A 72,089-nucleotide genomic window follows, 5' to 3' on the forward strand; every position below is an offset into this window, starting at 1 on the left:
ACTCATTCTGTGCAAAGATTGCTGTTCTGGACTCTAGCAAGGAGGAGCTATGTTAAGATGCAGTGGCTTTTCCAAGATCACAGAACAATGGGCAAAGGGAGCTTTGGCAGGACAGCATGATTTGATCAACAGAAAACCAAGTAAAACCAGTATATCAGGACCAAAGCCATTAGAACCCCATGGCAGAGTGCTGCCCTGTTCTAGTCCGCCTTCGGGTCCTGCTGCCATTGGCTGACCTTGCACTGGCTCAGCTCCTCCAGCCACTGGCACTCCCTGACCTAACAGGTCAAGGGGAAAATCGAAAAGGTGAACACCGTAAAACAGCTTTGACTATCCTGGGAAACTTTCTCTTTCTTTCTTGGATTTCTTAAGTTTTATTTGAAAAGCAGATTTACAGACAGAAGGTGAGACGGAGAGAAAGATCTTCCATTTGCTGGTTTACCTTCTAATGGCTGCAATGGCTGGAGTTGAACATAACAAACCCAAGAGTCTCTTCCAGGTCTCCCATGTGGGTGCAAGTCCCAAGGACTTGGGCCATCCTCTGCTGTTCTCTCAGGCCATAAGAAAGGAGCTGGATTGGAAGTGGAGAAGCCAGAACATGAATTGTTGTCCATGTGAGATGCTGGCATTTGAAAGGGGAGGATTAGCTTGTGGTACCATGGAGCCAGCTTGAAACTTTCTCTTTTATTCCATATCTATTTTTATTTTAAAAGAAAGGAGATTCCATGCATTCCATAGACAGGGCTCCAAGAAGACAGCCACACTTCCCTGCCTTCTCTGTTTCCCCCATACTCCTCCCTCCCTTCCTTCTCTTCAATAGAATTTACACAGTCATAATTTTAATCCACACTATATTTACAGGTTTAATTTGCCACTAACTATAATACTCAATGATTAAGAAGTAAAAAGACCACAAAAGCACATTTCTAATAGAGTATAAACATGAGCTAAAAATGACTAATCCCAACTAACCTCAAATTGACCATTTCTTTCCTACACTTTTTGTAGTTTCTGTATTAGCTGTCTCATATCAGAGGAAACACATTATAATTATCTCTGATACTGGCTTATTTTGTTAAGCATAATGGCTTTAAGTTGCATCCATTTTGTTGCAAAAGACAGGATTTAATTTTTCTTATGGATAACTAGTGTTCCATAGTGTGTATGTACTTTTTTTTATTCCAGTCATCTGTTGGTGGGTTGATCAACTCAGAAGTTGAGTATAAGTCCTAGCTATTGTGAAATGAACCACGATAAACATGGATATAGAAACAATTATTTTCTATGCTTATTTAATTCCTTTTTGGTAAATTTCCAGGAGTGGATAGACTAGGTCATGTGGTAGATCTGTTTTCAGATCTCTAAAGAATTGCCATAATTCTCATCAACATTGGATTAGGGTACATTTTACAAAGAATGAAACACAGACTGTCAACATACAGATGAAAAAAAAATACTCAGGATCATTAGCTTTGAAGAAAATGCAAATAAAAACCATAATAAGGCTTCACCTTAGTTACAATGGCTATCACTGGAAAGAAATATAAACAGCACAGTAAATATAAATATAAATGCTGGTAAGAATGTGGGGAAACTTTCTAGGTGACAGAGTGCTTACCAATTACACTTTCTTCCCCCAAGATATCTGTTGCCGTATTTAGCTCATGAAACACAGATGCTCAATCAATTTAAGCCTCATGTCTAGACTATCCAATTAGTAAAAGCTACATCCTGTTTGGTAGTGAACACTGAACTAGGCAAACTGTGCCTCCCAATTTCATGTACAGAAACCAGCTGGGGAAAATCAGCTTACTCAATGAGCTGTTAAAAAAAAAAAAAAAAAGCAAGACCTCATCCTAGAATGGGATAGTTTCTTGTGATAACTGCTGTCACACCCATTTCAGGACAATCTGAGAGCTCAAGGTTATGGACACATTCCAGAAATGTATCAGGAGATCCAGCCTTACTGTCATCATTTTTCATTGTTAGTGTCTCTTCCTCTTTTTATGAGGACATGGACCTTAGTGGCTTAGGATCCTACCCCTATGGCTTGATTATTAATTATCTCCTAACAGATGGAAATCTCATTTCCAAATGTAGACATATTAGGGGTCAGGGTTTCAACATCTCGATTGAGAAGCCCACTTGATTTAAAATAGTGCTATCTAATCTAAGGCTTAGGGCCCTTGGCAGTAGAAAAGATTTTTTAAGAGCGTCTCTGGACACATAGATTTTTCATTGCTGTTTCTGAAGATGGAGGGTCCATACAGAAAGAATTACAGGTACCATCTAGCAGCTGAGAATAGCCACTAGCCAAATGCCAGCAAGGAAAGAGAGACCTAGTCCTAGAATGCAAGAAACTGAATTCCACTGCAACCACATGAGTGTACAAGAGTACCCTAAGCTTCAGACAGGAACACACTTATTGATGTTTTTGTTTTACTCTGTGACACTTAACATAGAGCCCATTAATCCTAACCCTAACCCTACCTAACCATTTTTTCTTACAGACTGAGCTAATAAGTAAGCCCATTTTAAAGTGTTATGGTTTCAGTAACTTGTTATACAAGAGATGCTTAAAAGCTCATGGAAAATGCCTACAGAGGAAAAAGCAACACAGATTTAACTTAAGTGTCAAAATTCTTAATTGTCCATACATAGGAAAGCCATTGATTATTGTGCATTGACCTACTTCTTGAACCCTGGCTAAATTTGCTTTTAATCCCAGGTGCTGTGTAATTTTATTTTGTTTTCAAGATCTTTTTATGTTTTCTATAAAATCATGTCAGCTATTAAGAGATATTTTTGTTTTTCTTTCCAAACAGTATTCTTTTTGTTTCTTTTAATTGCCATTTTGAACTAGCCAGGACTTTCAGAACAATGCTAAAGAAGAATAGTAAATGAGGACTGCTTCAAAATTTTTACAATTTCTATGTATTTATTTGTATTTTCCTTGAAAGCAGAGACAGAGGGACATACAGAGAGACACAGAATGTGTTATGTACTGGCTTACTCACCAGGTAACCTCAAGTACTGTCAGGGCTGGGTCAAGCTAAAACCATGAGTTTCAACTCAGTCAGCATCTTTCGTGTGAGCAGCCAAAACTCAAACTATTTGTGTTTTCTTGGATATATATTAGCAGGAAGGTGGATCAGCATGAAGGTGCTATGGAGACAATCCAAGTGTTGTCTTAGTCATTGCCCCGATGTCTCTACAGATTCAAAAAGGAGCTAACATATTACCTTCTTTTTTATTTTTAAAGTTGTATTTATTTGGGGTCTGGAGCAATGGAATAGTAGGCTAAGCCACTACCCATGGGGCCAGCATCCCATATGGGCGCCAGTTTGGTTCATGTCCACTTCTGATTCAGGTCCTTGTTTATGACCTGTGAAGACACTGGAGAATGGCTCAAGTGCTTAGGCTACTGTATCCACATGGGAAACCTGGAAGAAACTCCTGGCTCCTGGTTATAGATCGGCACATCTCTGGCCAATGCAGCCATTTGGAAAGTGAACTAGCAGATGGGAGAATCTACTGTTTTCCCGGCACGTTCAAGGCGAGGACTTTAGCTTCTAGGTCACCACACTGGGCCTGACATTTTTGATTGTTTTCAGCAAGAGACTCAATCCAAAACTTGGCTACCTTTAGTATCAAAATAGAAGTTAGATCGTAATATGAACTTCTATAAGCTTTGGTTATTTTTCTTTTCCTTTCTAGGAAAAGAAGTTTTTAAAGACTAAGAGGAATTTCAGTTGATTTCAATCCTTTACATATGCCTGCCGTGCCATTGTTCTGGGATGTGGATGGCCTGTTAATGAATAAGATCTTTAGAATTTATGCTACAACAAATGTAACAATATAACAAAAACCATTTAGGTTCCGCAATAACTTCATTCTTTTACATTACATACTTTCTTTCCAGTTTCAGCATTATTTGTATTTATTGCCCTTCACTTGACTCTTCATAATAGATTTTCTATAGGCCATTAAAACATTATCCACTGCTTTGGGATGCAAAATTTAACCTAAGATCTAAACTTGTGATTCACATAAATTAGGTTGCCTTGTATTATTACTACAAATATAAATAGTGAGATACATTATAATCACAGAGAAAGCCAAGGATATGAGAAAAATATTGGCAATGACATTGGCAGAACTTTCAGGTGTATGACAGTGTTTAGGCTTCCTTGGATCTTAAATCATGAAGATACAGGACATGTGGATGCTTCAGCAGGAACACCACAGTAACAGGAACTATAAACACTAGTTTGTAGGAAGAAAGTGTCATGGGTTCACTGCAATGTACCTTTCAAGCTCTGTAAATGCAAGGGAAGTCTACAAAGATGGGATTTTGGGAAAAGCCAAAAAGCATTCCTTGTGGACAAATGTTTCTATATAAAATCAACAAAGGATTTAAAATACAAGCTAGTGTGGAACTGAACTGAGTCCCCATTGGTTGGTGAAATCTTTAAAACAGAACTGGGGTAATTCTTTTAAAGTTTCTCAAATATAGCAACTTCAAACAAGCCAGACTTCATAAAATTTCCTACTGCTAAAATAAACTGTCCCCTTCTGATTCACAATAATCAAGTTTTTATAAGTTTTTCAGGTAGTGAGATATTTATCTTCCTATTTCTTTACAATTCATCATTGAGCATATGCAAGTAATATAACTATTAATCCATAAAGATATATCAACATATCATTTATTCTTTGGCAGCTGTTTATACAAGAGTTTCAAAAACCAATTGAGAGTTGCTACACAATCTTACTGAGTCCTTTATGACTATGATCAAATAAAATCATATATTTATAACATTTGAAAGTATTTTTCTTATCTGTCAACTTTATGTACAGATAGGACTGGAAGTCCAAAAGAACACTTACACATTTTTATCAAGCTGGCTGAAATGAATTTAGTATTTGTATGTGGGAATTCTTTGGGGAAGTCTTGCTTCGAATTTGAGCAAATGAAGATCTTTAGTTTTCACTCTACCAACCAGAAAAGCACAGGCGAAGTAAACCTACTTGACACTTGGAAACTACACACAAAGGAAATTATTTCCTCTACTGAAGGAAACATACTCCTTAACGTACTTTCAGGCTTCAGTACTTATTTGGTGTAGGCAAACTGACCTAAAGACAGAAGGAGGTCCAATTACTAGAGAGCTAAGACCTGAGTTGTCAGGAGATGATAGGGCAATATTTGTCTTTCTAGCTCTGCTAAAGTAGTGCATTTTCCCATAAGCAAATAAATAAGTTCATAATAAAAGACTGATGCTAAATCTTCCTTTCCCAAGGTTTTACCCTGTATTAGGCAAATGATGCCCATTATTTCTTAACTTTACCACAAACATAAGCACTATTACCTCTGTTTCACAGATGAACAGTCAGGATCAGGTTACATACTTGTCTGAGATTACAAATGAAGCAATAATAATAATAATAAAATTTGATAATACTTTTCAACTTCAAATCTTATTATAGTGTTAGCTTAATATTTGATATTGTGATCAAATAAGTGTGCATTTTCACTTGACTCATATTTACAATTGAATGTCTGAGTCAGACAAGTAATCCTGCTTAATACAGTGTCATATGAAAACTATACTTAACGCTTTGCTTTTTTCTTTAATATCTACATGACACTTCAGTGTTGAAAGCACACTTGATATTAAGTGTGTAGTTCAACCCTCTTGGTATTCACATTCAGTATTTAAAGTCTTAGGCCATCTTGATATACTATTCTCTGAATCCTTTATTTCTTGCACTCTAAGTAACACAGTGACAAACAAAAGCTTCAAAATATTAAAACTCAGAAGAAATGGAAAAAATGACTGGAACTCCTTCTCCCTGTAGTCATTTTATAAAACAGTAAAAATAGCAGAGACTTGATTTTTCTCTGCTCATAAAAGGGAAGAAAATGAGAAAGAAATGTATTCAAGAAGAAAAAGCCATAGGAAACAGAGGCTAAACTATTAAGGCAAAATATAATGACTTTGAACCTCAATTTTCACATGGAAGAGAGGAGTTAGACATTCCTGATGGTCTGACTTTAATACTTTTGGGCAAACTGTGACGATATATTTCTGGACTAGCAATTACATAAATAGGCTTGATGAAGCAAGAACATGGACTTGAACAAACAAGAGCACATATGTAAGCAATAATGTTATCCAGTAAGGGCCCAATTAATGAATATTCATTTCTCTTTTTTTCTCTCTATCTTTACTACAATTGTTTATGTTTTTTGAAAAAAAGTACTATCACGGGTGTTAGATACATTTGTGCTTGTACCTTGATTCTCCATCCCCAAAGCCATGTGATACAGGGCAAGATATTTAAACTGTGTCTTAGTTTCTTCCTCTGAAAAGTGGATTTACTTGTTATGGAGCTTTTATTTGATCTTTTATGTATTAAAATATTTTAATTGGATTAGTTATCTAGTCACACATCTCTCAATGAGGAGATGCATTTCTAAGAAGTTAATTTACACAGAAACATTTTTTAGAATCTTTCTGCCAAGTCATGAGAGCTCCTGCTACTACTTGCTAATTCCTGACCGCAAACACTGTGATATAATAAATATTCCTTAAGAAAAAAGAATTTGCGATAATTTGCTGCATGACAATAGGTAACTAATACAAATCTCTTGAAGGAAGCACACAATATTTCTAAATACAATTTACGTATAATTTGTGGATACACTAATCTATTTGTGAAATACAGAAAGTTCTAAATAATAAGTGAGTTGATGTAAGTTTGGGGAGTAGAAAGAAAATTTGAGAATCTAGCCAAAATGATCTTCAGGGACTAGGACAAGTGTAGTGGCCCAGCAAGTTAAGCTGCCAACTGCAGTGCCACATGACAGTCCCAGCTGTTCCACTTCCAATCCAGCTTTCAGCTAATACTTCTGAGAAATCAGCAGATGAGAGAGCTATACCAGAGTTCCAAGCTTGTTGATTTGGCCTTGCCCAGGCCTGGCCATCACAGCTGTTGGGGAGTAAACCAGCAGATGGATGATCTATCACCTTCTCTTTTGGGTCTCTTCCCCTCTGTCTGTCTCATTGCCTTTCATATAAATTTTTAAAATGAGTTTAAAACAATAGAAATAGTGAAATATAATTGTATGGATTAATCCCGCTGTGCATTTGTTTGTGTTTTCATTTGAATAGAATTTGAGAGCAAGGCTGTTTTCTTAACTCAATGAAGTACTTTTTGACAAAAGATACAGTATGGACCATATGCATGATTTTTAATTGAATTTATTTATTTGAGAAGCAAAGAAACTGAGCAAACTCGCCGTTCCATTAGTTTGCTCCCCACATGCAATCAATAGCCAGCCAAGACTGAAGCTTGGAGCCAGGATCTCAATCTGCATATCCCAAATGGGTGGCAAGGAATCAAGTACATACTTGAGCCATTCCCTGGCATTTCCTTGGGTCTGCATTAGTAGAGATGGGGATCAAATCTCAGTGTTTCTATATGGAGTCTGGGAGCCCTAACAAGTAAACCAAATCCCACCCAAACAAATGCTATTCTTGATGGACAAAAAGGTTAAATCCCAGGAGTCCAAGATAAGAGGGAAGTGTGTAGTTTAAAAAACCAAAAGCCAATTCAAGTAACTGACCGCACCAATTAAGAATATACCCCACATGGAACCTTGATGCACTTCATAATGGAAATTTCAGACAGATTGTTTATACATTTGAGGTTATGTGTGATATTCCCAAGGGCAATATGGAATCCCAGCTTAGGCTATTTCTTGCAGGGAAGGAACAGTCTAGCAATTAGATCCACAGTAACTTTTTGTTAGGCAATGGAGAAACAATGTTGGCTTGAGTGGACATTATTTATAAGAGAACAATAATTATTTTTTTTTAAAAAAATATGGGATTAAAAAAGAGGGGCTGAGCCATCTTGTTTTCTGCCTTATTTTGGTTCTTTTGTAGAAATACTCTGTACATTAACTTGTCTATTCTCCATAGGGTAAGACTTCAAGCAGTAGTTTTAATTTTTACTATCTCACCAGATATTGTGACACAGCTAAGATGTTAAGAGTTTTAACAGTCAGTATTTGTTCACTGGACTGATGCATGCTTTTTACCTGAATTGGGGTCAAGATAAGTAATTGAAATAAGGAGGATAAGGTCTTGAAATTTTTCATAGGAATGAGAGCCTAAAAGCACAGGGAAATGGTAATTGGCCTAGGCTTACTTGGGTGGTTTGTGCCAAAAGAAGGATTAGAACCCAGGTCTCTGACAATTAAATGAATATTCTTCAAACGTCAAACATAGGTTCTACCCATGTACCAATGATTGGGGTTTCTATATCAGGGAAAGTAATTGTAATTGTAATTCTAATTGTGAAGTAATTTTGTAATTGTCTTGTTACTAAACAGTTAAAAAATCAAAATGGTTCTCTATGAGTATTTTCTCCAACTAAAAATTGAAAGACCAAACTCATAATAAAATTATCCTTTGACTTCTTTCCAGTCCCCACTACCATGTGACTTTATTTCGAGTTAATTCCATATGCATATAAATGTGCATGACTATTGTATAAATGGGATATTACAGTAGTAAACAAACAGCTTTGCGGTTCTCTCTTAATTAATAACATCTTCAGTATTATTCCCTAACAGTGTCTATACATTCTAGAAATACAGATGGCACAATTTCACTATTTTACAGAGAACCATGTCTTGGATATTGTGCTACATACTTTTCCACGTTTCCAGGCTTTATGTAAACTCTAAGCATAGGCTTTTTAAATTTAAGATAATTAAGGACCAGTGTTATACTGCAGTGGGTTAGCCTGCAACCTACATCAGCAGCATCCCATCTGGGCACCAGTTTCAGTCCCAGATGCTCCACTTCCAAATCAGTCTGGAAAGTCAGTGATGAAATGCCCAAATGCTTAGGCTCCTACACCCAAGTGGAAGACCTGGAGGAAGCTCCTGTCTCTAGGCTTTCATCTTGCCTAGCCCAGGCTCTCACAGTCATTGAGGAGTAAACTAGTGGGTGGAAGACTTCTCTCTCAGTGTCTTTCTCTTCCGTAAGTCTGCTTTTCAAATAAATAAAATACACCTTTTAAGAATAAGTTAAGGGCCCTGCGCAATAGCATAGCGGTTAAAGTCCTCACCTTGAAATTGAAAACAAAGTTTGTTTTTTTTTTTTTGGTAAATATAATCACAGCTACTTTTAATATGCTCACCATAATTTGTAATGTGACACTGTCATTGGAAACTCAATTACAGTAAATCAGATTCTTAAACAGTTTTTTTCTCACTCACCTAGATGAAGAAGTCACGAATGCCCATTTTTCATATAAATTTTAGTGAAATTGACCGTGTTGACTGTTTTAAAACATATGTTGTGTTTAGCACTCAATCACTTCATGCCACTTTATGTTAAAGAAACTAACAATTGTGTTTCCTTTCTTTAGATAATATGTACCTTCTCTTCCATATTTTAATAAAATGTTTTGCAGAGCTGCAAGAAGGTCATTGAATATCTATCCCTCTGCCTTTCAAATATTTAATCAATTAATTTTAAATATTCCATTATTTTGAAAATAACAATATAAATTTTGTTTGAATAATCAGTTTAGAGTGTTACTCTTAGTGCCACATTCATAGTATTGCTTTATTGCTTATGATGAGTAATTTCACATGGTATTATATTTTATAAGGAATTTAAATATTTAGCTTATGATTTAATAAGCATTGTTTCCTCTGTAAGCCAAAGTTTTGGATACAAGTATTTTAATAAGGATTTATTTCCAAAAAAAGCTGTTAAGAGAGTGAAGGAGGGAAGACAGGAATGGGGAAGCAGTCAATTCAGTATCTAAATTCAAGTAAGAAGCAAGAATCAAACATACCCAACTGGGCACTCAGAAACACAAAGTAGTTACCATAACTTTCTTGACCTTTAGGCAAAAATTTGGATTTTTTTTAACCCAGATTATCCACTCCTTGGATAATGGACCATTTAAATACTGGAGACAGAAGTGCAAAAATCCTAGGTATTTTCAGATCATGAATTTTCTGGGAACTTGAGGAAAAGTGAAGGATATAAGATTGCTAAACATTTCTTATTGTATGTGGGCAAGGAGACTCCAGGACCAAGGGCAGTCTGCTGAGAATTCAGTGTGTGATATACTGCCAGCCGAGCATTCAGTAGCCTGGAGCAGGGTCTTAGACTGGGTAAGAGGCATCTGAGAATAAATGAACAGGGCGCTAACAGTGTGTACTCTACTAATTTTATGGAACAAAACCAAGGACTTCACAGACAAATATATAAATATATATTTAAATTCAGCCCTGGTTATTTACTGCATGCTTTTGAGCAAATTAATTCAATTTACTCACAATTTCTTTATTTTCATACTTAAGGTAAATGCACCTAACCTACTGCATATGACACTGCGAGAATCAAATTATATAATAAATACCAAATGAAGATAATATAACATGGCTGTTATTGTGCTTCTTAACTCATGACAGCTACTTGGATATTATAAAATTTCCCGCATTAAGATTGCAAAAGTTCTCTGCAAAGTTGTGTTACATAAATTCCAAGGTATTTGGCATTTTTAATCCAATTGCAGATGAAGCTTCTTAATTTTATATTGAAGATTCTTTCCTGACTGTATTGTAAAATTGGTTTTCTTATAAGGAGCTAATATCCAGAAAATTCTTATTGTTCCTCAGATATTATTTTAGATTATTTTAATTTTTTCACATGCACAATTATATCACTCATGAATAAAAATAATTTTGCTTCATTTTGTGCAATTTCAACATATTTTGCTTACAACATTTAGCTTACAGTGGTGGACTGGCAATTAAACATTGAACAGCCATGCAAAATGTCATTATCTCAAGCAAAAATCTATTAAAATTGACTGTTACTATCTAGTAAATGAAAAAACACTTTCTTATATACCGCTAAGATTTCTCACTTAAGTGAACTTTGAATTTATGCTCAGGTTTATTAAATATTTTCTTGAATTAAAATTATATGAATTTTGTTTCTCATAACAATGCAATATTTTATTATAGCCAGTTTTCTAACATAAATTAACTATCCTCAGATGTATTATTCTTTCCATAAATTGCAGATTTTGCTACTGTTATCACATCTGTGCTCATGAGTTATATATGGCCTCTAAATTATTCCTCTTGTGTCTTTCTCCTTAGGTTTTTGCATCAGGGATTTGGTAGCATAAAGCTGAGCTAATAAGTATTCCTTTTCTATCTCTTCCGGAAAATTGCGTTTGAGTTTAGAATGATTTGCTCTTGAATGTTTGAGACAAGTACTTATGAAGCCATCATTTACTCATCAACATGTAGCATTCCTTTTAATCTCTAAGAGTAAGTAGAGTATGAAGAAACTTTTTCTTTCATTGTTCCTTATCTAGAGCTTCTGATTTAGCAAATCAGGTATAGGAATCTAATTACACTGGCTTTCCAGTCTTTGTATGTGTTTGCTAGGGCTGCCATAACAAAGTACTATAAACTTGTTGACTTACACATCATAAATTTATTTTCTTAAAATGTTGGTGGCCAGAGGCCTAAGATCAAAGAGTAAATATTGGCTTATTCTGAGGCTTCTCTCCTTTGCTACTAGTTGCAATCCTTTCCTTGTGTCTTCACATTTTCTTCCTCATGTGTGTAGTTGCCAAATCTCTTGTATAGGAATAACATCCATATTAGCTTAAAGCCTACCCTAATGACCTAATTTTGACTTAATTGTCTTTTAAAGAATCTATTAAAAAGCCAAGTTTTGACAAAATTCTGTCCATAACATTATCTGTGTATATGTGTGTGTTATAAAAAATGGCAATATGTACAAAAATATGTACAAGAGAGAAAGGAACATACAGTCCCATGAAACAACATAGAGAGCCTAGAACTAAATCCACACATCTACTGCCAACGGCCCTTCAACAACGGTACCAAAATCCCACACTGGACATCTCTTAAACAAACAGTGCTTTGAAAATGAATATTCAGTATACACGAATGAAACTAGATCCCTGTCTTTCACCATGTACAATATTTATTTAAAGTGAATTACAGACCTAAATCTTAGACCTGAAACTATAAAATTACTACAAAAACATCTAGATAAGACCGCAAAAACATAGAAACCAAAAACAAAAGTTGAAAAAGCAAAGAAACCAATCAATAGAATGCAGAGACAATTTACAGAATGGGAGGAATCATTTATTCATGACACATCTGAAAGATGGTTAGTATCCAGAAATATAAACAATTTAAAAACTTATGAACTGGAAATGTAATTACAAAATGAGCAGATCAAAACAGACCTTTTTCAAAAGAAGACGTACAAAGGATCAAGAGCTATATGAACAAATTCTCGACCTCAGTAATCTTTAGGGAAATGCTAGTCAAAACCTTATTACTAGGTGGGATGTCTGTGATCAAAAAGAATTTTAAAAAAGCAAGTGCTGCTAAAGATGCAACAAAAAGGGCACACCCATAAGGGAACACATTTTCTATTTGTTGGTGAGAATGCAAATTATACAACCACTGTTTAATAAGTGTGGAAGTTCCTCAAAACTCGAACTACCATACCACCCAGAAATCCCAGTAATGGAAAAGAAATTGAAGCAATGTGTCAAAAAATCTACACTCCCATATTTATTGCAGCTCTATTCACAATTAGCCAAAGAATTGGAACAACCTACATGTCCATTAACTCATAAAGAAGATGTGGTGGGTATACATAATGGAATACTACTCACTCACTAAAAATGCATGATGTCATTTGCGACAACATGAGTAGTTGCAGAGGTCATTATGCTAAGTGAAATAAACTAGGTACAAAATCACAATTAACATTTGATTTCACTAATGTGAAACAATTCTTATAGAAGTTAGATGTAGTTACTAATGGCTGGGAAATAGGATTAGGCTGGTTTGGGGAATGGCTGGGGAATGGCTTCTAAATTGAGAGTAAATTGTGTTAATCTATTGCTTGATAAAGTGATTATGGATATGTACTATATATATTTTTTAAAATAAACTCAGAAAGGATTGTCAATGTTTTCACCACAAAGAAACACATTTTTGACAATATTGATGCATTTGTCCTGATTAAAAAATTGTACAATAATACACATGTATTGAAACATCAAAGAGTATCCCCTAAATATTTATATTTTTTATGCGTTGGTTTATGAAGTGGATAAGGCCTAGAATCTCTCTCAGTTAGATATTCTGATCCTAGGTTATTATATAAAGGTAAGAAAATTTAGGTATCCATTTGTAGAAGTGCTCATTTAACATATGTAACACTCTTCTATTTTAGAATCTGTGTGTATAATCATTGTGTCCAAGAACATTTCCTGTTTCAATCCTACATGTGTGACTGAGTCCTTCTTAACAACCAAAATTGCTATTATCACCTCCTTATTAAAATAAAATGTATAAGAAAAGAACAATTATGAGAACTGCTCATCAAGTTTCTTTTGTTTTAGCATGTAATATCTTTCATGTCGTAGCTTTTCCAATCTTCAGAAATACGCTGTCTCTCTTAACATTTTTATGAATGTTGTCCTTTGACAAATGAGCGCATTGTTAACAAGTGTTATTCTTTTCTTCTTGCTCCCAAGTTGAAAGAATATTTAATAATGTGTTGAATTCTTCAGGGGATGAAATCTGTTCTAAATGATAGTTTTGACATATATCAAAACAATTATCCACTTCCAGTAAGAATTTCTTTTCTGATTCGTAAGTAATGTTGTCCACTTTATGAACAGCCTTATACTTACAGGGTTACAATTTTCTATTCTTTTTTTTAAACGCATTGAAGTTCTTCTAATCAATGGGGTACTTCAAAAACACTATTTCCTCTTCTTTCAATGCATATAATCTTATTGCTAGAGAGGTGTTGAAACTATGAATAAGAAATAGGCTTTACACAGGTGCTTATTTTAAAAGTCAACAAGAATTTAGTGACTTTCCTTTTGAATTAAGATGTAACAATTGTGGCATTAGTGCTTCAGATAAACTGAAGAGTCTCTTAAATGCATCTGTTAAAAAGAGTGAATAGATTTTTCAATGAAAATTGAGGTATAAATGCAACTAAAGTCACAAAATCTTATAATCTCGTATTTCAGAGAACATAAAGGCTGAAGTAAATAGCTGTGTTGTGACTGTTATGCCAATTTCAGTAAAGAGGACAGCAGATGCTATTTGGTTGGCATTATGCGGAATACAGTGACTACAGCCAATATTTGCCCAAGAACCATGCATGCTCCAGTCAATTTTAAATATTTTAAATTTTTAACACATTGCTTTAACAAAGGGACTGGAAAATGTCTGCTATTGTTTCTGAAATTGCATCTAGAAAGGACCTTAGCCACAACAGCCTAATGAGAAAATCTTTTCATGAGTAAATTATTTCACAAACTAAGAAAAATACATTCTGTATTGGCATTACATGCATCTGTGGCTACAACATTAAAAAAAAAAGATAAGGCATTTGGATTTTTGATTATCTCTACAATAGTGAGCGAAGCTATTATGTTTTTTTACTGTGTTAGATTTGGCTCTGCTACTTGAAAATTTGTTTCATATTTGAACTAAAAGATTGATGATGTTACACAGTGTGGAAAACCATTAGAACTTCTACTGTGATTATCTTTGAAATTCAAATGTTGCTCTAAAAACTGTTACTTTCTCACACATTTACTTGAGGAAAATATACACCCCTTAGGCTCAGCTGTCACAGTATGCTAGTATGCATTTGACTTGTCACCATTTTCTATATTGAGTGAATTGAATTGTACATTCAATGAAAAGCTTTGAAATGATCTGTTCCTTATTTAATAGATGCCTACTGTTCAAAATTAATTTCCACTTGTGTTTGGATAGTTTTTATGTTCAAATATAGACAAAGAGGTGGTAGTAACCATTGCAAAAATGAAAAGAATGAATTTGAAAATCTCAGAGCTGTATCAGTATAACTGCCACTCACAAGCCCATGCAAGTTCATAAAGGGGTTGAGTTTTTGAAAGACTGTTGTAAGCTTAGGAACTACTACGTTTTACTCAATATCTCATGGAAAAGAAAGTGAATTTTCTATTTGTTCTCAAAGCGAACTGTACTGGTTGGAAGTGGTTTCTTTGTGTTACATTACAGATCCTGTGTAAGATCTTGGTTAGCCTGGGAGCAGAGCTTGTGAGGAGTCAGAAATTTGGAGAGGTTCAGAAGCAGGAGCATTTCCAAATTGCAAGAATTTACACTAAAGGAGAGATACTGCGAATCAGTTGACTTTCAGAAACAAGACCATCAGATGGAAGGGCACACTGAATAGCAACTATCCAGCAATGTGAAGCTGTCACTCATTTGCTGACCTCCAGTACTAGTGTTCTATCACTCATTGAGGTGGTTTTTAAAAGTCTGGGACAGTAGATCTGATCATTTTCAATGGGATTGAAACTGTCATTGGCAGGCTTATTGTACTGATCAGAAGCTACCTCTAACCGCATTGGTTAACTATGCCTTGTCTGGTCTCATATCATGGCATATGGTCAGTGTAAAAAAAATTACTTTTCACTGTAAAGGTGAAATATCTTAAGATACAATGTTGTAGTATGCCTACAGAAATCCTGCGATTCAGAACATCAGTGCAGAAATCAAGCTTTGTGTATGTGACACACTAAGTTAATTTTGTGAAAATCTAATTAGAAAACATTTAACTAAATAAATTAAACAATGTTAGATTAACATTATAGGCAGCTATTTTTAATATAAATTTGATAAAAAAATTAAACTTACAAAAAGTCTATGGGATCCAAAATTGTGGCATAGTAGATTACACTGCTGCCTGTAATGCCAGCATCCCATATGGGTGTCTGTTCAAGTCCCAGGTGCTCCACTACTGTTCCCTGCTGATGCACCTAGGAAAGCAGTGGACTATGGTTCAAGTGCTTAGGCCCATGCTCACACATGAGAGACCAAGAAAATACTCTTGAATCCTAGCTTTGGTCTGGCTCAACCTTGGCCATTGAAGTCATTTTGTGAGTGAACCAGAAGATAGAAGATCTGTCTCCTTTTGTCTCTGTGACCCTTTCAAATAAATAAATAAGTAAATAAATCAGTTAAAAATGTGAAGTATGGGGAACTTACACAAAACTGCAAATATAGATTGGGAGAATATATGTGAGATGACATTCTGGCAATATTTATATAAATTTTAAATTTTTATAAGCTCTTCACTTAACTCTAATTTTTGCTTTGCTACGCCTTTCCTCTGTATATTTGCCTTTGTATGCTTTGTCTCAAAGTGCTGATTTCAGTTCTACTAATCATAGCAAGTATCAGAGAACTACTTATCTGTCCATCAGGAGAAGAATATTTAATTACGAAACATACATACTTTATAAGTTTAGGGAGTAAAAGAAGTGAGGTAGATGTGTATGTGTTCTCATGAAATGCTTCAGTTACTTTAAAGTTAAGAGGGGGAATGATCCAAGGGAATTTCAGAAAGCTTGTGAAATATGGAATTCAAAGAAGTTTATACTGATTCAAAAAGTTTTGAGATCCATAAACAATTTTTTTTAAAAAATTGATTCATTTTACTTTGCAAGTCAGAGTTAGAGAGAGAGGGAGAGAACTTCTATCACTGATTCACTCCTCAAATGTCTGCAACAGATTTGGGAAACTCAAATCTAGGAGCCAGGAGCTACTTCAGGGCCTTCCGTGTGAGTTCAGGGTCCCAAGGACTTTAACTGTCCTCCACTGCTTTCCCAGGCCATAAGCAGGGACCTGGGTCAGAAGTGGAGCAGCTGGGATATGAACTGGCACTCAAATGAGATGTTGGCACTGACACATAGAGGATTAGTCTGTTATACAACAGCACCAGCTCCCAAATTGTTTTTTAATGCACATCTTTCACATGTTTCTTGCAGACCCCCTTCTATGTCCATCACAATTCATTGTGTCAAAACATTACCATAGGAGCAGACTTTGTGTTTCAGAAATTAATGCCTAACTTTGGTTACCTACATTTCAAATCAGAATGCAGGGTTCAAGTTCTACCTCTGATTACACTCTAGCTTCTTGACAATATGCACCTGCGACACAAGTCACCTGTCACCCACATGGAAAACCAAAACTGAATTCCTCATGTCTGGCTTCTACCTGGCCTAGTCTTCCTCATGTCTGGCTTCTACCTGGCCTAGTCGCAGATGTTGTAAGCATTTTCAGAGTGAAGCAGTAGATGGAAGATCTTTCATTCTCTCTCTCTCTCTCTCTCTCTCTCTCTCTCTCTCTCAAATGAATAAAACAAAACAAAGTAAATTAAGTGAAACAAAAAAACGCATTGCAATATATTTTATAGAACACCTATGCATTGAAACATTTAAAATTATCTTTAAAATAATACATACCACACTTTTTATTGTAGTTGCCTTGTAGGAAAATTTTATACTTTGAAGCACAGTATAAAGGGAATGGATGGATTTTTGTGTGCTGCTAGAAATATTTGGAACAAAAATATACGCACTATTATTAGCTTTGTCATGAATAATAACAAACACACCTTGTGTCTCAATCAAATGGAGGAACTGCTAGTTGATGTAAAATGTGAAACTTAAAACTTGAATGGGTTAATACAAAGAGTTTATTTCTTGTGTACATAAAATCTAACAGTATCTGGCAGTGGATCTTTGTTATCGAGTGACTCACAGGCTAAGGCTGTTCACAGGGTCAGCATGTTTGTTGCTAAATGGTGGAATAAAATGTTTCTAGCTGGCTGAATCTCCAATGTCTTGCCCTCAAAACAACAAACACTGCTCTTGGTCATGCATCGGTGGCAAGAGCGGTTATGCGATGCTTCCTAACTACAAGTGGACTCTGCATGAACTCAGACACCAAGAGAGAATGCAGATGAGTACTTGGCAGTTCTTCCTATGAGATACTACATAGAAAATGCAAATAGAGAGAAATTACTAAAATTTGTTAGGACAATAATCCTCCTTTGTTGGAGGAGATCCTGTGGAGACCAATTTGGACTTGGAATTTTACAGCTTTCTTAATATCCTATTATCTGACAGGTGCTTTTATCTATAAGATCACAACAAGCCAAGAAACTTTCACAAATCCAAGAAAACACTTAGCAGGGAACCAACAGAACAGAAGAAAATGTACATGATGAGCTCAAGAAACTCAACAACAATGAAACAATCCAGTTAGGAAATGGTCATAGGCTATGAGCAGCCATTTTTCATGGGATGAAATACTAATGACTCACACACACATGAAAAGATGCTCAGGTTCACTAGCTATCAGAAATTGGAAATATGACCAGCTACTCCACTCCTAGGAATATATCCAAAGGAAATGAAAGCTGCTTCATTTCTTCAAAATAGTTTCTTTTCGCTTACTAAATTCTTCACTGATTCATACAAAAAGTGAATTTTTGTCTCCACAAAAAAATCTCTGGAAGGACACGGGGAAAAATGTACCCAATCCACTGTTGGTGGGAATGTAAACCAGTACAACCATTACAGAAATCTGAAAATACATCTACAATATGATCTAGACATTTAATTCTTGAGAATTTATCCAAAGCGAATGAACTGTGAGATCAGCATATAAGAACCATATTTGTACAAACATATTTACTGTAGCTCAATTCACAATAGGCAAGATATGGAATGTACCTAGATACCCACCAACTGATAACTGAGTAAAGAAGCTTTGGTAATTAGACATGGTGGAATGCTGGCTCAGCTTTAAAAAAGAATGAAATCCTGTCTTTCACAACAAAATGAATGCAACTGGAGACCACTACTCTTAGTGGTACTCAAAAGACAAATACATGTTTCCCTTAATTTGTGATAACTAATATATAGAGTACATAAAAGTAATACATGAATGAAATTGACACTTTTGAGATTAAATTATTATCTATTTCATTTTCCTATACTCTTGAAGAATAATGTTTTTGTAATGTACTATGCATTATGTTTTTATTTAGTGGAAGGTTAAGCTTGTAAATATGAAGAGAATTGAATGTACATCATTGGGAAAATTTTTAAAAAATGGAAAGGGAGGGGTGAGGAATGTGAGAGTGAAGAAAAAAGAGAAGTTTTGGTGGGAAGTATCATTATGCTCTTAAAGTTATATATATATGCAACACATGAATTTTTTTCCCTTTATACAAATAAAAGAGGGAAAAGAAACTACAAATAATCAAATAAAAAATATAAGATTGCAGCTACTTTTCCAAAGGAAAGGTTCACTTTTATGAATTCCATAGCATTTTGTCTGCACTGCAACTTTTGGAAACTTCTCTAATCTCAGTAGGCTTATAATTTTCCCATTTCAATTTGTACCTTATGATAGAACAAAGCATCCTGTGTCTAACTATAGTGTGTTCATCAGCCTTACTGGAAAACTCTTTGAAAATGTGGTTTAGGGCCCTGGCGTGGTGGCCTAGCAGCTAAAGTCCTCTCTTTGAACACGCCAGGATCCCATATGGGCACCAGTTCTAATCCCAGCAGCCCCACTTCCCTTCCAGCTCTCTGCTTGTGTCCTGGGAAAGAAGCAGAGGATGGCCCAAAGCGTTGGGATCCTGGACCCGCACGGGAAACCTGGAGGAAGCTCCTGGCTCCTGGCTTCGGATTGGTGCAGCACCAGCTGTTGTGGTCACTTGGGGAGTGAATCATTGGACAGAAGATCTTCCTCTCTGTCTCTCCTCCTCTCTGTATATCTGACTTTCCAATAAAAATAAAAGTAAATCTTTCAAAAGAAAAGAAAAATTGGTTTAGATGCCCCTAAGAGACGATCATGTTGCTAAACATCACCGCTCAAAGAAACCTTTGCGTAGATGGGGCTGTTGATATCAGAGGGAAGCCAGGTGATGTCTGTGGGGAGTTGGAATACTTCTGTCAGCAAGAACAAGTGTCTCTCGGCCACCTGGGAGCAGGTTTATCGTTCAAAGGGAGACACATTGAAAATCTGGCTATCAGGTGAAGTTCAAGTTTAGAACAGTATGACACACTGGCACTGGGGAAGACCTAGAGCAACAGGAAAGTCATGTGCAAAAGTGCCAGAACTTAATCCTGTGTCATCCCCCTAGATAGTCAGCTCTTGGGAACCCTTGGGCTGTGGGCCGCAGCAAACCAGGCAAAATGAATCCTACAAATAATCCCAAAGTTGTTTTAGATTCTCATTTTCACATTCCTTCTCTATGTCTGCTTTTAGTACTTTGGCTGCAAGTTCCTTCTCTTTATCCCTTGAGAAACATTATGGAATTTGGAGAGGAGAAATGAATTAGCAAAAATGTTAGCTTCCGGCTGAGAGTAGAACAATGTGGGCTCTGGACAAATTCTGAGTAGAGATCCAGCTCGAGCTCTGTCACATGCAATGTGAACTTGGGCGTATCATGAAGGTCCGCATCGTATGTTCCTCATCAGCGAGGTAGGTTTCATAACCCCTTGTCTTGTATATAAAATTGTGGGAATATATATACTATATGTAATGCTGCTGGCACATTGCTTGGCAGGCAGTGGAGCTTGAATGATTATCAGTTATTACTGTGATTATTTTGACCTGATACATTAACACTTTCCCCTCTGGGACTTGTTTGTCCAAGAGATGCCAGAAAATACGTAGTGCTGTACGACATAACTTACCAAATCAGCTAAAGATGCTGCTAAGCAAGAAAAGAGCAGTAAATTTTTACTTTTTCTGCATATATTATTTAATTGGGGGTATTGGTGTAATATGTGCATACTGGATGCAGATAAAAGCTCCTGGAAACTGTGTCAAGAACCAAGTCCTTTCCTCCCTCCCATTTATGCTTCCAGAAATCCCCGTCAATTTTCATTCATTCACTCTGACGAAAAATCTATATATAGGGTTGGTGCCACTTCCACTTGGGAAATCAGTTCTCATATCAGAGTGATGAGTTAAGTACCACTACTCCATTTTTAGCTCCCTACTACTTATACGAGAAACAGTGGATGATAATTTGCATACTCCTGGCCCCTGGCTTTAGCTTATCTCCCAGCCCCAGTGTTAATTATCTAGGGAGTAAAGCAGCAGTAGAAGATCTTCCCCTGTCTCACCACCCCTCCCCTTCTGTCACTAGGTCTTCAGATTTTTTTTTTTTTAATTCTAAGCCATGCTTAGAGTTTGCCAAATTATATTGACCGTAATCTCTTTGAAATTGCCTTTGAATGAAGTTGTAGTGGAGGCGGGCATTATTAATTATTTCCAGGCTTTTGCCTTGTACCCAGAGAAACATTCTAAGTACAGGTATGTATAAGGTGCACCAAGTGATAATGTTTTATTTAAAAGTTGAGAAAACGAATATTCACACTCACGTGAAAGCATGCATTGCCCCACACAGGTCATTAATTATCATGAAAGAGTAATGAACTCAGAAGAAGGGAGTGAGGAAAGGGAAGCAGAGAGCATACTCCAGCATCTCCTCCAGTCATGATCTCCAGTGGAAGACACAGAACACCTCCCAATGTTGTCCTCTTTTAAGAGGGAGGAAGGAGATAGTCCTTCTACAGGTGTGAAACCACCTAGTACTTTTGTGGTACTTCCATAAATTCTGCATGGAGCATAAAAATACATATTTCAATGGTACCTCCCCCTGCTACTCCCAGGTCCCAAATAGAGCAGATACATCTGGGTAAAGGGCACATTTTGATTGACAAATAGGATAATAAAATTCCACAACGAGTGAGTGGAGTGGTGGCTTGCAGGTACCTGCAGCTCAGCAGATCCTAAACTACCTGCCTGCCTACGCCATATTAGAGTGGGCTCTGTATCTCCCCGCAGAGGGCAGAGTTCCGGCCCAGTGCCTTACAGAGATTTTTATCTCATGAAATTATCACTCTAGTTTCCTACAGACTGCTTGAAGACCATGTACATAAAACACCCAAATTGTGCAGTCTTCTACAGCGCGGGGCAAGAATGCAAGACACTTTTCATTTTGTCCCAGGTGGGATCTGGTTTTCTGTTCCAGGTTTCAGTCTCTCAACACTGAAACCCAGCATTAGGTAGTAAGATAGACATTGTGTGTATAAGAGAAAGAAAATGAGATTGTTTTGTAAGAAAAAGGGAATTAGTGTGTTGTTCAGTGAGTGAGGAAATGCAGAAGACTTGGAAGCAGGCCAACATTTGCACATTGAAAGTTGTGCCTTTTGATAACCTTGTTAGTTGGGTTCCAGTCTTCTTCCTGGAGAGAGCTTCGGAGAATTTCCCTGATCTCCATCTAGGGCTCTTAGATCCAATACACTATGCTAATAAGGTCCTGGGGGGGATTTTAGGGAATTTCACAGCAGGAAATCCCTCATTCAGTAATTTCAGGGGATAGGAGGATCCACACTTGGTTTCAACAAAAACTGCTGTCTGAATACAAACCAGACTTTCAGTTCTTTTATGAGATGCCTGCCTGGTCTGTTGGGTAGATTCTTTTCATTAAACTTGACTACCATGCTTATTGCTACTTTCTCTGTCATGTCTGAATTCTTTCCTGTAGGAACACTCAAAGGAGTATTCTCTGTTCATATCACCATCTGATCCATGAGCCAGAGTAAGGGAAGGCTGGTTGAGCTTTGCCACAGCATCAGCAGGCAAGTGCTGGGACTACAGTACTAGATGTCCTATGCAGGCCTCAAAGAATTGATTGTCATATGTCCCATGAGCATCTGGTCATGCTTTCCACTGCACAGATCTCAGTAACCGTGGAGACCCAGTTCTGACACATGCACTCCATGGTAAGATCACAGATACTGTGTTTTCCACCATGGTTAGAGTTCTGAGTCCAGAGGTGACCTTAACCTGACTCGTGTGTGCCAGCCGGGGTAGGGTCTGGCTCAGTCCATCACCCACATCTGCCATTGTACATATTGGTGATTGCAATCACCTGGTCAGTTCTGTCCCCAGACCCATCTCATTTTAATGGATAATGCAGGACAGCTCAACTTTGCCCATCACGCACTCTGCCCTCATACATCAGCAGTGGAGATTGCACCCTAGTCAGAAAGACACCCAATAACCCTTAGGTCTGCCTGCACTTAGGTCTGCCTTCGCCTTGGTTCTTGTGCATGCTGGTTTGTGCAGCAATCTGGTCCAGTCTGTCCCACATTCCACTCAGCTCTTTTATACATCAATGAGCATTGGAGCCTAACTCAACCCAACCAACACCACTATACAGCCCACACTCATGTCAGCAGGTGCCACCAGCTGTGTAGCCAGGCCACTCCCCAGACCTAGTTTTCATGCTCACCCATGAGAGTTGTAGCCCATCAGAGAGATGCCCACAGTCTCCCCACTGGATCCACTCCCTGTCCCTGGATCTTGCACTCTACAGGTGGTTCTGTAGTCCAGCTAGACAAGACTTGCCCACAGTTCCAGCTCTTGCCTGCTGATGCTGTGGCAAAGCCCAACCAGCCTGCCCTTACTCTGGCTCCACCAGTGGATACAATCAGTTGCCCAGCCTAGCTCTCCCCTAATCCAGTTCGCATGCATGCTAACAGGTCTTGTAGCCCTGCCCTGCCTGGTCTGTCCCCCAGTCCCAGTTCAAGCTCAGCAGCAGGAGCAGTGGCCTAGCAGGGGTGACCCTGAAGCTCCCCTGTTGGGTCCGTGATAGAGGTTTGAGTGGAGCTTAGCATGGTGAGAGGTCTGCTATCCTAGTCATATTATTTCATTGAGCTCCTGAAATTCTTATGTGAACATTATATCCACAAGACTAGTCACAGGTGATTTACAATTTTACTAGTTGATTTCTGTTAGTTAAAATATGAAAAAGAGAGAAAAAGGAGTTGAATTCTTTAAAGGTAAAGATGTGGGGAAAAAATGAAGGTAGGATGTTTCTTTGTGGTTACAAAATTTCATAAATGGGGGGAAATGTATGGCTAATGTCATCTATACGCGTTGGTTTTGAAGATTAAAAGAAAAAGCTTTTTTTTCATTAATTTCTTTTAATAATCTTATTTGATTAGGGTACAAAGGGTCAAGGGCGACAGGGTGAAAGTGGGTAATATCATTGTTTCCACACTAATACAATCATTTTCCCTGTATCTGAGGTTAGGGGAGTAGCAAAGGGAAAAGCCCCACCCAACTAAGAAAAAGCTTTTGAGAACCACATCCTTGCTGCACACCAAAAAGAGGACAAATCTGTATGCAAATCATGTAGAACAAGGAGATAACGGTGTTATGTTACAAGCCTGGTGCGACAGCATAGTGGAAAGTCCTTGCCTTGAACGTGCCAGGACGCCATATGGCTGCCAGTTCTAATTGCGGTGGCCCTGCTTCCCATCCAGCTCCCTGCTTGTGGCCTGAGAAAGCAGTCAAGGGATGGCTCAAAGCCTTGGGACCCTGCACCCGCACAGGAGATCCAGAAGAAATCCTGGCTCCTGGCTTCGGATTGGCTCAGCTCCAGCCGTCGCGCTCACTTAGGGAGTGAATCAGCAGATGGAAGATCTTCCTCTCTGTCTTTCCTCCTCTCTGTATATCTGACTTTTCAATAAAAATAAAATAAATCTTTAAAAACAAGTTGTTATGTTACAGTGTCTATCCTATAGCTCCACATCATCTGTTCACTATTAAAAGATTGACTACTCTCTTCAGACTTTACTAGGAGTGGGAGCTGCTGCTGCATGTAACCTTGGAACGTTCCCCAACCATGAGTAGGGTTAGTCCTGGACACAATCCTGGCCCAGGTCCACTCTGCTTCAATTCTCAAAGCTTTTTTATGCTGCAATGGGAAGCACCTGGGATAAGTCTTATGGATCTTGGTTAAAAAAAAAATTTTTTTTTCTAGCATTTCAATCTGTCTGGCTTCAGCACAGACTCAGGACTCTGAGGCATTCTCAGCATGAAGGATCACTATTACAGACACATGCTGGTATGCTGTGTACTTTTTCTGCACAAAATATTTGGCGATGAACTTGTTTGGCTCACCAAGATGAAATTTCTCCCTCAACTAAATAACCTGATGATAGTCAGCACTTTACAAATCTCTTCAGGGACATAGTTGTCCATCATGAGCATCATGCTCAGGTTAATTATCAGGAGGCTGCCCATGGGATGACCTCATTACCGTTCATTCTGGCTTCCTAGATAAGGCCCAGCTTGTTCACAGTGCATAGTGATGGCTGGTGAGGTCAATTTTCATCATACCAACACCAAAGACTAGCTCCATGTGTTAAGGGATTCTTCTAAGGATCTAAAGGAAGTCATTCTTGTACTCTTGTACTCTCAGTGTATCTGCCTTGGTTATTGGTCCTTTCATAACATATTTGTACAGAAGGAACTATAGCAATGCAGCAGCCTTCTATTCCAGAGTGCATTTAGCATATGGTCCTCTGGAACAATGTGAATCCCAAGTCGATGAAAGGGTGAGGACTGAGGACACCCTCACTTTATTACACACCCACCATTTCCCATGGAGTGCAAAATCATGGGGTTTCTTCTCTGGCCAGTTGAGAAAATTTGATTCTGAAAATCTTTCTGTTAGGGAAGGAGTTTGTGTGGACACATTGTTAAGGGCTCTTGTCCACTTTTGCGGAAAACATTGCATTACTTCATATTAGTGAAATCAAAAATCCTCCTGACTTCTGACCACTCCATAAATAATTGAAATAGTAAAGCAGGACAAAACTTAGACATTTTTATTTTATGGATGTGGAAAGTGGAACATAGAGAGCTTGTGGTGAATTGTTTCACAAATTATTTTTTTTTCTGTTTTTACTTATAAGAATTAAAACACTAAAGTGATGTTTTATAACTATGTTCTTAGCATAAACACTTCAAAAACTGCAGTCTTTGCAAAATTCTCTCTTGCTTTCCCTTTCATTCTCTCTGTCATCTTAACCACTGTGAATTAATTTTGTGTAAAAATAAATGCCCATTTGATTTACATTGGCATAATGATAAATGCATATTGCCTTGCCACTTGTTTTGTCCCAGAATTCAAAACCCGTTCTGAAGAGTGTGCCACAGCAATCTCCAGAGTGGTCTTGAAATCTAAAACAAAAAAAAAATTAACTATTACAATTTTCAGATTCAAGATATCTTCGATGTCATCCTGTATATTATCGGTATTTCTAGACTTTGAGCAATCCATAAATCTTGTGTTTTTTATTGAAAAAGGAAAATAGATAGCTCCCTTTATAATTGAAATTCTCATGCATACTTTTGTTAAAATATGCTTATGTATGCTGACACATAGGATTAGTGTGCCAGGTATTACACATGAAAGAAAGATCTTCCATCTGCTGGTTCAGTCCCTAAATGGCTACAACAGCCAGAGCTGAGCTGATCTAAAGCCAGGAACCAGGAGCTTCTTCTGGGTCTCCCAGATGGGTGCAGGGTCTCAAAGGCTTGGGCCATCCTCCACTCCCTATCCAGGTCACAAATGGGAAGCTGAATGGGAAGTGGAGCAGTTAGTGCCCCTATGTTATCCTGGTGCTTGCTGGGGAAGGATAAGCCAATTGAGCCATTGTGCTGGGCCCTGAGTTCACCATTCTTTAAGTATCATAAGATATGTGAGAAATAACATAAATTACAAGCTGAGTGCTGTTTCACTATATCTTTCTGCCTCTTGCTGACTGTGCTGTGCATTCTACTTCTTGCTCTCCAAATTTATTGATCACAGTGATAAAATACTAAGTAGTGTATTATGAATCATATATAAAACACAGTAATCTGGTCCTAATGTCCAAGGAAACAAAGACTTCAACAGAATCCAGTAAAAGAATTTCCATTTTCTCTTGAGAACTTACTATTTTACTGCCGTTCTTCCTTGGACGAAATGATTTATTCTATCTTGCTATAGAATTGTTTTATAGTCTTTCAGATTTATGCTTATTTGCATTCTTTTTCTGAAAGTGGAGTATGAGAATTAAGCAGAATCCATCTAGTATGCCTTACTTTCATTCAACTTATCCACTGTCACATCCTGTTATTATGGTAAAATACAACTACATTTTATTCCACTGTTTCTTACATGTATTGAGATTTGAACACAGAAATCATTCATAGATTACATAGAATTAATGTCCCTCAAAAATTTGATGTTTGCTTCAATTTAAGTGGAAAGTTATTTTAAAATAAAAATTTGAATTATACTGTTTAATATAACATTTTGATAACATTGAACACTTAAAATTGACAAAGATACTGCTACATATTAAGCTAAAACATTGAAATAAAACTTATTTTAGCTTGGCAAATATAACAAGTGGATTTTTAAAAAAGATTTATTTTATTTTTATTGAAAAGGCAGATATACAGAGAGGAGGAGAGGCAGAGAGGAAGATCTTCCATCCACTGATTCACTCTCCAAGTGACCATAATGGCCAATCCAAAGCAAGGAGCCAGAAACTTTCTCCAGGTCTCCCGCATGGGTGCAGGGTCCCAAAGCATTGGGCCGTCCTCAACTGCTTTCCCAGACCACAAACAGGGAGCAGGATGGGAAGTGGAGCTGCCGGGATTAGAACTGGCGCCCACGTGGGATCCTGGCATATTCAAGGAGAGGACTTTAGCCTCTAGGCCACCGTGCCAAGCCCAAAAAGTGGGTTTTTAATTAACTTGTTATAATGTGTTTATTGTTTTATAAATATTTTTATAATAAATGTTATTGAAAATCTACTCAATTAAGAAAAGCAAATGAAGGCACTAAATTGCTTTCTCTTGGTTACCCAGATTAAAATAAAATGTCAAAACATGAATATTGTTTATATAGTCTATTGCTCAAAGGATGATTATTTTATGTCAAAGCATGGTGTGTGCTATATTTAATGTGCAAATGCTACTTCATGTTAATAACTTACTGTTATATTGACTTTCATTAGTTTATTACTTTCCTGTGGCACATATACACTTCTTCAAAGCATGATATCTTCTAAATCAAAAGTCAAGTATTTGGATAAATTGGTTGTATATCCACATAGAAGCAGTCTACCTTAACTGATCATCAACTGCTTACAACAGACCAGTGATCAGGTAGCACAAAACTGTCTGCATAAATTCCACCAAAAATCATGAACTGACATAATTATATAGTAGGATAAGCTTAATAATTCATTGAATTTTCGAGGTTTACGCAACCTTAGAATATCTGTGACGTGGGCTAGGTGTTTGGTGCAGCGGTTAAGATGCTGTATGGGATGCCCACATCCTATATTACAGTGCCTAGATTTGAACTCTGATTCTGCTCCTGATTTTACTGTCCTGCTAATGCGCATCTCAGGAGGCAGCAGATGATGGCTTAAGTAGTTGTGTCACTGCAACCCTTGTGGGAGACCCATATTGACCTCTAGGTTTATGGGTTCAGCCTGGCCGAAGCCTACCTGTTGTGGGCATATAGAGAGTAAATCAGCCGTTGGAATCTCTCTCTCTCTCTCTCTGTGCCTTTGAAATATATGAAATAAATTTAACTTTTTTTAAATTTCCCGAAAAGTAGAATTTAATTTTTATTTTTTTAAAGATTTATTTTTATTATTTTTTCATTGGAAAGGCGGATATACAGAGAGGAGAGACAGAGAGGAAGATCTTCCGTCCGATGATTCACTCCCCAAGTGAGCGCAACGGGCCGATACTATGCCGATCCGAAGCCAGGAGCCTCTTCCAGGTCTCCCACGTGGGTGCAGGTTCCCAAAGCTTTGGGCAGTCCTCGACTGCTTTCCCAGGCCACAGGCAGGGAGCTGGAAGGGAAGCGGGGCTGCCGGGATTAGAACCGGCGCCCATATGGGATCCCGGGCGTGCAAGGCGAGGACCTTTAACCACTTGCGCCACCGCGCCGGGCCCGAATTTAATTTTTAAAGGATATTTAATTAAATAGCACACATTTGTCAAAGAGAAAAGTTATATAAGTCAGGTCGTTGTAGCAAATGTAGCTTGGTAGCATGGACTGGGTGACTTATAAACACTATAAATGTATTTCACAGAGTTCTAGAAATTTATATTACAGATCAAGGCACTGGCAGATTCAGTATCTGAATTCCTGATTCATAAATGACTGTCTTTCTGCTGAGACCACATGTGGCAGAAGGGTCTAGGGACTCTTTCATAACGGCACTAATCCAATTTGTGAGGGTTCCACCTTCATGATTTAAGCAGTTCCCAAATGCCTCACCTGCATTAACCATGGCCATGAGTAATTAGTATTTCAATATATATTTGGGTGAGAAAGACAAAAACATTCAGTCTACAGCAAGCTAACATTCAAATAGATAAAATAAAACAGTTGAGGTCACTAAAAAACTACATTTGCATTTTACATTATTAACAAATTTACATTATTTACAAATTAAATAATTTCCTCAAATGATTCCAGCATATTTAAAATGTGCTCTAAAAATATGAAACATATATTCCCTTGATCCTGTGTTTTAAGAGCTGGATGAAATTATTATAGTCGACTGAAAATAAAAAATTAAAATCACATAATACACAAATCTTAAATCATAGTCTCCTGGAAGATGAATCTGAAAGAAAAGCTGCGAGGTCACGATTTATTAAAAAAAAAAAAATTTCTAGTGTGAAGGCAGTAATAGAGTAACAGCAAAATGACAGAAAGGTGGAAGAACACATGCAATTCCAGGTGAGGGCTCAGTCTGATCTTATGGAGAGTTCTGGAGCATGAGCTGTATCTTACAGTATGCTTTAAGGTAAGGTAGAGTTCCTGGACTTTTATACCTTCCACCAGTTAGTCATTGGCTGTATGTCATTCTGGATTTGTTGTCTGTTGGAGGAAAGACAGATGGGTAAGGAGGATAATTGACATTCCTTACTCTCCTAGGGCATGGAGACTCTGGTGTCCTAGGGTGATACTTTTATGGTGAAGGTGTGAGCAATTAGTAGCACAACTTGTAAAAGCTAGGAAATTAGCAAACAGCATCAGCAAATCATATCAAAAAGAATCATGGCAGGGCACCAACACTGTTTCCTGAAACAAGCAATGTGATACTGCAAGAAAAATATGGACTTTAAGAGAAAGAACTGTATAAGGATATTTTTAAGAGGATTACGTAAAAAAAGAATGGAATAGAAAGATTGAGTTTGTTGTAATGCAAACATGTGAAACCCACTCCTTTTTTCTTTTTTTTCATAATACAACTTTTCCATGAACCTTTTGGACACTTCTCATTTATTCAAATGTTAACCCTGTTCCCCTTGGTCAAATTACTTAGGAAATATTTTACACAGATGTCTGTGAATAAAAAATTTTAATCCAAATCCTAGCATAATATTTGGTATGTAGATGTCATTCAGGAGCAGAATGCTGAATAAATGAAATCCCTTACTTGCTTTTGGCTCCAAGCAGTATATTGGATTTTATTGTTGTTTGTTTCATTTTAATATCAATTTTTCTCCTCTCTCATTGCACACAACACTACTTCTGTAGCTCTAATTCCAGTCTTACTCGTTATTGTATTAGTTTTCACATCAAAAACGCATACATATGTACATATATATAAAAATGAAGGTGTGTGTGTGTGTGTGTGTGTGTGTGTGTGTGCGTGTGTGTGTGTGTGTATAATGGAACTTGGTAGAGAAATCTGTCATCAGTTAAGAAAGAGCCTAAGATCTTTTCCTATTGTAATCAACCAGATATTAGAAAGAATATTTGGGTTCAAGATCAGTGACTAAGTTCCCCAGTTCCCCATAAGAATATTAAGAAAAGTAAATAAAAATATATTTTGATTGATAGTGTTAAAGATGATCAATGGTGGACTACCAAGGCAGATACCACGGAGAATACAGGCCATGGACCTATTGTTTATTGTCTAAAAGAGTGAGGGAAAATTTTACCTCATTCTGAGAGGCCAGAGAAAAGCTTATTATAAAACATACTATTGCTAGGTTGCTCTGAAATCTGTTTTTATTTGGATACTTCTTACATTTAAACACTGTTTTGTTTCTCCTTAACAGTGTCTCGAAAGTATTGCTTCTCAAATGTACTATTCTCAAAATGTAACTGTTTCTCCAAAGTATTGCTTCTCAAATGTATTCAGTGGTAAAATCCACAACCTCATATATCCATAAACACATCATAACCAGAGGAACATTTATGGAACATAGTGAATGTGCATCATATTCTTGGTGCAATGGCAAAGATGAGCTTATCCCCTTTCTCATTCAATCTCCAAAACAACTTCAAGTCATAGGAACATCAAACATTTCAATTTCACAAACAGATTAATGTTAAAAACAAAAGTAATTTAACTATGGAGATATAGTTAATAAAAGTAAAACCAAGATTCAAATCCAGGTGGTCTAAAGCCAGTGGCCAAAGGAAAAAATAGTTTGAAAGTTCATGTTATAATTTAAGGTTCTCTTTGGGAGCCCCAGTGTAACATTCAAACCCAGGAAGATGGCTGGCTCCCCAAATTAATGTAAATGGCCATCTCCAACCAGGCAAATAATATTATACTTCATTTTCTATAATTTTTTCAATGTATTCTACTGATCAGTTCTTTATTTGAAATTGCAATGAACATAACCATTTATTTGAGAAATAACATTACAGTGGTTAGAATAATGAAAACACATGAAAGTACTCACTTGAATTCCTTAAACACAAAAGAGTTATATCCGACTGAGTCTTTGCGTTTACTATGCTTTCTTATTTTAAAGCTAGGATTTAAGGAATCATTTTGTCTATTTTTAAGACAGCAACATTCTAATCATTTTTCAAGTCAATGACTTTTCAATTGCAATAGAATACTAGATGATCTGTAATTTTACCATCTTTATTAACAACGAAAATTTGCAGCAAACATATTGCCTATAATACAAGTATGCAATGATTGGGTGGAAAAGGCATGAATTCTTACAGGTAGAATTGTCAAGTGAGGGGAGGATGTAGAAATCAGCAGAGTGGAAGCTAATGCTGAGAGGCTGAAGGGTTCACATAAGAGGCACACATGTAAATCATCAAATCAGACCTCGGTCTCTGTGGACTGAATTAGAGGCTAAAACTGGCTCAGAGCTGGCATTAGGGAAAGGCCTGTTTGTCCAAAGGGAACCGTGTGTTCTTTCCAAAATGCCAGAATTACACTGGGACCAAACTTAAATCCTACACAAAACAGGCCTTCATGCAGCAAAAGATAATTCAAGCCAAGTAGGCAGACTTTCCCCTCCCCCATTTAAATACTAATTGTGGTGATCCTAGAGGGAAATGGATTTGGGGTAAAAACCACCTGCATTGGCAGCTGAGAGAGTGAGAAGGAGGGGAATTTGGCATTGAAACCCTATTCTGTATATTGCATTATGAGCAGACTCTGTGAATTACATCTGTCTCAAGACTGTTTCTTTATTGCTAATAACCCATATTGACAGATCAATGACAGACTGAAAAATAGAAGGTCATTCATCTAAGCTTGGCTACAATCTGCTTTGTGCTATATATCATGCCATAACTGATTTAGGTTAGGAAATGTATTTCTTAATGCTGAGTATAACTCTTGACATTCATAGGATTCTCCATTTTTGTCCACTATCTGCTCTGGTCATGAACACAGTACAAAGACACAGGTAGGGTAGACGTGAATTTAGGAATTGCCAGTAACAGTTATCATGTTTTCCGTTTTCATGTGTACAAAATTGAGAAGCAGAAAATTCTTTTTGTGGCCACGGTGGGGTGATTGCATGGAAGAATTCTGCGTCTAGGTAACAAAGTAATATGAGTTGTGAAAGGAACAGAGAAGTAAGCCATAGTTTCTACTGATATTTATGTCGGAAAATTGCTGTCACCAGGAACATGGGTTATTTTGAGAATTTGTTGAGTCTCTTCTCCGAGTTTATGAATAAGACCAGCTTCGCAAAATCTGAGAGTCATACAGTTACTGTTCTATTTCCTTGGTCATGAGCAATTAATCATAGTTGTATGTCACCGACAAATAAAAATATTTTTCTTTTAGACAGGCAGGAAGGTTGGAAAGGAAGGCAGGAAGAGTGTTCCATTCAAGAAGACAACTTTATTTATTTTAGGTTTAGTGCAGGATGTTTTTATTTAGCTAGTGCACTAAGAACAAGAGGGCTAAAAACCCCGAGACAGTGCCAAGCCCGCTACACTACAGTCCTGTGGTCCCAGTCACGGGTTTTACAAGCTCAAGAAAGTTGTTGGTCCATTCCTTTCACAGTAATAACGGCACAGACACTTTACTTCCAGTACGTAGTTAGAGGGGTTTCCAAAATGGCTAGCCATAAAACTGTACTTAGATATTTTGGTTACTTTTACTTTTTTCCATCTTTACTGGTGAACTGTTACATACAAAGCTTCAACGGAGCTAATAAGTTTTAATGAAAGAAAAATTTCAGACATACTTCTTCCCATGTGTTTCAAATACCTTTCAATAGACCTCATGGTGTTTTACCTTGAAAGGAAAAATGAGAGTATAAAAGCCCAGATTTATTCTTTCTTTGCCCAAATTCGAGGCTAATAGCATGTTTGAAAGATAGCACATGGACACTAGGAGCAGTGTGTTTTAAAAATGTATGTATTTGAAAGAGAGAGTGATGGGGATAGGGAAAGAGAGAGAGAAAAGTTTCTACCTGTTGATATATTCCCCAAATGGCTACAACAGCTATGGCTGGGCCAGGTCAGGAACTCCATCTAAGTCTCCCATGTGGGTGGTGAGGAAAGAAGAATATAGCCATCATTTGTTATGTTACAGGCACGTAACGTAGGAGAGAGAGCTGGATGGGAAAGACCATAATTGGAACTTGAACATGCACTGGTATACAGAATGCATGCACACCTAGGGGTAGCTTAACACACTATGCACCTGCCAAAATCTTTTTTATTTTCTTTTTTTCCTTTTTTTTTTTTAGTTAATTTATGCCAGCAATATTTTTGAAAAAAAATAATTAATTTTATAATACAGTTCCAAAGACTGTGGGACTTCCCCTCTCCCTTCCCCAGATGCCCTCCCCTCCCACACTGATTTCCTCTATTTTATTACAATAATGTAGTCCTTCTTAACTGCCTCACTTTGTTCTGTATTGTCCACCAATGGATAAAACTAAATCAAACATTTTAGCTATGCCACACCATTTCCAGTGTCTGCAGTTGAAAACATAAACAAAAATAAATAAACATCTCCAGGAAAATTCTTTCATATAGCATGTGAGGTAACCAACAATGGGTACTTTGTTTATGCATTCTTACAATGAAGGAGAAATACTGACTCATGTCTATCATAAGTCTATTATTTTTACTATTGCTATTTAGTTTTGTTTATTTTGTTTCATAGTCCAAGTATTTGACACACACACAATCATACAATTTACTTTTTTGTTGGCTCTTTGATAGTTTGACTACATTTCTACTTTAATAAAAGTTGCCTGACTTTTCATTAAAAGTGAATGGGAACAAAAATGTTAAGTACATATTGGGACAAGCATTGCTGTGCAGCACATTAAGCAAGAACTTGAGATGACAGCATCCTATTTAGGAGTACCAATTCAAGTTCCTGGCTGCCCCACATCAATTAATGCACCTGGAAAAGCAGCACAAAGTTTGGACTTCTGCCACCCATGCCAGGATTGAGTTCCAGGTTCCTAACTTCCGGCTGGCCCAGATTTTGGCCTAGAAAACCATTTGGGGAATGAGCAAAAGAATGTGAGAGCTCTTTGACTCTCCTTTTCTCTCTCTAATTCTGTCTTCCAAATACATGAATACATATTTTTTAAAAACATATGTAAAAAATAAATGTTTATAAGTTTAAAATGAAATAATTCTTATATCCTATAATCTTAACAAATGTTTTCATTAAATTATGTCTCATACATTTTTTTCCAAATGGGCTTAAACTTACGTTGTGCTGTTTTGTAGAATAAAATCTTTTTGCTGATAAAGAAAATTCTTTTTTACTTTTTATACTCCCATCAGCCAACCAGTGTTTGTTAAATATCCACATTTTTTATAAGTCCCTTTACCAGGCCTGACACAGTGGCCTAGTCGCTAAAGTCCTTGCCTTGAATGCGCTGGGATCCCATAAGGGCATAGGTTCTAATACTGGCAGGTTGTGGCCTGGGAAAGCAGTCGAGGACAGCTCAAAGCTTTGGTACCCTGCACTTGTGTGGGAGACCTGGAAGAAGCTCTTGGTTCCTGGCTTACAGATTGACTCAGCTCCAGCCATTGCAGTCACTTGCAGAGTGAATCATCGAATGGAAGATTTTCCTTTATGTCTCTTCTCCTCCTCTCTGTATATCTGGCTTTGCAATAAAAATAAAATAAATCTTTTTAAAAAATGTCCCTTAACTTCCTCATGTCTCAGACTGTATGTTTCCTAAACGAAAATATTAAATGAGATAGTGTCTAAGATACTTTGAACCTTAGGGTTATAATTTCACTACAGCCTTAGGATTTGTCCCTCTAACATTCATATGTTGACACTTAAGCCTCAGTGTAATCTAAGCACATAAAGAGGTAGGGCCTTCACAAGGTAATTATGGTATAAGACAGGGAATGATAAAAAATGATACAATTTCCCTTAGAAAAGAAGCTGTAGGGGGCTTGTTTGACCCTTCCACTATGTGAGGATGCAGGGTTAAGGTGTCTACTATGAAACAGAGAGTAAGCTGTAACTTCTCACTAGACATCAAATCTGTGGGCACATTGAACTTGGATATTCTGGCTTTCAGAATTATGAGCAACAAATTGCAGTGGTTTGCAAATTAGCCAGTTTGTTATTTTTAAATAAGATTCATTTGTTTATTTATTCTGAAATGTAGATTTTATAGAGAAAGAAGGAGAGACACAGAGAGATCTTTCATCTGCTGGTTCACTCCCCAATTGGCTGGAGTTTAGCTGATCCAAAGCCAAGAGTCAGGAGCTTCCTTAGGGTCTCCCATATGGGTGCAAGAGCCCAGGGACATGAGCAATCATCCACTGCATTCCAAAGCCATAAGGAGGGAGCTGGATGGGAAGGAGAGCATCCAAGAATTGAACCAGTGCACATATGGTATGCTGGTGCAGCACTTGGAGGATTAGCTTGCTATGCCACTGTGCTGGCCCCTTAAAGCACTGCTTCCATGGGGTGGGCAGATCTTGAACTAGTCTGCACTTGAGTCTTGAAAATCTTCTCCATCTATGGCCAGCACGCTATGGGTGGATCTTGAGCGGGTCTGGGCATTCTCAGGATCCTGGCTCCACCAACCACCACCATGCTGTTGGTGGATAGAACTCAAGTAAGTCTGGGTTGAGGCATGGGTGCTTGACTGGACTAGCTGCATGGCTGCCCTGGGCATGGACCAGGTGTGCCTGGGCTGCAACACCCAACAGTAAGAATCGGAAAGGGTATGGCCTTATCCCACCTCCCTGCAGAATGGGAATAAGAAACAGAAAGTATTTAAACAATGATCACACCCACTTCTCCCTAACCCTAGATTCTTCCCACCTTTATGGACTAAAAAAATTCCTGGAATCATGACATTTAAAAAAAAATAATGCAGCTCAATCAACAATCATTGTATTTTAAAGATGCAGAAAATGAGGCCTGGTGATTTTAACTGACCTGCAGGTTAACTTGTAACTTAGTAGTAGCTACTGACTTATTCTGTAATCTTGCTATAAATCTTCAGAAAAGGAACCTTTCTCTTTGAAGAAAACATTAAGGGTAATATTTTCTCTGTTGTCATCTTTACTACATGCAAGTTTAAAGGTCAGTCAGAATGTTCTAAAATTTTCTTTCAACTTCAATTGTATATTAAATACAGTCCTAAAATTTTCATTATTAGGTATTTTAAGTCATTGTAATGACTGGTTTTAGTCCCAATTTTAATAATGATAAACCTAATATTTAAAATGTCAGGTATTCTGCAACATTTTGCAAGCATTCTATCACTATGAGAGACTCACTATTCTAACCCATTTTAACATATAAGCATCTTGGATCTTTAAAAAGTCTTTATTATTTGTCAAAGGCTTTGCTCTGTTGTTCCTGTGGTTACTTCACCCTCTGAATTTCTTGTGCAAGTAGAGAAATAGAGCTCTATCTCTCAGATGGGATAAAGCTTGGATTACTGTTTCGTAGTTGTCAGAGGCCAGGTCAGAGGAAAGTGTTCTAGGGTTACAGAATGTCCATTAGAAGCCATGAATGTTAGAGTTCTGAGATCAGAGTAAAATTCGGGCATTCAAACCCTGCCTGGTCATTAATCAATCTTTAAACTACAGATGGGATTTCACACTATGTGTCATAATAACAGGCAATATTATTTAATTCAGTCTTGGGAAGAATTTGGACATTATTACAACCATTATATCATAATGGAATTTGAGGTGTGATTGTTACACCTTATTAGAAACAGAGGGAATAAAAATCACATTTATTCTCACTCTCGCATATATTTATATACCATTTGAATTTTTTATAACCTGTCTCCTCTGCTGCATTTCATATCTGCAACACTTAAGTGATCAGCAAAGTTGCTATTTAGCTGATGCTACCTTAGTTCTCACAGCCATGTCATGTTGTTACAAATAGTTTTAAATGCTGTCTTCACTGAATTGCACCCCTTACATGAGATTTGTGACAAAGAACACAAAGCAAGAAAAGATACTTTATTGTGTAAGGGGTACAATTATATATATATATATATATGAAATATATTATATATATGAAAGTATATATATTGAAATACACAAATTGGAAGTATACATACACACATATTTATAAATGAAGTGTATTTATTAAAAGTTAAAAACTGCTAATTTCAAAACTTTTTGGGAAAAAAAAGCTTCTGCTAAAAAAGGCATCCAAATTCTTCCAATTGTAATCATTACTAATCTCACCTAATGATGTGTTGCATGCTCTATGCTGTGGTCCACCTATTGGAAAACACTCATAGGTATTACTTACCTTTTTTATTTTTACAGACAAAACTTACGTGTTTGTTTTTTTTTCTAATTTTATTTTATTAATCATTCTTTGTGATATGATTCCATATGCACAAGGATTCCCTCTCCACATCCCTACCACGATTAACTCCAAGTGGGTTATTTCCAATAACAGTTAAAATAATTATATATACCACACTCATCCTTCATAAAGTAAATAGTATACTCTGTCAAAATGCAATTAGATGTACTCGGTAAGCTAAGTCCTAAAGAAATAACATTTGCTTTTCATCTAATTTTCTGATTGTAAAATTACACACTGGCTCCTAAAGTTGTTATGCCCATTATTATTGATGATATTATTATCATCAATACTTTACTTTTCTGGTAATGATTTTGGAGTAATGATTTCGCATGAAAACCACAAATTAGGTATCTTTGTTAAAAAAATTAGTAAAAGAAATTAGTAGAAAATGGGAATTTAAAAAGTTGATTCTTTAAGGAGGCAGATTTTTATTACAAGAAAATATATTTTATTACGGAATAAATTAAACTTGTGTTCACTCTGTAGTTCCTAGCAACTTTGTGCTCAATTCAAATGGAAGACTGACTCGGTTCTCAGGCTCAAGGCCAAGTTGTTCTACAGGTTGAACTCCAAGTTGTCTCATTACATGATTAATGATATCTGCAGTAAAAATGATGCACAGTTTGTGGTGCTTCTACATAAATAGGTTCACTGTTCAAAGTTATAAATTATAAGGAATGGAATGGTTTTTTATGCAACCGGGAAATCACTTTTCCTGGTGGGCTTTTAATAACACTGAATTTATCATGGGCTGACACTTGTACTGCTACTTCCTGTGAAATATAATGAAAAAAATAAAAAAGAGCTGTTTATCCACAATAGCCAAGATATTTTGTTAAGAATAAGAAAAAGTTGGAGTAGTAATAAGAACACCATCAAGTAGGTCATTCCCAGAATATACTACATTCCTTTAAGTGATTATTTTCCATGAAATTCAAAGATGAATATAAGGTCTTCAAATGCCAATGTTACTGCTATGATGACTTTGCACACTTAAAGATAAGCTGAAAGATCATGAGCTATGCTCAAGTAAGATTTGGAAGCTGATTTACATTCTCAGCTCTGGTCCTAAGATGTTATTTCAACATGATGAAAAGTAGATTTCGAGGCATATTCTGCTAAATGCAGATTATTGATTGATTCTAAAGTTTTCTGCATATATACACATGATGGACCACTACTCAGCTACAAAAATATGAAATTCTGTCTTTTGCAACAAAATGGATGCAATTGGAGACCATTATACTGAGTGAAATAAGACAGTCCTAAAACAAATAGGTTTTCCCTAATTTGTGGTGCTTAATATATAGAGTACAAAAAATGTAACATATGTGAAAGACATTGATATTTTGATTGTTTATAGACCTTCTTTATACTCCTGAAGAACAGTGGTTTTTGTTGTCCACTTTCTGTTCAATACTTCAGTGGAGGAATAAGTTTGTGAATATAAATTGAAAGCAGAGAAAAAATAAAAGTTGATCACCTGTAAAAATGCACTGTAAACCACTTTCTTTTTACAATTACAAATGTACAATTTGGCTGTAAGAGATATTTTAAGATGTGTATTATATTTGAGCAGCGTGAAGTACATTCACCACTGTTTCTGAAGCTGTTTCATCAATTCAAAAATAGACTTTGTACATTAAACAGTAACTCTCTATATCCCCACTCTCCAGGCATTCATCCATCTGATAAACTCAGATCTATTTTCTGTCTCCATGAACTTGTCTATTCAGGATATTTCTTACAACTGACATAATAGAATATTGGTACTTTTGCATGTGTTTTGTATCTTTTTTTTAAATTAATATAAAGACCCTATAAATTCCACAGGTACAATTCCAAGAAGACAACACTTCACTCCCTTCCCTTCTCTGCCACAATTATTTACTTTAATATAATGGTTTGAAAATTCAAGCATTCCATAGCAAATATCAGAAAATGATTCAGTCAGTTGTTCATATTATTGAAGATTATATATATCTGAAAAAGTATGTATATATATATATATATATAGTTTATCCACAAACCTGTTGATGGACTTGGACTTTTTCCCAGCCTTTTATGATCAACAAGAAATACAAAAAAAGCATATTGACACATTTAAAAATATGAAGCAGCTCTTGCTTCTCTTCTAGTAGTGCAATGCTTAGACTGTCATGACTAAATTTATTTGGATGTATTTCATTTAGTATTTGAGATATAAAAAATAGACTGCATATGAGGCTACTAAACACATTACTTCCTTCAGAATATTATAATGAATATCTAAACTTTCTGAAAACAGCCAAGTTCTGCAAAATAGTCTCATCCATGTCCAAATGCACATGAAGAGTATTTCTTATCCTCATTATCATGCATAATTTTTCTAATCTATGTAAAGTAACTAATCAACAAGCTAACAAAATCAATCAATCCTACCAGTTATGATTACTCATCATATGACTAAATACTAAGGTTCATTATTAATTTTAATCTTGCTGAAAATATCAGGCACTTTCTGATATAAGTGATTACTTCCTTCTCATGAAAATCTTTTCTTTCCCTTTAACACATCAATAGCCTCAGGCTTTCATTCTCACAGGCCTCACTTCTCAGTCCTCTTCGATATTTAATCCTCTTCTTTTTAACTTTTTTTTTTTTTAATATTGAAGTACCCTTAGGATCAGCCCTGAGCCCTCTTATCATCTCTTCATTCACCCTTCTGCTTTTGCTGATATAATTTCAACTTGAGTTAAAAAATTCAATGACATTACAATAAATCCTTACTCACATGTCCTGTATGGTCATTTCCCCTGAACTTCAGGCTCATAATGTTCAATTGCATAGCTGATGATTCCCATTGGCATATCTAATAGACATTTTTAATATAACATGTCTGCATCTAAATTGCTAATTGCTACTATAGATATACTTTTCCACAGTCTCAGCTAATACTAACTCCATATTTCCCCATTGCACAAGCCAAATTCCTTGATGTTAGTTATCCTTATTTCTTCTTTCTCTCTTTTTCCACTCTGTTAAGCAATTCAGGGTTTTTTAAAACTAATATTTACATATTTATTAGTGTAGGAAGGCTCAAATATTACGGGAAAGTGGGTGAGACTGTTGTTCCCAAATTTTCTATTTCATCTTCCTGTATCTGGGGGAAGGGAGGAGATAAGTGGAGAAGCTGTACCCAGCCTCCAAATCACCTCAGTATTGGGGGATGGGAATGGCCACCAGTTGTCATCCCAGGGTCCCCAGTGTGGAGCATGCTCTGAAGGTCCTGCTAATGTGGTTGAATAGTTCTTAAATGCTGTTGATCCAGCCAATACCAGCATAAGGAAATCCTTCCAAGTTCCATCCACTGACATAGTCCACCTTAGAGGCTCCATTCGCCGATATATTTGCTATCATCGCTTGGCTGGAGCAGTTGTCCAATTTGTTCTGCTCTCCATCCTCTGCTATAATACCAGATGTCCTCTGTAGACCCAAATGGACTTCCATATCCTCCATGTGAATTTGGGAATGCCATTCACTGCTCCAGCTGTTCCACTGAGAATGCCCATTTTTGACCAAGGGTCAGTCCAAAGATCCTGTAATTCTCTATAGGGTTAGAGTTCTGAGTCTAGCAGTTCAGTTGGGGGGATTCCTGAAAGAGACCTTGTCTGAGATGACCCAGATCTGACTCTTGTATGTACTTGCCAGTACAGGGTTTGGCTCAATCCATCACCTTCATCAGCATACACACACGGAGGTAGTTGTAATTGCAGCCCAGTCAGGCATGGCATGCTTCACCTCAAATTTTGCTGGTGGATGCTCTAATCTGGTCAACCCGGTCTGCATTCAGTTCCAGTTCATGCTGGTGGGTGCTGCAGCCTAGTTCAGTCTAGCCAGGACCTAGTCCCAGCCCTAATATGAACTGGTTAGTGTTGCAGCCAGAAACTACCTGTCCTGCACCCTGTCCAGGTTCTCAAATCTGCTAGTGCGTATTATCAACTGGCCTACACTAGCCCATGCCCAGGCTTTATCCACATATATACTGGAGGATACTGTAACCTGCCCCGGTCTGAGCTGCCCCAAGCCTAGTTCTTATGCTCACATATAGGGACTGCATGCCAACAGAGGAGTTTCCCAAGCTCCTCTATCAGGTCATCTCCCAGTGGCAGATCTCACTCAAATGTGGGTGCTTAGCTACTTGGCCCACCTCCTGTCCTGGCAGGACAAGTGGCCTTGTCCAACTGGCCCACAACCATTCTGGTTCTTGCTGTTCAGTGTCACAGAAGAGCCACTCCAGGTCCATGTGCAGACACAGCTCTCATGTGGTTCAGTGGGATCCAACATCTAGCCCACCCCATTCTACAGCAACCTTGGCTCTAAAGAACACCAGAGGGTGCTAGAATGTAGCCTAGTCTGACTTGCCCCACACCCAGGCCATACCCATGCTGAGGGACACTGCAGACATATCCAGGCCAGATCACGACCCCATTCCAGCTCATACACTCACCAGTGCGAAACAAAACCTTGCTGGGGTTACCCCTTAGCTCCCCAACAAGGCCTGTTCACAGCCAGAGATCTTGCATGTGCCAGTGGTAGCTCTGACCCAGTTCAGCACAGTCTATCTCCTGTCTTGGCCTTGGCAGCCAATGCTACAACCTGGCCTATCCTGGGCCACCGCAGTCCCAATTCTTGCCAGCAGGTTCTGCAACTTAGCCCTGCATAATCTGCTCCCATCCCTGGCTCTTGCAAAGCAGCACATGTGATAGCCTAGCACATCATGACCTGCACTCTAGCCTGGCTCCTGCACAGGCCAGTGTACTAAGGTTTGGCCCATCTCTGCTTGGTCTGCCCACCTCATGAACCAACCCTCACACTTGCTGACAAGTAGAGCTACCCTGCCCAACCTCACCAACACCCAGCCCTGAATCATATGCTCACCAGGAGGAGCTATGGGCCACCGGGGAGTTTCCCAAGCTCCCCCATCAGGCCCACTTCCAGACCCATATCTCACATGTGCCAGCGGGTGCTTAGGCTCTTTCCAGGCAAAGTCTGCATGCTCCAACCCAGTCTACATATGAACTGGTGGATGGTGTGACCTTGTCTGCCCAACAATCTGTTCTTGGGTGTGCCTATGGGTGCAACAGCCTGGACCAACCTGGTCTTTTCCCAACCCTAGTACCCATGATTACATGGTTGATCAGGGTGGGAAGGTTCAAGGTTTATGGAAAATTGGGTGAATTCATTGCTTCCAAATTTGATATTCTTTTTGTTGTTCCCAGGGGAAGAGTATCTCCAGCTCTTAAATGAACCAGCAGGAACTGCATTTCCCACAAGGGTGGGCCCACATATCTCCCACAGAATCTGCCACTAGACCTGAATCTTCTGACTGCTGGTTAGTGTCATGGCCCAGTCTAACATTACCCATCCCTTATTCCAACTCTCACTTGTAGGTACTGTGCTCTAGCCCTTCCAGCTAGGTCCCAGCCCTTAGCTTTAGTGTGCCAGTAAGTGGTGGTCAGGGGTGATTGATGCTAATTAGCCCAACTCCCGTCTCCCACGTGGGCTAGTGCATTGGTCTGACACTTAAGGTCTTCCAGTTCCCCTTCTCCAAAGTGCTCAGCTAAAGTGCTCAGCTTCAGCCCCTATGCATGCTTGCAAGTACAGTGGCCTTGCTGATGGAAGTCCCTCAGAAGTCATTCTTCACCTGCAACACAGTCACTCAGTGTTCCTCCCTCCTACACATCCCCTTTCCACCTTCCCTGTACAATCTTCCCTACATCCTCTGCTATGGCATCATATGTTCTATGCAGGTCTCAATGAACTGCCATATCCATGTGCATTTGGTTATGTTCCATCAAAGCCACTGAGGAGGCCGATATGTCTTGTCAATGCAAATCCCTCAGAAGTCATTCCTCACCTGAATGTGAGTCTCTACGTCCCCTTCAAACCCACACTCTCAGTCCTTGGGTTGCATGAGCTGCACCCAATCCCTTCTGGGGCTCATGAGCCCAGCTCCCAATGTACATAAGGGCCAAATGACCCACACTACCCCCAGGCTCCTCCATGGCTCAAATATGCATGTGGGCCTCTCAGGTCTTTTTTTTCTATTTACATAATAAACCTAGAGTCTAATTCTTTTTTAAAATATTTATTTTTATTTGAAAGGCACAGATATGGGAGAGAGAGAGAAGAAGAGAGAAGAGAGAAGAGGGAAGAGAGGAGAAGAGAGGAGAAGAGAGGAGAAGAGAAGAGAAGAGAGGAGAAGAGAAGAGAAGAGAAGAGAAGAGAAGAGAAGAGAAGAGAAATTTCATCTTCAGGTTTACTTCCCAAATGGCTGTAACAGCTCATGCTGGGTCAGTCTAAAGCCAAGAGCTAGGAGTTTCTTCTGGTCTCCCATGTGGTTGAAGGAACCCAAGTACCTGAACCATTCTCTACTGCTTTCCCAGTCACATTGGTAGGGGGATGGCTTGGAAGTGGAGCATCTGGGACTTGCATTGGCATGCATGATGGGATGTAGCACAGTAAGGAGCTGGCTTTACACACTATGTCACAGTGCTGGCCCTAGGAATCTGTTAACTTTTACCAAAACCACTCTAAATGAACTAACTCTTGTGTCTCTTCTTGATTAATGTGGTCTTAACCTAACATCCTGAATTATTACTGTGTGTACTGTGTGGCTGGTGCTACAGTGGGTTAAGCTGCCACTTGTAATGTTCATATCCCATAAAAAAGTAGTGATTGGAGTTCTAGCTCCTCTGCTTCTGATCTGTCTTCCTGCTGAAACATTTTGGGAGGCAGCAGATGATTTCCTAGGAGCTTGAGTTCCTGCCCCGATTGTGGGAGACTCAGATGGAGTTCTGAGCTCTTGGCTTTGGCCTGATCCAGTCCTAGCTGGTGTGAGCATTTTGGAAGTGAACTACCAGGCTAGCAGGCAGAATAGTGCTCTCTCTCTCTCTCTCCATTTCTCTATTTCATTCTAACTTTCAGGTAGATGAAACTAAATTTAAAATAAGCATCAGATAATCCTTTGGGGCCTGGCACGCGGGGCACTGAGTTAAGCAGTTCCCTGCAACACTGGAATTCCACATCAGAGCACCAGTTTACGTTCCAGCTGCCCTGCTTCCAGTTCAGCTTCCTGCTAATGTACCTGGGAAAGCAACAGAGAATGGTTCAAGCATTTTGTTCCCTTGTTACCCCTGTGTGAGACCCAGATGGAGCTCTGGGCTCCTGGTTTTGGCCTGGCTCAGCTCCAACTACTGCAACCATTTGGGCAGTGAACAAATAAATGGAAGACATCTTTCTCTCTCTCTCTCTCTCTCTCTCTCTCTCTCTCTCTCTCTCTGTGTGTGTCTCTCCCTCTCTTTCTCTCTCCATATCTGTGCCTTTCCAATAAAATAATTTTGAGAGAGAGACTGCCTATCAGAAAAACACATCTTTAAAAACAAATGCATCTGGGTAATGCCATCTATGCATAAATTTAACCTAGCAAAACACCTACAAGTGGTTCCATATTTCTCTGAGTACATTCAGACTTGAAATGTTTAAATGTCCCTACACAGTTTTATATCTCTGTTGCATAATTTTCCTATTTCCCCCTTAATATCTATCATACTGATGATGCTATAGTGTCATCTTCAAATACCACACTAGGTTCCTGCATCAGACACTTAGCACTGATTATGTTTCCAGGTGTCTTTATGGGTCAATTTGCCCTTTCTTGAGAGACATACTGTCTGTCAGTGTAAAGGTGTGCATTCTGTTGGGGTAACTGGCTTTAAAGTAAGTGGACACAAATGTAAAGTAAGTGGTCTTGAATGTATCCTGGTTCTTATATATTCATTTACTTAAAAATGAATTTTATTATGTGAATTTGAGGTTTACAATATGATATTATGAGATACATACAGCCAGTAAAATAGTTACTATAGCAAAACAAGCTAATACATATATCACCTCATATATAAGATGTATTGGGATCAGTCTCAGAATTCCTGGTTTTGCTTTCTAGATTAGCATGTCCTATATGTTGATTCTTTGATATCTGGTAGGACTTCTCCTCCCTACTACCAAGACTAGCCAGTTTGCAAGACAGTAAGCATGCCACCTGTTCACGCACTTTTAACTACAAATAATTTGATACAGAAACAATACTCCTATCAACTCATGTTTCAGACCGTCACTCTCTGGGCTACTACTCATCTTCCCTAATCACCCCAGAGCTTGATACAGAGAACCAAGGGCAAAATCTGCAGTCCAAATCCTGCTACAATTATTCCAACCAGCTAATCTTAAACTGCTTACTTTGATTCGCTCATTGCTTCCTTCAGACAATACTACAGAAATGACTGCACGTGGTTCCCAGTTGTTTCTCTATGCGACACATTCACGGCGTTGCATGTCCTTTCCTCTTAGTAACTACGAGTAAAAAACTGTCCTTTCAATGGCAATTTTCTGCCACTTTGTTGGCTTTATTATGCCTCACATTTGCTATTCATGTACTATATTTTATGGTATATATTAAATATTTATTTGAAATGAATAGAGGGAGAGCAAGAGCATGAGAGGGAATGAAAAAAGTGAGAGAGAGACACTCAGAGAGAATGAGCTTCCACTCCAAATGCTCATAAATCCTGGGGGCAGGCCAGACTAAAATCAGAAACCTGACATTCTATCTTGGTCTCCTACCTGGGTGACAAGGGCCCAGTACTTGGGCCATATTGTGTTGCCTTCCTAGATGCAAAAGCTAGAAGCTGCACTCTAAGTGCTGGGATGTTGGTGTTGAAAGTCTTGGCTTAACTCATTGTGCCACAACACTATTTTTAAACATATTATTCCTTTAGGTAGCTCATTTCATATTTTAATACAGACAACAGCCTTTTATTTGGTGTATCTCTTCACTGCTTTAATAGTGAAAGCAGGAATATTTATTTTCTCTTCTCACTGATGCATCTTTCAGTGTCTAGAATAGTGTATTGCACACAGTAGGTGTATAATCAAAACTAGAGAGTGAATAAACAAATAATTAATGAATCATAGCAGTCAAAAGTCAATCTCTGTTTTCCCAGGGCATATATAATACTCTTCAGTAACTTTTTTTTTCATAGAACACTGAAGTTAAGCAATTTAGTAGTATTCTGGACTCATTTGCCAGTTGTTGGCCCAGCTCTTTGCCTTGCTATACACAGTATTCATGTTCATGCATCAGGAAAACTATGATTACTTCCATTATGGACATTTGTGTATGTCTCTCAGACTTTGACACTTTATTGATAGCATGTCCAATAGCTCCACACAGGTTACTCTAATCAATAATCCATTCAGTTTCTGTAACTCCTTATTTTCCTTGATCTTTTCATATTCTTCCACTGACATTTTCCGTGTCTACCATGTAATGGAGACGTTCTTTTTAACAAGAACAGGACGTATTGTGTCAGAAAAACCTCCTGTCACAGCAGTCAGAAGGGTGTGGATTTCATGAGAGAAAGATCTGAATGCTTATGAGAGCTGAGTTTTTTTTTTTTAAGATTATTTCTTATTTTAAACTTTATTTTCCATTATTTTTTTATTAGAAATCCCAATTTACAGAGAGTAGGAGAGACAATGGCCTCTGTTAGGACTTTTCAGATAAGCCCTTTTTGGTTTGTTTAAGTTTGCTGCCACAAGCCAAAACCCCAGACACAGTGACCACACAGAAGGCTCTATTTCAGCAGCATAGAGACCACGGGACAGTAGTGCAGGCAGAGAGAGGAAAAGACACGTCTGCTGTCACGGTGGTGGCAGGAGGGGGCTCCAAGGTAGAGTGGAGTAGCACGAAGGAGGATAGGGGAAGGGCTGCAAGTGAAGGGTAAGAGCACATGTGGGAGTGTGCCTTTTTTGTGATGGGGCGGGCATCACAGGGTGGTGATGGATTGGTAGATAGGACCATGGGTGGGCCATGAAGGATTGGTTGGTAGGACTGTCGGGACCACAGGGGATTGGTAGGTGCAGTTATGGGCAAGGACTAGGAGGAGGGCCCATGAGAGGATTGGTGGAGAGGGCTGTCAGATATGGTGCCTTGACGTTGCAGCAGATTGATGGGAAAAGGGTTACGAAATTACAGTAGATTTGCAGACAATCAAATCTGAACCTACAGGGCATGCAAATCTTAAGGAAGCTGAGATCTAGGGGAAGCAGATATTTAACATGGCACTGAGTCCCAAGTGGTGGGACCTTCAGGGCTGATGTTCAAGTCACTCCACAAAGTCTCAATAGCCAAGGCTGAGCCAGAGTTGAGCTGGTCTGAAGCCAACAGCCAGGAGCCTCTTCTGCGTCTCTTATGTGGGTACAGGGTCCCAAGGCTTTGGGCCATTCTCTGTTGTTTTCCCAGTGGGATGCACATTCCAGATATTTCTTATAAGCTGCTATTGTGATAAAGCTAGAAACACAGAGTAGGCTCCTATTTTACGACTAATAGAAAATAATAAAGAATCTTATGTAGGAGTAGAACTTAAAACATGACGTAAAATCTTTTAAATGTCATTTGTATGTGAAGAGATGTGATAAATTTTTTGTAAACGTTTACTTATTTTTATTGGAAAGGTGGCTATACTGACAGGAGGAGAGACAGAAAGCAAGATCTTCCATCCACTAGTTCACTCCCCAAGTGGCCGTAACAGCTGGATCTGAGCCAATCTGAAGCTAGGAGCCAGGAGTTCTACCTGGTCTCCCACGCAAGTGCAGGGTCCCAAGGCTTTGGGCCGTCCTCGTCTGCTTTCCCAGGCCACAAGCAGGGAGCTGGATGGGAAGCAGGGTCACCGGGATTGGAACTGGCACCCACATGGGATCCTGGTGCATGCAAGGCGAGGACCTTAACCATTATGCTATCGCGTCAGGCCTGAGATGTGATAAATTTTACTTGATTTTGTGCTATATTCTTCGTCTTTGTTATTCCATACTTAATAGAGATCTTTAATTATAGCTAAAATATTTTCTAACAGAAAACTCAGGAGCATATATATTTAATAAAAATTTTATTATGGTGATGGATATTGCTATTAAGTTAACTTGGAAATAAATTGCTAACAGCAAAGTTGTAAGAGAACTTCCCTGCTGGAGAGCATCCAAGAAATGTATCAGAAGGCTGAAAAGGAATGACATGGGCCTCAAGTGAAGATTTTGGGAACAAACTCTTCCAGGGCTTTCTGCATACAAAGTCAGCAGATGACCAAATTCCAAAGCCTTCAGATGGGGGCATTTCTAAGATAAGGAGTTCAAGGTACTTGTGTACTTGGTGAAAAGTCTGTTCTCTTCTTTTTTTTTTTTTTTTTGGTCACATGATGACCTCAATGGCTAGTCAGCAGTTGGAATGAGGATGTGTTCTTAGATCACTGCCATGTTGGTAGAGAAATTTGATACTCTGAGAATCAAAGCTGCTGAGAAGAGTCCAGGAGGTTCCTATTCCTTTTGGGGAGGCTCTTTGTCCTGCCCTACTTTAGCTATTGCTAGTGTCTGACTCTTCCTCGTTGCGCATCACTTTCCCTCTTTACCCTGGTTCTTGCCAGGCAGACCATGCACTCCTCTTATGTTTCCCTATTCATTCTGAAAATGCTTGTATAGGACACCAATTAACAATGCTCATAGCAAAACATTGATTTCTAGAACTTTTACTAGCACAAGTATACATGCCATGGAGGTAGAGATAAGGATCATTACACTCGATTCTTAATATTATTACACTCATTTCAAAAGATAAAAGGGCAGTTCAAAAAGTTCATGGACAATGGAATTAAAATATGTAAGTTTTTCTGGTTAAAGTTTGAAATACTTGCATTACTTTTTCATAATATGAATTTTCATCAACTTACATATACTGATTTCATTTTCATACCAAAATAAATTCATCATTTAATTCCAATTCCAAACTCTTTTTGATGTACTCTCATATATGTTTTTATATGTCCCTGAATTTTTTGTTTGTGTTATTGTATATAAGAAGGCCAGCTTTAAGCTGGTAATCTGTTTAAAGCACAAAATCAAATCTTACATTCTGTCCTTGGTCATGAGTCTATGAGTCTTTCCTTTCCTTTATAAAAGCATGCTTGATTTCTTGTCAAGATGCTGCAGAGAGTTCACACATTACCATGTCTGCTCCAAGGAGATAGTAAATGAAAAAGCTTAAAAATAGCAAAGGAAAAAAAAAACTAAAGGAAAGAAGATAAAAGTTGTCAGGAGCCTCCTTAAAGAGAGAACTAAGAATAGTTCAGGTTCTAAGTGGTAAATAAGAGGCTCTTTCCTTATGTCTGGGGAAATGGGAACATATAACAAATCCCGTGCATGAGCTCAGTAGCTGAGGAGTGTTTGTTATACTTGTAAATCTGGATCAAAATGTTGTGGGTCAATACACAAAAAAACCTCATGCTGATAAACTATATAAAATTTCCATCTGGCTGATGGATGAGATTCACAGAGCCTCAAGATCAGAGTGAGGCTGGAGACCAGAGACAACCATGTCTAATTCAGTTATGGAGGAGGCAGTGGGGTGACATTACCCAGAGGACTGTGGACCAGGTGGAAGCAATTCTAAAATCTCTAAATAGGAAGGGAAGAGGAGCAGGAGAAATGATATATTACTTTGTATATATTCCAGAGGGTGCTAGAATGTAGCCCAGTCTGGCTCTCCCCACACCCAGGCCATACCCATGCTGAGGGACACTGCAGACATATCCAGGCCAGATCACAACCCCATTCCAGCTCATACGCTCACCAGTGCAAAACAAAACCTTGCTGGGGTTACCCCTTAGCTCCCCAACAAGGCCTGTTCACAGCCAGAGATCTTGCATGTGCCAGTGGTAACTCTGACCCAGCTCAGCACAACCCATCCCCAATGCTTGCTTGCAAGTTCAGTGGCCTTGCCAATGGAAGTCCCTCAGAAATCATTCTTTACCTGCAACATAGTCACTCAGTGTTCCTCCCTCCTATACATCCCCTTACCCTCATCCCTAGGCACTCCACAGTCCTAGGCCCAGCCCAGTCTTCCAAAGCCCAGTATTCCATTTGGTATGTGCTGGCCTGGAACTTTCCCTATGCATAAGGTCCCAAGTTCCTGGCAGGTGTTCTAGCCTTCTATCTTGCCCCTCTGCCCATTCAGTTTCCCAGCTCATTCAAAGATCCCCAAGTAGATCCATCAGCACTCCGTACCACTATGTTAACCTAGGGCTTTCCCCTTCCAGCCCCTCACCCCACTATGCCTGAGACCTAACATGTTGGAAAATCCCCAGGCTCACTTTGGCCATCTCAATGTGAATCTCAGGTCTCTGCACATCCCCCGACAGTGCTATCCCATAACCCCCCTGCAAACCAGAAATCCGGCCCCCCATGTGCCCATGAGTGTTGTGTAATTGTGGCACCTGTGGCAGACACAATCTAAAAATGTCTAAATAAGACTGGAAGAGAAAGAGAATAAGAAATATGTTACATCGTATCACTGGTGTCACAAGTCACCACACATTTATTAACTTAAGAGGATACTCATTTATTAGCTGATTGTGCTGTAGTTATGAGCAGGCTCAACCAGATTCTCTGATAATAGTGTATTAGTACAAATTTAAGATGTCAGCTGGGTTAGGAGATTATATATCGGGCCCACTTCCAAGTTCATTCGGGTTGTTGGGAAAATTGTGTGTGGTTGTAGCACTAGGTCTCCTTTTTCTTGCCATCATTCTTAGATTTTAAAGTTGCTTGCATTCATGGCTTATCACACTCTCCATGTTGAAAGGTAGTCTTGTATTGAATCCTTCTCTGTTTCAAGATCTCTTTGAATTCTCCTCTTGTCACAGAAATTCTCTGTGTTTATGGATTCATGTAGTTAGATTAGGTCCATTTGGATAGTTTCCCTCTTAAAGGTCAACGGTGCCATGCAACAGAACATAATCACAGGAGTGCTGTATTCATTTGCAGGTTCCAGGGAATGCGGCTGGAAGGTAATGTTAGCTTGGGAAAACCTAAGTCTAAAATCTCTAAGACCACACTTCACCCTACCTGAAGGCTCAAGAAAAGCTTAATTCACAGCACCTTCCAGGTTCCAATGTCTCATGGCCTTCCTCAGATTCCTGGCGTTCGTGTGCACTGGCATCAGTGCACAGATGAAGCTAGATGCGGGATGTGAGGGCAAAGAGGAGGAAGTGCTATGTCAGGAGTTCAGTGATAAAAGTTCACAGCATTGGTACAAGAGAAAATGGGAAAACTGTCACACCACTACTTCTGAGGAGTAACTGGACAGAACACAAACAGAGTCAAGAGGAAGATCCATCAATTCAGTGATGTGTCTCTGCATGGTGATGTGATTGGGGCAGAGAGGCAGGAGATAATACCATGGGCATATTGGCTAGACTTCAAGAGATGTAAACGGGACAAAATGTAGTAGTGCAAAACACTGGTACAAGATTGTACATGGGCTGTTGATGCGAATAAGGCAAAATGAAGCACCAGCAGTCATAAGGAAACTGCATAGAAGAGTGTCACCACACCTTCAGGGCAGTTGTGCATGACATGTGAACAGTGTGAAGAAGAACAGTCTGACACAGCATGGAAGCTCATCTAGCCCTCCTCTGTCCCTCCCCTATCATCTATATGGTTGTGTAATTGAACAGAGAGAGTAAATTGAGCAAATGAAAAGGTCCTCACACTATTGATATGTGCTCAGCTTTGTTGAGGATGAACACAAGGCAGAGATGAATATACTATACCCATGCTATCACCATAATGCCAAAACCAGACCCGAGGTAGCAAGAGCCTGATTCAGGGATGTACTGGCATAACTGTACAGGGGGAGAGCAAGGCCTCAGGAAATACAGATGAGTAACTGAACAGATGTACACTGTATGGGGCAAACAGGAGACGTACTGCCCATCAGTACCTTGATTCTACTTGGGAGAGAATGTGAGGATGTAGAAGAAGGGCCCAGAAATGTCACTGCCAGAAACAACACTGCTAGAGTATGATTTGTCAGAGGATACTTCATGGCCAAGAAGAGGAGACTCACCCCATTAGTGCCATGGAATGACCATACAGGCCATGTGATCAGGGCAATTCTAGAAGTTGCACCACTTCTTGGAACTACCATGACTGGGAAGGTACCTATCTATGTCTTGTTCTGATAGAATCAGCATCCCTGCCTATTCTAATTGGGTCAAGTCCAGAGTAACTTAGATGCAGGCAATGAGCCCCCCTCCCATGTCAATAAGACCAACAGTGCTGCTATGAAAACAGCCCAGAATAATCACAAGTCTGCCTTTCTGAAAGAGTGATTTTTACTAAGAGTTTCATAAACCATTTCATCCACAATAGAGTGGCTACTTTCCAGGGTTTGTGTTGATCTGCTAGACACTACCAACACAGTCAGTGGAACACATTCTCCTGCCGTCCTGCTCAGCACCTGTCATGGGTTTGTATTCTAATGTCTGAGAACACAAAACCTAAATCTCTGGACACTTGAAGCATTCAAGATAAACAGTCAGGTATAAATACAGTGGTTACACTCTGGAATAGTAAGTGACTAACATGGAAACCAGGTCAATGACTCAAACCTAACCAAGATCATAGTGGCTAAGTGTCATCATGGGCTATTAGGAGCCTTGACAAACTGCATTTCAGCAAATAAAAGAATGGGTCACAAAAGAACCCTTGCCACAACTAGCAGCTTATTGACGATTGCTGCTGTCATGGTAAGGAAATCAATGGGCTGTGAGCAATGAATTATCCCCTTACCCCTGGAAGTGATCCCTACAGGCACGCTACAGATGTCAGCCAAATGACTTGCAGCAACACATGCTATTCCTGGCTGCTTTTCCTTCTGCCATGGGAATGGAGGGGCTGACTTGTGTTCAAGGTTGTGAACCTGAAACTGAAAAAGCATCTTGTTCATCACAGAGCTATTTGCCTAGCTATCTTTCTTATTGTACTGCTGTGCTATGTTAAATGTACCCAAGATAAAATAAATCGGGGAAAAAGAATTTTCATGGGTGTAAACTTTCAACATACATAGTTGGGGGCTATGATACCCACTAAAGAAGAAGAGAAAATAAGCTCAGGGACAGATCAAGTAACCTTGAGCATTGCCAGGATTCAGCAGGACCACCTTGAATATTGGTATGCCTTGTGCACCACATAAACCACCCAGTTCCTTAGGCATGGGGCTGCTGAAATATAACCATATTCCACTCTCCACCATGGTATCTGTCATGCAGAATCGTCCCAGGTGGTAGAGAGAGCACTTCTTTTCTCTCCTGAGATGGAAACATTTTTCATTGGGTAGAAACTTTCCAACTTCTTAAAGATCATACTTTTTTTTTTTAAAACGGGGAGGAGCAACCTATTTTAATTATTCTCCATCAGGGGGTTCTTCTACCATTTCATAAGATTCTTTCTACTAAGAGCTTTTACTTTTCTAAAAGAAAACATCATTTGGCACAGCCCTAATTACAGCAGAGATGCATAGCAGCTAGTTTACTCTACCAGATGAGTTGACAAGCTGGGCTATTCTGGGCTACCCCTGAGTCTTAGAGGTACACACCATCAGTCCTATCAACCTTATCCCTTCTCCTAAACGTTGAAAGTATACTTAATCCCTCATTCAGCTCTGTCCCTAAAGTACCACTCTCCAGCTTCAATCTGACTGGCTGGTCAGTTTTTGCACCTTATTTATTGTGAAATATTTCAAATAACATTCTTGATAACAGGCTCAGAACTGCTTTCGTTTTCTGGTACCCACAAGCTCCAATTCCAATCTCCAAAGACATTCTGTTAAAGTGCTGACATTGTTTTAGTCCAATCTTAGAGTCCACAATTATTTGAATATAACTTACTCTCTCTCAGAAAATGTAAGTTTCAGTCATGCCTCAGAGGCATGCATGGGGCGGTGGGGGGGGGGCGGAGCATGGAGATATCACAGCAGGATACTTGAGAACATGGCTGAAAAAATTAGCTTCTCCCTGGAAGACTATATTGTCTATTGAGAACTATGGGGAAACAAAAATCTCAATGGTATAAAAACTGTTAAAGTTCTGCTGAACACAGAGTGTCATATTTTCCAAAAGTGTGCCACCAGCAACATTGCACCTGCTGATGCATCACTGTTCTGTTGGGTCTCCCTGGAGTATTCCCTATGCTATCTGATGGCCTGATTTCACTATTTCTCTGTTAAATGTGAGACCATTATCAGTCAATGTTTTTGGTTTTAGAATCATTTACTTTAATATTGACACATTAAGAATTTCATGCGCTATGATCTTTCAGCTACTGGGTTTTGAGCACCCTTCTACTTGTTGCAATTTTTTTATTTTTTATTGGAAAGTAAGATACACAGAGAGGAAGAGAGACAGAGAGGAAGATTTTCCATCCACTAGTTCACTCCCCAAGTGGGCGCAACAGCTGGAGCTGAGCCCATTGGAAGCCAGGAGCCTCTTCTGGGTCTCCCACACAGGTGTTGGGTCCCAAGGCTTTGGGCCGTCCTCTACTGCTTTCCCAGGCCACAAACAGGGAACTGGATGGAAAGCAGGGCTGCCAAGATGCGAACCAGCGCCCATATTGGATCCTAGTGTGTACAAAGCAAGGACTTTAGCTGCTAGGCTACTGCAATGGGATCTTCTTATTGCAAACTTTAGTCTGTGATCTCAAAATGAAATTAGCTTAAGAACTGAACAAAAGCATTCCCCCCAAAGCCTTTTACAGCTTGTAACTATCTGTGGTAGAAAGAAAAGACAGAACAATGTCTGACTCTGAGTAGAGAATCTCAATCACAAAGTCACAAAGAGCTGATGTGACTCCTCATTTCCTCATGGTGAGTTGCCCTCATCATGGGTATCCAGCCCTTGACCACCTCTTTAATGTACCTCAGTGCAAGCAGCTATCTCTTCATATACTCTTAGACCCTTTAAAATGCCACCCTATTATACACTAACTTCTGTTGAGATCTGCTGCGTATCACAGTCCTGTGGGTGCTGTATCCTCATCTCTGGAGCACATTCCCACTATAGAATTCCAGCTGTCTAAGGACTTAGCAGTTACAACCAACACTGCCCTTGGAAGTAGCCCTCCACACAAGGACTGATGCAAGTTTGCTCCAAATAACCTAGCTCCCTCATTTGAGAAGAAAGAACTTTGAGGTGCATGCAGAGTTCCCTAGGAGAACTGAACTCCAATAACTTAGCCACCGTAGTAATTTGTTTGATGTTATGTTTTTCATTGGCTCCACTCTTTTGTCTCTCTCCTTCCACCCAGACTTTCTTGTAATGACTGTACTTCCATCCTGTGTCAGATTAGAGAATTCAAACATAGCTACTACTTCAGCATCATCATGCAGTGTCAGATGATTGAGATTAATTAGTTCTCATCACTCCATCGGCTTCATTGTTGGGCAACTTCACAGGAGCAAGATTGCAATTCCATAGTTTTAGGTCCTTTACACATGGCAACAATAGGATAGTGCTTTTCTGAAAATATTATCATTTTTGATGTTTTCTAGGTCATGGAGTGTTCACAGCTTTACAGGTACTTATTTCCCTTGCCTACAACACTGTGCAGGGCAATGTTCATTCAAAGATGGCCAGCTGGAAGAGACAGATTCCTTATTTTGCGGAAGCATTCTAATGGCCCTTGCTCTGGGCCATAAAATACTCCCCAATGAAGAAAGACAGTTATATTGTTCAAAGATTTCTTTGAGTAGCTTCTCTTTCCAGCCAACCGAGGTCAACGTACACATTGGTCATGATAGGATGGACTTTTTTTTTCTCTTTTCAGTGTTTTTCAGTAATACTCTTCTTCAGTAATACTTCTTCTTCAGCCATGGCAAACTTAAGAAGATAATCAAAAAGCTGAATATGACACACTAGATAGAAAAAGAAGCACGACTTTTCATTTGACTCCTCTTCTCAATGGTTTCCTTTTCCATCTTCAAATGCAGCTTAAGACTGTCTTGGGTTGCACCATACATAAAAGACTATCTAAAATGTTGGTGGACTAAGAAACTAATGTAAAGCTCTCACAACTAATGAATAGCAAGCAATCCACTGTTCTTTCTTACAATGCAGTTTTTATCAACTTGTAAATTTTCAAATATTTAGACTTATTTCCATAATATTAGAACATTCTTTAGGCAACATTAAAAGTGTAACCATGATCAAAGCAGTGATGTACAAGAAAATGTTATTACAGATACTTACCAAAAGAGCAGAAGAATTATTACCAATGTATTAATATGAGGAGATCCACTTACTCACTTCTCAATAAAATTACTAAAACTATATTTTAAAACAGTATTCAAAGTCTCTGTAAATGGTTCAAAGAACAAATAGAAAGCGAAGAAGCAGCTTTTCAAGAAAATTAATAGACTATAAATGAGACTGACCAAGATTCTCCCTTCTCTGCCTCATCTCAGAGAGCCAATTTCCTTCCTTGGGTTCTGTGTGGCTTCCTTTCATCCCACAAGGCTTTCTGTTTATTTACTTTTTATCACTATGCTTTTCACACTCATGACAACAAATGGTATCATACACATTAAACTGAGAAACAGAGAGAGAGAGAGAGAGAGAGAGAGAGAGAGAAAGTTATGGGGAGAAATCTGGGCATTTAGCTAGATCAGTACCCACCCAAATCTGACTCAATTGTTCTGTGTGAAAGCCTGTGTACCTATGTAAATCTGACCATGTTTACCTTAAGGAAAAAGTCACACAATTTCACATGGTTATAGCTCAGAATCTGGAGTCAGATTAGCTAGGCTCTATTGGTGAATTTAATTTACAGGCTGGTTGATTTTGAACAAATTATTTTAGCACCCCTAGCCTCCATTTTTTTAAACTTTAGTATGAAGATAAAAGCACCTACATCCAAAGATTTCAAGGATTAATTAATCCACACATGAACAAGCCTGGCCTGTAGTACAGAATAGTGACTGCTGCATTTGTAAAGATTTCTCTGAAATTATTAGAACGCAAGAACATTTACACATAGTGATGGCATGCTCTTAAGAATTACACTGCAAACCTGTTTCTTCCTCTGCATCTCTATTACCAGAACCCCTTTGTGGTTTTTGGGACAGAGAAAAAGTAAAACGTGGTAAGATAGGAAGCAAACGACAAACTTTCTCCTTAAATTCTGATATATAAGACTGTTGGAAGGGAAAGAGTAGGGATAAGAATGGAAAGGAGAGGAAAGGAGGAGAGGGGAGCAGAGGAGTTAAAAGCTGCAGTCAGGGAAGCACCACCAATCACAGTTTCTGCAGCTCTGCCACCCACTGTGATATTTTGACCTCTGCATATTTACATTGCTTGAGTTTCATGCTCTGATTTGCTTCATGACGCCGTGCCACTGTGTCTCATCAATTAAAATGAGCTCTCAAACCTGCAGCTGCGTGTTTCTGATGACTCCTGGTTTCAAAGCATTGCATTTCTATTTTATTGTGTCAGTTTTCATCAACTCAAATGTCCTCATGACATAATCTGACTTGGAGATATGCAAATATGTTCTTACCAGATACTTCTAATTAGGTGGAGGTCTTGGGTGGGAGATATTTCCTAATTAGCTGTGAAATAATCAGGAGAAATCGTGCTTGATTATATACAGCAAATTCAGTTCAGTAAGTTCAGGGATAGCACCTACCACCACAGGACTTCAGATGGGCAGGCACTCAGCTTTTCTTACCCTGAAAGATACTTCATCTCTCTCCTCTCAACTTCTTGAAATCATTTCCACCCCCTCTTTATTCATAATTTGCTGTCAGGGAATGTGTTTTGCATCATAAGTGGACCATCAACTAGGCAGGGAGTAGATGTCATACATTTCTAAAGACACCCAATAGTCAAATCACAAAGCAAACACACAGGTGACAAGCAGCTTTAATCAGAGATTATTGAGAAATGTTACAAGTACTGCATTTGTGACTAAAGAGAAATTGTCAGCTAGTGCAGGTGTGACAATGGCAGTGCCTAGTTTGTCCTACACAAACAGGGGCTTTAGTGCTATTAACTGAATTGAAGGGAAATCCCTAAAGAGCTACATTTGGCATAAATTTGTTTTTCTACACTCTCACTTATTAATTTATTTGTGATTATATTAAGTGAATGACCCTTAATTTGATTCATTATTGTTAACATTTCATGTTCTTTTAAAAAGTATTTATTTGAAAGGAAGAGTTACAGACAGAGGGCATTTTCCATCCACTGATAAACCCGAAATGGTTGCAATGGCAAGCATCAGGTTAGTTGGATGCCAGGAGCTTCTTCTGGGTCTCCTATGTGGATTCAGGAGATGAAAGACTTGGGCCACCCTCCACTGCTTTGGCAGGCTATAAGCAGGGAGCCGGATGAGAAGTAGAACATCCAGGACTCCAAATGGTGCACTCCAAATGGCAGTGTCAGGTGGCAACTTTATCTGATCTGTCAAAACACCAGCCCCAACACTTCATGTTCTTAAATCTAATAGAGTTGAGCTAAGCTACTCTTATGGAATGATAGAAAACAATGGTGAAACTATGAAATTTAGGAAACATTCTGAATGAAGATTGATCTTCCTGGAGACTTTTGTCTCTACTTGCAATTTTTCTTGATCACTTCCAATGTCATGACTTAGTGGCTATTCAATATGAATCCAGAACTACCTTCAAGGGCACAACCTCAGTTACCTAGCAACCTCCCACTAAGCCTACCTTCCCAACACCATAATTAGATTAAGTTGCCAGACGCTCAGTATCATTAACTTAGAACTCTGGAGTTTAAAGTTCAGGGCACAAATCATATTGAAACCATATCTGCTCCTGTTAGCAACTAAAATTTATACCCACAGGTTGCATTCTAAATGTGTTTTGAGCTTAAATATTACAATAACAATGCAGTTCTTCGGTGTGAAGGTAAGATTTGAGAGTGTCAACTATCTCTGATGCTAATACGATACCTACTATGAAAGAATAGAAATTCATCTACACTGAAGAGTTCAGTACTTCAGTGATTTAAACAGAATGTAGTGGTTGTTCTGTTAGACTATACTTAGAATTAAGGAAATATGCTGGCTCACCATGATTATAGCATGCGATTCAAGCCAAATAATTTAGACTTCCTAACTCTCCCCAATTTTTTCAGAAATTACACAATAACTGTATTCTCTCTGGAGACTTCTGAATAGCTGTGTTTAAATACAACAATTATTTTTCATTACTTTACACCCCTTCCTAGAAGAGAGCAGGTGAAGCCACACAGTCCATGCAACACTCCAATCACATAAAAGCATTTATACTTAAATTGTACCAATCACTGATTAGATATGAGAAGGTGAGAAATTGTTCTAACGTAATGTAGTATTGGACAAGAAATAGCAATAGTAAAATGTAATGCCTTATGTAATCAACATAAACAGCTTGGAAAATAATTTCAGGATTAATCAAAGCTTATTTACCAAGAAAACTGATTGAAGAAAGTATTCAACTTAATTATCTAAGAGCAATTTAAACACATATAATTGACAGTTACTTACTTATGCATATCAAGCTGACATCCCTTAACAATTCCAATGTCATTATTGCAATAGAAAACTTCACAAAACAATAGACAACTGAAAACCCCATTGCCATATGTTAAGACAACCTCCTGTCTTGTCTCCCTTAGCACATACTGTCTGTCCTTGCCTGCCAGTTATCAAGAAGAATTCACTGAATCTAAGGAGGGACACAATTGACTACAAACGTTTCTAATCACAAGGAGTAACCTGATTCTCTACAGATAAGAATGCGGATGGCCACTACTGTCCTGAAATGATCTGGGTAGGGGAAGTACAAGTCTGAGGAGAATGTAACTGGTGTGTTCATCTTACCCTGAAACCAACTGCAGGCACTTGGCTGCCTTAAATTGCTTTAAGAGGATGGTATCACTGACCAATCAAAGGAAGGTCACAGGCTCCACTGACTAGCCAGGAACTTGGACACTAGCCGATCACACACTTCTTAACTCCAATTTCTTTCTTTCTTTCTTTCTTTCTTTCTTTCTTTCTTTCTTTCTTTCTTTCTTTCTTTCTTCCTTCCTTCCTTCCTTCCTTCCTTCCTTCCTTCCTTCCTTCCTTCCTTCCTTCCTTCCTTCCTTCCTCCCCTCTTCCTTTCCTCCCTTCCTCCCTTCCTCCCTTCCTTCCTTCCTTTTTAAGATTTATTTATTTTTATTACAAAGTCAGATGTACAGAGAGGAGGAGAGACAGAGAGGAAGACCTTCCGTCCGACGAATCACTCCCCAAGTGACTACAATGGCCGGTGCTGCACCAATCCGAAGCCAGGAACCAGGAATTTCCTCCAGGTCTCCATGCGGGAGCAGTGTCCCAAGGGTTTGGGCTGTCCTCGACTGCTTTTCCAGGCCACAAGCAGGGAGCTGGATGGGCAGTGGAGCTGCCAGGATTAGAACCGGCGCCCATATGGGATCCTGGAGTGTTCTAGGCGAGGACTTTAGCCACTAGGCCACTCCGCCAGGCCCCTTAACTCCAATTTCAACCTACAGGAACCTGTACTGTTTAACTCCTCAGTCAGCCCTGGAAGCCCAGCTGCTTGCTCTGTGTTTCGTAATAAATACTCACTTTCTTACACAACCCTGATGTCAGTGATTGGCTTTCTGCATGTCAGGCCTGCTGACCCAGTTTGGGGGTTCTACAATAGTGCCTCCAACCAGTTTGGAGTGTTGTTTGGTAGAACAACATTTATTCTATAGCACTATAAAAGCAAGTGTTGTTTACTCATATGAATGTTCCCTCTTCCAGATCAGTTTATTCACCAACCATGTCTGTCTCACATCCCAACTTTATTGATTTTAACTTACAGAACGTATAATTTCAACTGATTGACACTGGTGGGACAGCAGGTAGAAGAGGTTAGAGGAATTGTGTTAGTGGATGGGAGAAGTAAATTTTGTAGCTGTAAACCTGGCCAAGTAGGGTACAAGCACCATAACACTGGGAGTGAATTAAAAGCATTTCTACTAATAATTTGTGTTGCACTGTAGCCCATGGGTACATGCGACAAATTGAGATAGGTCACTGATAAACAGAGTAAACCATGATAGTTCTCAAATAATAATTAAAAGTAAATTATCATAAACCAGTCACTGCTTGAAGAAATAGAGCAGAGATATCAACATCTTGGCAAAATTATAGCTTCAACATTCCCTTTCAATATCTCATGTGTCAATAAGCTCCAATTAGAGAACTAGAAGGAAAGGGACTTCCTGTGGTTTGTGTTAGTTGTTGCACTGTGGGATAGATGCTCCTGGAATCACAAAACAATACCAGATCAAATGGTCACTGAATCAAATCTAACAAATAGTATCATGGGAAGCATAGTTCAATCTTTTAGTTGTTTCTGGAACTTGAACATAAAAAAAAACTCCAAACAAAGAAAATATTTCAAACACAAATGCTTCTCTCCAATGGTAATATCACAGCTCCTGGCCAAAATGCTTTAGTAACATATTTTCCCCCAGTAACTGACCAGAGTAAGCTTCAGGAGTTGTGAGAGTGGCAGCCAAGATGACAAGACAACCAAGTACATCACTTCAATTGTTATCGTAAAAGGTGAGGATTCCATGCAGCTTTGAGTGAAATCATTCTTCTGTAGTGAATGAATTTTAAGTAACCAACACTGACTCTATAGACATGCTTTCGTTTTTCAGCAGAAGGTATTAAGAAGTGAGAATATAGGGTCCAGCAAGATGGCTTATTGGCTAAATCATGCCTTGCATCCATCAAGATTCCATATGGGCACTGGTTCATGTTCCGGCTGCCTCACTTCTCATCTAGCTCCCTACTGATGGCCTGGAAAGCAGCAGAAGGATGATCTAAAGCCTTGGGACCCTCACCTGCATGGGAGACCTGGAGGAAGCCCCTGGTTCCTGGCTTTGCATCGGCTCAGCTCTGGCCATTGAAGCCACGTGGGAAGTGGACCAGTGGACAGATTTTTCTTTCTGTCTTTTCTTCTCTCTGTGTCTTTCCAATTGAAATAAATCTTTAAGAAAAAGAAATGAGACTACAGACATTCAGAATGCTGCTATTATATTCTGTTTTGTCTACTATGTAACAAAAGATCATAAGATGAATTGTTCATAAACAATAACATTGTGGTTTTCACATTTATAAAGCCTGAGAAGTCCAAGTTTAAGTCACAGTGTCTGACAAGTTTGGGTTCTGCCTTACAGACACATTTTCTCATTGTGCTCTTATACGATGGAAGGGGATAGGGTTTCTTTGGGACTATTTTATAAGAATTTAAACTCCAGGGTCCGGCGCGGTGGCGCAAGGGGTTAAGGTCCTCGCCTTGCACGCCCGGGATCCCACATGGGTGCAGGTTCTATCCCTGCAGCCCCGCTTCCCATCCAGCTCCCTGCCTGTGGCCTGGGAAAGCAGTCAAGGATGGCCCAAAGACTTGGGACCCTGCACTCATGTGCAAGACCCAGAAGAGGCTCCTGGCTTCGGATTGGCATAGCATCGGCCCGTTGCGCTCACTTTGAATCATCGGACGGAAGATCTTTCTCTCTGTCTCTCCTCTCTGTATATCCGCCTTTCCAATAAAAATAAAATCTTAAAAAAAAAATTTAAAATCCATTTATGAAGCGCTCATCCTCATGACCTAATCACGTCCAAAGGTCTCACTTTCTAATATCATCACATTGAGTGTTAGGATTTCAATACATAGGAAGTTTTGATGAACACAAAAATTCACATTCACATTTAGATACTTCGGCAGAACTATTTTTAAGGGACCTGTGCCAACAGAAGGACTAAAGATGGTAGACATAGCCTACTCCTGTGTCTTCACCTGTTAATGGATCCTGCAGCAGACTTGTTACTGATGGGGTAAAAAAAAAAAAAAATGAACACTATAACAAGGTAAAAAAAAAAAAAAAGGGCTAAAACTAGTTCCACCATATGAGCAGTGACACAGGTGACTGCTGACTGAAAGCGGTATCCTGGGAGTTTACAAATGCCTCTCCACTAACATAACTTTACTAATACCATCTTGTTCTGATACAAACCAGTAAAAGGCCATTTATTGCTCTGATTTCCCTGTTAACTGGGTACAGGCAAATGAGTCCAACACAGGGCAGATAACGCTTCTTACCTATGTTGTGTCATGTGCTAATAGTGAGTTTGTCCTGGAAGTCATATCCTAAATGAATAAATAAATCAAAAGCTGAAAACAAACAGCTATTGGTGGTGGTGGCAGTATGCTTGATTTTTCTCTTTAGACGTATTTAGCATCCAGTGGGTTCCTTCAGTCTGCAATGTCATATTTTTAGACATGAGACATCTTCCTGTAATGTTTTTTGGTCATTATAGTTGCTTCATCTCCTTCTCTACTCCTCTCACCATCCCTCCCCTCCCATTCATGCACTAATTTTTATGTAGAAGCTCATCACCTTGATTACAAAAACTGTGAATTACCTATGGTTACATCATTAAAACCTAAATGATATTTCTTATATCAGATTGAGGAAGGCAAAATCTTGTCTTCAAGAAATGAGAACTGGGGAGGTAGGTCTCATTGCTTCTCACACTTAACTATTAGAACTATTTTCAATCTAATGTTACATGATTTGCCATCAGTAGAAATAGGTTCCCTCAAAACTTTGCACTTGTTATTTTGGTTCTTTTATCTCCTGGTTTCTCCTTCTCCAGGCTTAGTTTCTGCATTTTTCCCCCAGTCAGCTAATCATTTAACATTTTCTATCTTCTAGCTTCCAAAATTTTATGGACATTTTTTGCATTCCTTTTTTTTCCATTCAATTTGTCTATTTGGGTACCTCAGAATTTCTCTCATCTAATTTAGGTAAAATTTCTGGAGAACATAAAGATAAATATATTTAATATTCAAGAGCTGAAGGAGAGTGGAATTTAATATTTTAAACCAGTCATAAATGTCTTTTTTACCGCTTGTAATAAAAAATTAGAAAAATGAAAAAATCTGTACATTATCTTTTTAAAGATTTATTTATTTTTATTGGAAAGGTGGATATACAGAGAGGAGGAGAAACAGAGAGGAAGATCTTCCGTCCGATGGTTCACTCTCCAAGTGAGTGCAATGGCCAATGCTATGCCGATCTGAAGCCAGGAGCCAGGAGCTTCTTCAGGGTCTTGCATGTGCGTGCAGGGTCCCAAGTCTTTGGGCCATCCTTGACTGCTTTCCCAGGCCACAGGCAGGGAGCTGGATGGAAAGCGGGGCTGCCAGGATATGAACCTGCACCCATATGGGATCCTGGCGCATTCAAAGAGAGGACTTTAACCATTATGCTATTGAGCCACCCCATCCCTTTTATTAAGATACATTCTTTTTAAAATACTAAATTGAAAAACCAAATTGTTGGTCACTTATTAATATTGTATTTCTGAGACTGAACAACACCCAAGTTGGTTGGACCAAATTCTCAAGGCAGTGCTAGTTCTTGCTCCAAAAAGGAAGAAATCCCTTTAAACCCAATGTTTAGTTACAGTTGAACCAAATTAGTACAATTAGATATTACCTTGGAACACAAGAGATAGTACCTTGGCATCCTTATGCATTGGATTGCTACTCTCCAAAGGGTTCTCTACATTGTAAATTGAATTTAAAGTTACTTTCTTCCACCCAACAAGTGCCTTAGGCCAGTGACATGTAGTCAGCAGTCAGCACCACTTAAAAATGGCCCTGAAATAAATGCTTAGGGTTGAAGAACAATCTTCGATCTACTGACTTACTTTCCAAATGCCCACAATAGCCAGAAGTGGGCCAGGTAGAAGAAGCTGGGACTTCATCTGGATCTACCACATGGGTGGCAGGAACCCAAGTACTTGAAACATTACCCATCTCCCCCAGTTTGCATTAGCAACATGCTGGTTTAGAGGTAGAGGATGCAGGACTCAAAGCCAGGCACTCCAATGTGTGTGGTAACCATCCCAAGTGGCAAAACTTCACTGTTGGGCCAGCGCTACCTCTCTTTTACTTATTTAATCATGATTTCTTTCAGTTCTCTAAACATACTTAGTTTAATTTGATGTCTTTGTGATAAATCTAGCTTCTGGACACACAACTGTGTATTCTGTTAAATTTTTAGCCAGTGCATGAATCACATTTTCCTGTTTATTTTAATATAAACTGTTGTTGAAAACCACACATTTTTCATTGTGCATACATTATGCAACTCTGGGTACTATTCCTCAGACTAGCACTTGTTTTTGTGTTTTTTAGTGAATTGTTCTGCTGTTTTTGGTGAACTCTCTCCTCATTCTCATACTCAGTAAAAGTGTTAATCCTTTGATATTTGTCCTCAGATAGGCAAAGCTTTGAATAAGTTTAGGGTCACCCTAAGATGACAGAAGTACTTCTATGGCTTTCTTCCACTATTTTGCTGACTGTAGCCAGCTGTAACTCCACTAATGCAGGCCCATTCGTTTTCAGCAGTGCTCTGAGCTATAATTTCTCCTACAAACGAAGCCAATAAAACTGTGGCTTCTTTGAAAATACAGTTTCTAAGGTCAGTGTCTGAAAAATGTTCGAACACAAAGAAGGCTACTACTAACTGTCTAATTTCCAGATTTATATCTTGCAAACTGATCTGACTATGGTCTAGGCTGTATTTTCACTTGATCCTGGAATCACTTCTCAATTGCTATTTTTATCACAAGCACTATTAGTGTTTTGAGACTTCACTTTTTCTATGTTCTGTTGCAAATGAATCTGGTTCCTTTGGAGGAAATGATTGGCAGCTGTTTTATATGCTGCCTCTTCCCGAGGCAACATTTCTGATCCACAGTTTTTGAGATGGGGATAGGGACAAAGCAGACTTTTGTATTAGGAACATGACTACTCTAGGAGCTGAGCACCTGGTTGAAGGAGGGAAGCAGGTTGTGAAGGAAGGAGGTTTACCTCTCTTGACATACAAACATCACATCTGATTCCCTCAGTGTTCTTGTTGTGATACAGCCACAGCCAAGTCTCCTCTCCATGAACCAGGAGTTGGGAAGAACAAGGGAAAACTCTCTTCACAGGTATTCAGCCAAGACTTAGCTTCAGCAAAGGCAATCAGTGGTCAAATCAGAAATGCTGAATTCCTACTGCATTCTGGGAAGAACATTCTCCAATAAAAAACATGTGAAACAAAGAACCATGTGCTCTTGACTGTAGCCATCTGGAATAGGGTTTCTACCTGATTGAACTGAAAAGCATAAGGGAAATAGGGTCCTGTTTTCACTATCTCAGCCTTTTCTCTTTCTCTCTGAATTTCATAGATTTTCTTTAATAGATATTCATTCATTTGTTCATCCCCCTTTACACTATTTCCAGAGGCTTAACGATGTTGCTTTATTATAGTTCTCATCAGTATGATGGGGAAATGTTGGTACAGTTTATTATGCAGCAACATTAGAAACCAACCTCCCCCTCATTATCTCCTTACTACCTTAAAAGTCTGTTATCAAATGCTGAGTCAATGGAAAATTTATGAACACATTAATTCATGATTATAGTTATTATTACAGTAACTCCTAAGATCTAAATTCAAAAAAGAGCAGAAAAATCCAATATTAATTTTGTGAGAAATCTCTAGTGATTGCAGAAGCTATTTCATATTTTATGTAGTAATTAGAAAAAAAGAATAAATTAAACTTTGGGAGGATAGATACAGCTATTAGGTAAGGTATACCTATGACTAACTAATTACTGAAATAAAAGATGGTTCTATCACAGTATCCATTCTTTCATAATTATACTTTTGGGTAGCATTTATCTTAATTAGAAATGTTCAATTCATAGAGAGTCTTGGCACATTATCACTCATACATTCATAACTAATATGTATGCTATTTGTTTTAAAAGTTGAATACTAGGTAAGCAATAATTATAAATATCTGGAAGATATATGTACATTAAACACTTTTCATGCATTAAACCTTTAATTAGAAAATATTTTAAGTCTTTAAGGTGAATATGCATACGTATATTTCATTCAAAATACACTAATGATTTTTATAAACTAGCATTCAATGCTAGTGAAATAACTGAATTTCAGAAAAAAATCATAATTGTTATCCGAAGAGTTTCAAGGGAATTTTGGCTATAAATTGCTGGCTAAATTACTATATTAGTTTGTTATTTCTATGACAACAAATTGCAAAAATTATAGTGCCTTCAAATAATGGAAATTTATTGCCTCACAATTAAATGATTTGAAGATGTGAAATACAATCATATTAAGTTAAAGCAAAGATGTCATCAGGCCTGCACTGCTTCTGGGAATTCAAAAGGAACAAGGCTGCCCTTGTTCCTTGGTTGCCTGTAACATTGGAAAAAAATTATTTTCATACAACCATCGTTCTGGTTTTCTCTCCTTTTGTGATCTTTCACTTTAAGAACTCTTATGTCCATGTTTATCCAATCTGGAAATGCAGGACAATCTATAATCCTCTTTTACCATGATACTTTTTATCAAGGTCTGGCATTTGGATATGGACATATGTGTGTGAATCGTTATTATGCATTCCATACTAATAAATACTTAAAATTTTATTATGTAAGATTACATAGAGTAAACCTTTCCATTGTTATAGTTTGAGGCATGAACAAAACCCAATATAAAAATGTCCTCTCCCTCATGTGCACAAAATGTTTACATGACTATCTTCTTTAGGCATTTGTAAAACTTAACTCAGAAAGACTGTTTTTCCATCTAAAGAAACATGGGATAACAAAAGCTTGCAAGTATTCCAAACATGTGTGAAATCTTCTTATGACCTTGTAATCTCTCTGAGCTTTTTCAATGATAAAATACTGTCAGCATTTGGGGGGAGAAGAATTTTTACATTTGGGCATAAAATGAAATGTCTGGTTGAAAGTTACTAAATTCCTTAAATTACAATGTTTGCTGGTTTTGTCCTTCTGAGTTTTGACCAAAAGAGGTTGGCCAAAACCAATAACACTGGTTTGAAGAAAATTCCAACAGAGGAGATAGTAAAGGAAAAAAGAAGAAAGAAACAATTTTAAATGAAGAACCAGTGAGTAATTATTGGAACTATGTAAGCCCTTAATGTGAATTGAGTACTTTTGCCAGTGTTCAAGAAACATATCTTTAAAGCATGTTATGCATATTCATTTTATTCTATTCAGAATGCAGACTTGATGTATTCATTCTCAGACTTTTCCTGCTTTTAAAACTTGGTGGCTACTAGGTCCAGATTAACACTGGAGAGAGCACTAACTGCTCTTGAGAGTTAGCAGGTGACATAGCCCAGCAAGCATGATACATGTGAGGGCACAAATCTCTGTTTTAAAAGCATTGTGAGATTGGAGGGGATAACGGAGAGGAGGGGAAGATTCTGGGGGGAGGGGGAAGGCAGACCCTAGCGCCAACTAAACTATATCAAATGAATTATAATAATAATAGTAATAAGCATAAATCTTCGGGAGAGTTTCAATGAGTCCCCACAGCACTTGCCCTCCATGTTCAGCCTAATCTATGACAGTGGGAAAGCATTATGGAATGCACTGGATTGTCAATTTTTTCAGAGGCTTATGAGAAAAATACAATGACAGTAGAGAATTTTTTATTTGTTTATTCCAGAAATACGTATTAGGGCAAGTGTTGCAGCTCAGCAAGTTAAGCCAGAGTGCCAGTTGTAGTCCTGGTTTGTGTTTCCCATTCAGCTTCCTTGTAAGGCCCATGGGAAGCTGCGGGAGATCACCTCCAGAGAGGAAGGTAGCACAAAATGGTCCAAATATTTGGATTCCTGCAACTCATGTGGGAAACCAGGACGGAGTTCCTGGATCCTGGGTCCTGGGTTCAGTATGGCATACACCTAGCTGCTTTGATGGACATATAAGGAGCACACCAATACATGAAAATGCTCGCTCTGTGTTTGCTTCTTTCTCTGTTACTCTGCTTTACAAGAGGAATGTATTATTCCAATAGAACAAGCAGGCACTCTGAAGAGAAAAAGTCAAAATTAAACTACATATTAAATTAAATCTGCTTCCATTATAGGGTTATAATCAAGATATAATCATCTCTCTCAAAGGGAAAAGGGAGCAATCTTTAAACAATGAGTTTAATTTTTTAAATATATTAAAGGAAACTGAAGTAGAAGTAAAAAAATTGAGCTGTTAAAAAAAAGATAAGCAATCTAAAGTGCTTTTCAAACTACTCAATATCCAAGACCTTCCACATAGGATCTCTAGTTCAACTGTGACTTTTTATCTGTATCTGCTCAAATTAAGCAACCTCCCATCAAAAATATAAATCTAAACCTGTCACAATAGCTACTCCAGGAGAACTTGATCTTTTCTGTTTGAATTGTGTGCACTTTGAGATACGTGGGTTGTGGTATTTTAAGATAGAGCAGTTTAAAACACAATCCATTAGATCTGAATTACACAGGCCCTCAATCATTTGATGCCTGCATTCTGTATGAGGAAATGGTTGATGTCAAGAGAAAAATGACATGGACAGTTTATGTATCATATTTTAGAAGAAGTGTGGTTAACAGAAGTTCATGGGAAGACTTCTCCCAGAAAAGAGCAAATGACATAAAATTGGGGTAAATACCCTACATATACAATGACAAAAGAAAATAAATGGAAAATTACAGCTTTAGTATTTAACTGCATCTAAAAGAAACCACTAGTCTTTTCAAAAGTGCTATTTAGTTTGGCAAGTCCTAAGACTGCAATTTTCTTCTTGTTTTATCTCCTACCTTAATCTAAGATCTTCTGAAAAATAAAGCACAAGAGAATTTTTTTAGAGAACATCCTTCCATATGTTGTCTACAAACATAACAGAGGAAAGTATGTGTCTTTTCATCTTTTCTGAGTGATACCTGATTCAGATCTCTTATACCTTTATTAAGACTCATTGTGACATTTGCCGTAATTAATAGGTGTCAGTCTAAGAAGTTAGCACTTGAGAAATAGTGTATTTGCTTCTGATATTGTGTCTGTACTTCAAGCAGCTGAGTGTAAATCATGCCTCAAGTTACAAATAGATCAATAGACTAAGATTTCCATGGACGTATATAATAAGAAACTTATATAGTAACATAATTCAATTATGATTTTCTCTGAAATTATTTATTAAAATATTGAATGCATATAATTTATCTCTCATAGGCTATCACAACTTGTTTTCCAAATTCTTTCCCTCATCTAGCAGTTTTTCCAGGGTAAAAATGAATTATGCTACTTCCCTGCCCAGATTCATTTGGCAGTTTCTGATTTTTTCTGTAATAAAGACCCAATTCTTCCAAAGAAGTAAATCTGTGAGGACTAAGTTTACTTTCCCCATATCTTGAGAATCACTGTGACCCATGCTTTCCTTCACTGATTTCCTCCATCCTTCTTTCTAAGATTTTCCTAAGGTCAGCCACCTTGTCAGGCTGTTGTTTCTAGTATCTGAAATTGTTTGCCTCAGCTACCAACACTTTCTCATTATTTAATCCCGTGGACAACATTTCAGTTGGGACATCTTCAAAGACTTATCTGACAATTTCACATTTAAATCACTGTAATTCTATTTCTATATACTGTTATTTGATAAATACACATCTTCTTTACTAGATGCCAAATTCCATGAAGGTAGGAACCAAGTCAATTTGTGTTTACTTTTTCATTGATAGAGCTTAGCACCCAGCATTATTGCAAAAAAAAAAAAAAAAAAAAAAAGAAGAAAAAAAAACCCTCTCAATCATTAATAGAAAGCATGAATTGAATAAGAAAATTTATTTTTAAATAACCTGATATACATTAAATATTTCCTAACTACTCTTAAGCTGATATTAGTCATTTACTCTATTTTAGTTCTTTTATTCTCTCTATATATCCATAATGTTTTGCCACTTCCTATTGTTTATCATCTGCAAAGTGTTCAGATTCTTAACAATGAATACATCCCATTTGACCACCAGTTCTTGTTCCAGGTCCTCAACTTCCAATACAGCTATGTACTAATTGCCTGGAAAAAGAAGTGGAAGATGAGCCAAGAATTTGGGCCCCTGCACTCACTTGGGAGACCCCGATGAAACTTCTGTCTCCTGGCACTGGCCCCCAAACCTGGCCAATGAATCTGCAGATAGAAGATTCTCTCTCTCTCTCTCTTTCTCTCTCTGTGTGTGCGTGGGGGAGAAAGAGAGAGAGAGACAGTCTGTCATTCAAA

The sequence above is a fragment of the Ochotona curzoniae genome, unplaced genomic scaffold (assembly GCF_017591425.1).
Source record: "Ochotona curzoniae isolate NIBS_2020 unplaced genomic scaffold, NIBS_Ocur_1.0 contig_1274, whole genome shotgun sequence".
Lineage (NCBI taxonomy): Eukaryota > Metazoa > Chordata > Mammalia > Lagomorpha > Ochotonidae > Ochotona > Ochotona curzoniae.